This window comes from Triticum aestivum, chromosome 4B (assembly GCF_018294505.1).
Source record: "Triticum aestivum cultivar Chinese Spring chromosome 4B, IWGSC CS RefSeq v2.1, whole genome shotgun sequence".
In the NCBI taxonomy this organism is placed as follows: domain Eukaryota; kingdom Viridiplantae; phylum Streptophyta; class Magnoliopsida; order Poales; family Poaceae; genus Triticum; species Triticum aestivum.
In genome coordinates, this window is record NC_057804.1 from 651,589,393 (window position 1) to 651,660,210 (window position 70,818).

General features: G+C 43.8%; 4 protein-coding genes and 2 long non-coding RNA genes across 15 annotated transcripts; 2 read left to right on the forward strand and 4 right to left on the reverse strand.

Annotated features, from left to right (window-relative positions):
• Positions 1-17,633: 17,633 nt before the first annotated feature.
• On the reverse strand, positions 17,634-21,548 carry LOC123093867 (uncharacterized). 5 transcript variants are annotated; one of them, XR_006445621.1, is made up of 4 exons: positions 21,265-21,548; positions 20,761-20,801; positions 20,547-20,661; positions 17,634-18,228 (listed from the first exon to the last, which is right to left on the reverse strand). XR_006445621.1 is itself a non-coding variant. In XM_044515930.1 (4 exons), exons 1-4 carry the CDS (start codon positions 21,436-21,438, stop codon positions 18,048-18,050), a joined length of 393 nt encoding a protein of 130 aa, XP_044371865.1. In that variant the 5' UTR covers positions 21,439-21,548; the 3' UTR covers positions 17,634-18,047. The 5 variants fall into 5 exon arrangements, 1 of the variants encoding a protein (XP_044371865.1); XR_006445619.1 differs by having other exon boundaries at positions 17,634-18,429; XR_006445620.1 differs by adding an exon at positions 18,329-18,429 and having other exon boundaries at positions 20,761-21,548.
• Positions 21,549-22,135: 587 nt separating this feature from the next.
• Positions 22,136-25,961, reverse strand: LOC123093868 (uncharacterized). 2 transcript variants are annotated; one of them, XR_006445623.1, is made up of 3 exons: positions 23,710-25,185; positions 22,480-22,984; positions 22,136-22,360 (listed from the first exon to the last, which is right to left on the reverse strand). It is a non-coding gene; the product is annotated as an uncharacterized lncRNA (long non-coding RNA). The 2 variants fall into 2 exon arrangements; XR_006445622.1 differs by lacking the exon at positions 22,136-22,360 and having other exon boundaries at positions 22,388-22,984; positions 23,710-25,961.
• Positions 25,962-29,249: 3,288 nt separating this feature from the next.
• On the forward strand, positions 29,250-34,931 carry LOC123093870 (protein PAIR1). Of its 3 annotated transcripts, none has more exons than XM_044515931.1 (11): positions 29,250-29,483; positions 29,602-30,136; positions 30,968-31,118; positions 31,432-31,566; positions 31,795-31,847; positions 31,936-32,133; positions 32,700-32,759; positions 32,847-33,238; positions 33,650-33,845; positions 34,257-34,323; positions 34,445-34,931. In XM_044515931.1, the coding sequence occupies exons 1-11, from the start codon at positions 29,425-29,427 to the stop codon at positions 34,570-34,572; spliced, it is 1,974 nt and encodes a 657-aa protein (XP_044371866.1). In that variant the 5' UTR covers positions 29,250-29,424; the 3' UTR covers positions 34,573-34,931. The 3 variants fall into 3 exon arrangements, with proteins under 3 accessions (XP_044371866.1, XP_044371867.1, XP_044371868.1); XM_044515932.1 differs by having other exon boundaries at positions 32,853-33,238; XM_044515933.1 differs by having other exon boundaries at positions 30,986-31,118.
• Positions 34,932-35,805: 874 nt separating this feature from the next.
• Positions 35,806-40,402, reverse strand: LOC123093872 (uncharacterized). The gene is made up of 3 exons (XR_006445624.1): positions 40,170-40,402; positions 38,236-40,037; positions 35,806-36,549 (listed from the first exon to the last, which is right to left on the reverse strand). It is a non-coding gene; the product is annotated as an uncharacterized lncRNA (long non-coding RNA).
• On the forward strand, positions 36,200-40,953 carry LOC123093871 (uncharacterized). 3 transcript variants are annotated; one of them, XM_044515934.1, is made up of 7 exons: positions 36,200-36,442; positions 36,668-36,967; positions 37,212-37,270; positions 38,116-39,547; positions 39,621-39,733; positions 39,821-40,061; positions 40,172-40,953. In XM_044515934.1, the coding sequence occupies exons 2-7, from the start codon at positions 36,811-36,813 to the stop codon at positions 40,726-40,728; spliced, it is 2,559 nt and encodes an 852-aa protein (XP_044371869.1). In that variant the 5' UTR covers positions 36,200-36,442; positions 36,668-36,810; the 3' UTR covers positions 40,729-40,953. The 3 variants fall into 3 exon arrangements, with proteins under 3 accessions (XP_044371869.1, XP_044371871.1, XP_044371870.1); XM_044515936.1 differs by having other exon boundaries at positions 36,208-36,442; positions 36,671-36,967; XM_044515935.1 differs by having other exon boundaries at positions 36,307-36,446.
• Positions 40,954-45,156: 4,203 nt separating this feature from the next.
• On the reverse strand, positions 45,157-48,220 carry LOC123093873 (probable apyrase 3). The gene is made up of 7 exons (XM_044515937.1): positions 47,898-48,220; positions 47,674-47,802; positions 47,470-47,526; positions 47,256-47,348; positions 46,768-46,973; positions 46,246-46,337; positions 45,157-46,066 (listed from the first exon to the last, which is right to left on the reverse strand). The coding sequence occupies exons 1-7, from the start codon at positions 48,171-48,173 to the stop codon at positions 45,531-45,533; spliced, it is 1,389 nt and encodes a 462-aa protein (XP_044371872.1). The 5' UTR covers positions 48,174-48,220; the 3' UTR covers positions 45,157-45,530.
• Positions 48,221-70,818: the final 22,598 nt, after the last annotated feature.

Genomic DNA, 70,818 nt, shown 5'->3' on the forward strand with positions numbered 1-70,818 from the left:
CACATAGCTTCATCTTGTCCCAACGGTAACATATCTAAGCCTCCTATAGTAAATAATCATTATTCGCTAAGAAGGGATATTGTTGGCAATGTGTTTGCCAAGTTTGTGGGTTCCCAAAGAAGTTTGAAAGTGGACAAGACCATTTGGGTTGCCAAGCCTATTGTTACTAACTTCTTAGGACCCAACTTGGTTGGGGACCATCAAGCTCAAACTTGATCAATAGGTCTGTGGAGGGCATTGGAGACTTGGCTACTTCATGAAGAAAAACTACTTTCACCATATGTTATGGTTAATGCCAAGTCAAGTGGATTATCATCATATCTATCAATCCAATGCTCCTCTTTGCGGTAACTTGTACTTGCATGGTTTACATTGAAAGTTACTATGTCCCTTGAATGTTTAGGTTTTGTACCTAGCATGTGCTTTTATAGTTGTGCTTCCTAGTATGCTTGATTTGTGTTATCTAGCATGTGTAGGTTGCAATGCACTTCATATTTGTGTGTGTGTGTGTGTGTGGTTTCAAGCCTTTATTGCTTCATTAGTTGAATCTTCCTTGGCTAGATCATCACATTATGGGGGAGTGCTATGTTTTACGGATATCACAAACCTTAAATGTGTATGTATGTGGGACACCACCTAGTATTGTTAGTGCAATATTATCTAGTTACTATGAGGTATGTAAAGCTCATTTGATACTCAAATTCTCATCCATTAATTATCCTTAGTTGGGTTTCATTTGCTTCTTGTGGATAATACATGGATCATCATATTATGGGGGAGTGATATGCTTTGTGCATATCACAATCCTTGTTAATATGAACAATTGAGGGATGCCACTTAGAATTTATATTTGAGATTATCTTATATCTCTGTGACATGCAATGTCTTGTTTACGTATGGCATTCTTGTGCGGTTTTGCCCATGGTTATCTTTAAAATAATATTTGGAAAATCATTTGATTAAAGCTATTCCAATTATTGCTTTACATGATGATCTATCTAGTTGGAATGTTAATATTATGCTATCCAAGCATTGTGGTTATTTCTAAACTCTCATGTTATGCTTGTGTTAGTATAGATGATCATGTACTTATTTGGTTTCTACACCAAATGATAACCCGAAATACCATTTTGTTCGAATTCATCTTATTGCTCTATATGAGAGTTTGTTATCTCATTGTTTATAGTGTCATATATCTACTTGAGTGAGATATTCCTATGAGTATGTGTGCAATGCATATCTTATATGCTCATTGTTTTTTTCTTGGTTCATATGTTGAACGTTGTGTGCTATCATATGTTGATTTGCCACTTTGATTCATTTTGGACAACATGAATGACTAGTGATGTTATTGGAAGTATTAACGGTTATATGGTCATTTGTCCAATTTGTATCTCCCTGGATTTTGGTAGGCTTGTGCATGCATATTTACTATGTGTAAATTCACATGCCTTGTTTGCCTTATTTGATCCAATATATATATGGTAAATCCATCAAATTCTTAATAGCTATGATGTGCATGAAATTCAAATTCATATCAATAGGCACATATTTAAGTGGTTTTACCCTATGTGTTGTAGTTATGCTAACTACTTCGGACCCAATAAGTTTGGGGACCATATTGTACTTAAAATGTTTTAGGTACATTTGAGAAGCATTGGGTGCTTGGCTTATTCATGAAGGTGGTGGCACTATGAGGAAATTAGAGCCAAGCTTGGACATTTTATTGATCTACAACTTCATGCCAATGCTATCTCGGTAACAAGTATTTACTTCATGCATATATATAGAAATGAGGTCAACCTTGTGTAGGTTGCATCATGGCATGAATTTCTTGACTCGTTCCTGTGATACTTGTTTCCTTTCTCAAAGCATCCCAACAATGATCTCTTGTTGCTAGTTGTGATGTCTTTGATGGTTGTGTGTTTGGAGTTCATTAATATACAATAAGATTATATTAAGCCATGTGCTATGATTTCAAGCAAAGATCTCATTGATATATTTTATGACTCCCATTTGGATATCTTATTCCTTCCTTTTGTAACTATTTTATGTGTACATCCTTCTTTGTGGATATCATCTACCTAGTATCTTATACACGTGAGAGAAGTTACATCTCTAGTTGATATCCCTATTCTTTCATGTCCACCATTTCATTCACTTTTTATATCTTTTTGGTGGCTCCATGGAAGAATTTGTTGAATGAGTGCATGTCTTACCTCTTTGCATCTTAGTGCACTCATGTTTGGTGAAGATTGTTGTCCTCGTGCTTGTCTTGACAAGCCTATTATTTCCTATCTTCATCATGGGTTGTCACAAGCTTTGGTTTTTAGTTTGCTATTAGTGAGCTTGTGAACCCATTTGCTTGATGTGTGTGTGACCTTCTTAACTTCGTGTGTGTGGGAAGGACATGTCTTGCACCTTGTATCTCATTTACTCAAGGCTATGTTGATGCTTAATTCTCATCCTTATACTAGTCTTCTCAAGTTCTTTGACGTGACTCACACACATCATTTTGGCTGTGCCTATTCTTAGGTTGCCTCATGTACATGTTGCTCAACCATATGTTTGTTGCAAATGCTAGGCTTCTTTTCTTATCTATGTTTGCTTGCAATTGTTGTGTGTTCTTTTTGATTTTGGGGGAGTGATGATCCTATTTTGTGCACTTGTACCCAAATAAAAAAATCTAAATTGTGCACAAATCATGGGGAGCTTCTCTATTTTCCTTAGAACACTCCTTTACCCAAATCGTAATATTCTTTTATCCTTTTGGCTCGTCGGATCTTTTGATTGCTTGCTTCACTTTGTGTTATGCAAATGAGATCAATTTGTGCCATGAGCTTTGTGCCATGTACCTTGCTATTATGACTAGGCTCAAGTTGTATAATAGTGGATTCACTTGTGGATATCATGTTCTTATCAATTGCAACCTTTATTTTTGTGTATATGAGTTTCTTTATGGATACATATCATGATTATTATTGGCCACATAGAAATTTTTATACATGAAAAAGTTCATATCTTCGTATCTGATTGCATTCTATAGATTCCGAGCTCCTTTAATTGTTCATCATTGAATATGTGCACTTGTTTTCACACACATGTTGTGATATGCACACATCAAGGACAAACTCATACTATATTGGTCTGCTAGATGTTTTGTCTTCCATTTTGGCATTTGGTGCCAATGGGGGAGAAGTTTAGAGGGTTTAAGATCAATATCTTTTGTAGTTCTTGTTGTCACTCATGCATATCTACCCTTGTTATATATTCTTATTGCATGAATGAGTATTGTGTATAGAGAAATCTCCTCCTAGGTTATGTCAACCAATATATGCAATGACATTCAAAGTTCATTCACACATGCATATATTGTGGGGGAGTTTGCTCTATATACTATGGGTGTACTATCATCAAATGCTTATGTAGTGTCTTGATGATAGTACAGCCATCCCAAGTATACAATTTTATCCTCGGATAAATTGCATGATTGTTTAAAAATTCATTATATAAACCCTCTTGTTGAGATTGTCATCAATTACCAAAATGGGGGACATTGAAAGTACATGTAGTCCCATGTGTGGTTTTGGTAATTAATTAATGACAATCCTTATGGACTAATGTTTGCATTGAGATATACATTTGAAGATTAGTCCCATTGGAAAATGATTGAAGAATAATGGAAGAAAACTCCTTTGAAGCAACAAGTACATCGAGATGATCAAAATGGAGTTCATTGGAGTATCTTAAGGGTTGCCATGCTTAGAGCTATGGTTTGAGCCATAATGGATCAAGATCTTAAAAAGGATGATTCGAATGATGAATTCTAGGAGTGGCTCAAAGATATGATCATAATGGACTCATGTGTTGAGACATGATTGAGCAAGCTATTCAAGTGAAGAATTCAATATATCCTTCATGACGTCAAGATTAAGCATGGAGTAGAGATATCGGTTGACCAAGTTGAAGCTCGGAGATTGAACTCTAAATGGTCAACACACGAGCGCAAATGATGCACCACATAAGATCTTGTGGTATGGTAAGAAATTATCAATTGCACTCTGTGTACTAACCCATACTATGTGTTGTCTATGTTTTCAAGGGTTAGGTGATTCTCATGGGCTCGCATCGAGAGAGAGATATTTCAAGTGTCTATGAGAAGATAACATCAAGTGTTGGTGATCATGGTTGATAAGGGCAAGTTCAAGATAACCATCCCGAGGGATTACATGCTTGAAGCTTGTGGATGATCACATGATGGGCAAGTGAAGATGAATACAAAGCAAGGCCTCCCATATGTGGGAGCTACTTGAAGACTTCACCAATGTCTTGCCTTCAACTTGAGCCAAGAAGAAACATAAACATCAAGCTGAAGTTAAAGGCTTGAGTCAAAGGTATTAGTTCCTTTGGCGTTAGTGTTGTGGAGAGATGACCACCGAAGAAAAATATACACTCAAGAATGGTTCTCGATAGCTATGTAGTATAGCTCTTTTATGTTTCTTGAGTTATAGGGATCCCGCACTATTAAGAGGGGATCAAAGGGGTTAGTGCTAGATTTGCTCAAGTCAACATCTTCTATTTCTACTTCCTCACATCATATTCCAACATAGGCATATTTCACTCCTATCCAACACAATTCCACTCATATCCTACATACCAAATAAATTCATAGCCAACTAGGTTCCCCAAAATATATGATCTAACCTTTGCATACTTTGCATCCTCCATTTTGTTTTATCTTGGGTGGTTCTCTATGTGAGGACCTGGAGCTTTTCTATAGCTTCAAAACGAGCCCAAGATCATCAAAATCGGAGTCCGGATGAGAAAGTTATGGATGTTTTACTTTTGGGGCGCCTGCAGTTTTTGTGTTGGCCGGATATCCGGGACTTGGCCCGGAAATCCGGCCGTAGATGTCCAGAACCATGTTGAAGTGTTGGTTGTGTCCTCCGGATGTCCGGCAACTTGGGCCAGATGTCCGGGGCCCCAACTTGGGCCAGATGTCCGGCCCCTGTACTCTGGCCTCTGTTTTTCACATGCGTGTGTGTGCATTTCTCAGCCGCCGGATGTCCGGCCCTTGCCCGGATGTCCGGCCCAACACAGCCACTTACTCACAAACGGCTAGTTTTCTAGGCTTGCTATATATACCCCTCTACTAATCCGGTAGAGGGTTGAGCAACACATTCATATGAACCCTAGAACACAAAAAGGCTCCCTCTCACTTCTTCTACACCAAATCTTAGATCCCGAAGAGATTCGTGAGAGTTCTTGAGAGATTTTCCAATCAAGTGATAGATCCACTCCCTCTCCCTCTCTTGACCAAAGGAATTAGTGATTTGAGCAAGTCTTGAGCATTTCCCCTTTGTTCTTGTTACTCTTGGAGGTTGGAGACTCCTAGGCGGTAGGAGTGCTCCGGTGAGGAATCAACTTGTGATTCGTCCCCCGGAAAGTTTGTGAAGGTTTGGAGGCCGCCTCAAGGTCTACCACTAGTTGTTGAGAATCGCCTTCGTGGTGATATCTCAAGGAGAATAGGGTGAGCCTTCGTGGCGTTGATGTGCCTTCGTGGTAACATCCACCTCTCTAACGATGACTAGCTTCCCTCCAAGGAAGTGAACATCGGGATACATCCTCGTCTCTGTGACTTTGGTTATCCCTAACCCTAACTCCTTACTTGTGGTTTACTTTGGTCATTTGACCGTGGATTCACTATATCTTGTTGTCCTCATTATATTGTGGTGGTTGATTATATTATGTTGGCCATTTCCTTGTAGAGATTATTTAGGCCTACACTTCATATTCCGCAATTCATACTTGCTACTATTGATATACATTGTGATTAGTGTGAATTGCTAATTGTGTTATAAACTTTCATATATTGTGATATTGCTCAAGTAAGTTTGTGTAACTTACTTGAGTTTGCTTGTATCATTCAATTCCATATATTGTGATACAATTTGTGTAAGCTTGTATTGCTTACTTGTGGTTGTCTGTATTATTCATTTCCATACCTCGTGATATACACTGAGTAAGTTTGTGTGACTTACTTGTGCTTACTCATATCCTGTTGTTCTCATCTTGTTTATGCTAAGTTGTTGGTGCACTTAGTGAGCCTAGTATATTTAGGATTTGTGCTAGAAAAGTATTCGCTTAGTTTATTTCCGCATTAGGATATAGCCAAATCCGTAAAAGATTTTAAAACGCCTATTCACCCCCCCCCCCTAGGCGACATCGTGGTCCTTTCATGGATGTGGTGAATCGGTTCCCCAAGGATTCGTTTGTAATTCTCTTCATTTTCGGGGTGTGTTGTACCACTGGTTATTTGCAATATAGTCCTGTGTCCTATTCGCACAAAAAAATCCCTATGTTCCTCGTCAAAGAAAAATAGAAAAGGAAAAATAATGCCAACAAAAGGATGTGTGCGAGAGGCCTCACAACATTTCGATGTAAGATAGGAGTATTGAAAGTCGTTTCCTTTTTTTTTGAGACAAATTGAAAGTCGTCTCCTACTCATCTTTTAGACCAGCTTAGCCAAGGATGCATGCATGTCAGCTTTCATGGCAAAAAGAAGGACCGATATCTCAGGTCATGCGGTTGTATTAGTTTGTTACCAACATACTCCCTCTGTTCATCCAACATATTAGAGCATCTTCAATAAAAAAATGCAAATTTGAAGGTATAAAACAGTAAATGTAAAAATGTATATCTTCAAAATGTGCATTTTACATCTTTAGAAAAGAGGCAACTCCAATAAATGATATAAATTGATGATGTAAAAGTGCAACTCCAATAGATGATGCAAATGGAGATGTAAAACTAGTCGGCATGAACGCCGGCAACCGAGCGCTGAGAGCCGGGAGGAGCGCCAGCAGACTAAGCAGCGGCAGCAGGTGCGTCGGCGGACGAGCGGCGAGAGCTAGGAGGTCGAATGCGGCGGCGGGAGCTCGAATGGTCGGTGACACGGTTATGAATCAAGCAGTGAATTGGTCGCGGTGGGACGGCGGGGCGACGACCATGCGGCACGCGAGAAGGTCGAGTCCGGCAGTCAAAAAGCGGTAGCGGCATGACGGTGGGTGTGCGGCTCGAATCCGGCGTCGGCGGTAGGAGCTCAAACCATACAGCGGCGCGACGGCGATTCAGTGACGAAGAAACGACCAATTTGGTCGATTTAGAGGCAGGCGGCTGCGGACCAGCAGCGGAACCAGAGGCGGGGGCGGTGGAGCAGGCGGATCTGGCAGTGGGGCGGTAGCCGCGCTGGCTACCGGCCGGGGTGAGGCAAAACCGGGGCGGCGGCATGAAGGCGGAGGCGGGGTTAGGGACGGTGGTCGCGCCGACGAAGGCCCTGGCGGGGTGGGCGGCTACATCGGAGGAGGCAACGGGGTCGTCGGAGTTGGCCACGACGGGTGGCGTGCGGGCGGAAGGAAAACGAAAGTGGTTGGGCAATTGACGTGTGGCCACCAATTTTACATCTTCTGCATCGCAAGGTGTTGTATTTGCTGAGATGTAATTTTTTTTTTGCATATGCATCATCTGTTGAAGAGGGGTTTTTGGGCCTCAGAGATGTAAAAGTTAGTTATTTTTACATCTATACCATCCAATTGTTGTCGCAGGTTCTCCTTTATTTGCGGTCTATCAGGTTCTTCAGTTGTGAAATTTTCACTTCTCTCAACATATATATATATATATATATACTAGCAAATATATATACTAGCAAATATGCCCGTGCGTTGCAACGGGAGACAAAATATTATGGCTAACAAAATAAGTACTCCCTCCGTTCGGAATTACTTGTCATAGAAATGGATGTATTTAGAATTTTTTTAGTTTTAGATACATCTATTTCTGTGGCAAGTAATTCGGAACAGAGGGAGTATGACATAATATCCTGATATATGAGTGTATTCTATTTTAACACAGTGGCTCACCATGTTGTCATTTTATGTCCTCATCCTAGCCGATGATGGTCGCGATGTGCACGTGATCACAATGCATTCGACGCGGTAAATCCCAAAGCTATGAGTTTGCCAGTGCATGCCACACTTGTCATTATGTTGCACAAGGGAACGTTTAAAACTTTAAAAATAAATCTCATACCACGAACTACTCTCAACACCAAGATATATAAAGACTTTCCAAAAACTAATCGAATTCTAGACATAAAATACTTTTGAATCAATGAACAATTTTCCAAATCGACAAACATTTTTTTTGAAATTTTTTATTTTCTCAAAAAACATCATGAACATTAGTTTTGATTACAAAAAAATTTAGATGTATGAACCGGTTTCAAACTCATTAACATTTTTTGACTCAACAACCATTTTTTGAATTGATGATATTTTTAGATTGGGGAACAAAATTTTAAAAATCAAATGTTTTATTTTTATTTTTGTGAACATTTTCTAAAATGCCATGGAATTGTTTTTCGGATTCCCGAATATGTTTTGAATACATGATCATTTTTTCAAAATCATGAACATGATTTTATTTCCCAACCAGTTTTCCAAATTGTGATTTTTGTACAACTTTGCGAACAGTTTTGCAAAACCACCAACATTTTTTGAATCTGCAAAAATTTTATGATTTTCTAAATTCGAATATATTTTATGATTTTTCAAACATTTTTTTAAAACTCGCAGCTTTTAGAATATTAAAACCCGAATTAATTTAAAAAAGAAAGAAAACAGAAAAGACAAATAAGTAAAATGAGAAGAAACAGGGGAGTAAAGCCATGGGCCGGCCCATGAACGCATACATGGATGAGAAAAGAAAGATTAAATTTGTGCAAGCTGAGGATCGAACCCTGCCCTCGTCGGTGGATGAACGGTCGGCCAACCACCCTGCTGCTTGTTGTTCTGCCACTTTTATCGTCGCGCCCCTATAAATCAGCGAATGAGGTGGCGATTTTTAGTCCGAAAACTTGAATCGTTTTCCACTTACGGGTGGCATTGGTGGGTAATTTTTACCACCTTGAAGGGTAATTTCAATGACGGACGACCAGAAGCGATAGCCGCTTTATTAGTAGGTAAAGAGGTAAAGAGGTAAAGATAGGTAAAGATAAAGATATATATATATATATACTAAACCTGGCTAGGTTTAATTTATCTTGTTTTTTTGACTTTTTTCTATCAGTAAAAATTGGACCAATCTGGTGATGACATGTTAATTACTGGGGGATCTGGACGGGTACAGCTCGGGTGGACGTAACGATTTATGTCGCGATTTGCCGCACATGCGCTGCATGCGGGCGTGTTTGATTTTGTCACGCCATGTTTGGCCTGTGGCCGCTGAATGGCGGCGTGATTCGTGGGCCATGGACCATGGTACGATGTGATCTGCATGCTGCCGTGGCAGTTTCCAAGTTGTTGATTGCATGCGGTGTTTGGTTGTGATTTGCGTTCCTTCAACCTGATGTGTACGTGTCCCTGTTTTGATGGGTTTTACGTGATTTCCGGACGGTTAGGCGGTGTTGTTGTACGATGGTTCTCGGCGCCGCTTTGTGCATCGATGTTTCTCGGCGCCGCTGTGAAGATCGATGCTTCTGGTCTTCGCTTGCTGGATGCTTCTGGTGGGCTAGGTTTCTATAAATACGGATTTACCGTCGCAGGCTTGCTTCCCCTTACGGAGCGGTGCTTCTGATGGATGGGTCGTGATGAATGGTGTTGTCGAGGTTGGTGCTCGCCGCCTGGGCTGTCGGTCATCCCCAACCTCGCCGCCACTGACTCATGCCTTGCCGGATCCCCCAACCGCCGGGATCCATTTCATCTCCTGGTGCCGGTCGGTACACTCTCCCCTCCACACACGGCCGAGTTGGTGGCGGACGCACGAGCCATCAGCGATGACCGGCGGGAGGTGCGCGCAGATGCCCCGATGTGGTGGGGCTCGGTTGCAGCAATCTGGCCGGGCTGCTATACTCGGTCCGCCGGTTGTCGTGTCAGCCGCGAACCCCTACGCCGTTCACGTCGGCGGCGACTTCTCGTGGTTTGTCCAGCGCAGCAGGGGCTACGACGTGAGCCGGGAAGGGTAGAGGCGGTGGTGGCGGTAGAGCTGGTGGCTTCCGTTGCAGTAGGAGAGGAAGCGGGCACCGGAGGGACAGGCCGGACTTGCTCCGCCGTGCAGGTTATGTGGGAGTTGGAGGTGGCCTGGGCCAGGAGTGCACAGGCGGATGCATGGTGGAGTGCGCCGGCAGGGTTCATCCGCGACGTGGTTACCGGCCCGTCCTTGATGCTTGAGTTCTTCAAGTTCCGCAACTGTTGGACCGCCTGGCCGGGGTGCACACGTTCGGCCCCCTCTGTCTCCTGCCCACGTCCATCCGCCGCCGGCGTCATCCTCCTCCTCACTTCCGCCCCCAGCCAGCCCCCGTAAGCGACGCCCCGTCGGTCCGGCTCACAAGTGCCGCCATGGAGCTCAACGGCACTGGAGTCCTGTTCTGCAACGTCGGCCTCCCCGAGCTCCTGCTGGTGGCCTCGATGACTGCCGGCGCTGCTCCTACTCCTGTCGCCGGCGTGGTGCGTCGTTAGTTCAGCGAGAGGAAGAAGGCGCATGCACCCCTTGCCGTCCGTTGGATCCCATCCGTGGCCCAGGTGAGGCGATTCCCAGGCGAGGGCGTTCTCTCCTATTTGTGCGGCGTCCCTCTTCCCTATTTTGTTTTCTTTTGCTGCTTTTTTACTCTCTTTTTGAGCAGCGGAGGATTGGCGGCCGCGGTGGAACGGACTACTCCGTGGACAACGCCATCCTGTGGCCAGCGCATGCGCGGTGCAGAGGCCGTTGATGCCGCGACCCGCAACCACAATGACACAAGTCCACGGACAACCCTATACGTCGGGTGCATTACTCGCGGACGTTGTACGCGGCCGTGACCGTAGTGGGCTTCGGCATGACAACATGAGCTTGCATAGGTGAGCAAGATTCAGAAGGACTTCCATAAAACGTCAGTTGGCTTTGCTGTGACTGCATGGGCAGTTTTGGGCGTTTGTGGTGATGGAGGAGGGGTGCAACAACATGCAGGGATGGCGGATGGTGGCTCCGACATCTCTGCACTGCCTGTAAAGCGTCACATACACGAAAGCTATGATGTGAAGATAGTAGTGCTACACCAAATTAGAAAGAGTATACAACAAATAACTTCATGCTGATGATATGTTCTTCATTTGCTCCATCTCCCATCTCTGTTCTTATTTTAAGTAAATGCCTAGATGCCTAACATTCATCTCCGAGGGAGTTTTTCTTAATGATATCATCTATACATGTCACTTGGTTACTAAACCTATGTAACTTCGAATCCAATTGATAAATTGCTAGCAGCATATGCATACCTTGTGGAGATCATCTGGGGGAGCATCGAAAAGTCTGACAATAGACATCAAGGTGTGTTTTAAAAAGAAAAATCTTAGCACTGCTTCACCATTTATTTGAAGTGCAGTTTAACTTAGTCAATTATATATAACTATCTGATCCACAACTAGCAACCAAAGCCATGTTCAGTTATAGTGCTTAAATCTGATCTCCGTGTGTGCAAAAATAATATTACTTTCCTACTTAATGCACGAGCATACAGATGAATCATATATCTACATGTTTACGTTTTTTCAATGTGTTTTTGGTATGGAAACCAGAAGCATCACTCTCCTTGACTAGAATCATCATGGCCAGCTTAAAGACAGTACGTACTGCAAGCTGTAGTCAAGTTCTTCCTTTTGATCTCTCAATCTTTAGGTTATGAATCATCTTCCCGTTGCTAGCTTATAAGAAGTACATAAAATTTTGTGAGCATATTATACGAAGTATTTTTCCTGACCATGTATAATTTCTATCAAGTGTACCATTCTTTGTATAAACAACTTGGTACATTGGATAATATTTACCGCCGTTTTTCTTACTCGTGAACGATATCGGGCAATGTTTGATCTGGTCTTGGATGCCTCCTCCAGAGCAGTACATCCTGGAGGCAGGGGATCTTGTCATGTTGAATAACTCGTGTGTTGTCCAAATAATCTTTATTGTGAGTCTCCGTCTTGCATCAGTAATTCCGTTTGCTGTTTGTATATTTGTTTTGTCTTTCTTTTGAGTTGCTACACTTCAGAAATTCCATCATGACGGTTTCCACTTTCATATTCTATGTTAAATTTATTGCTAAGTGTTTTGATCATTCCTTGTGTGGTAGCTTCTACGGCTTCTTCTATGGAATGATATTTCTTTTCTCTTTTGGTACATATTTCTCTTTGGCCAGTTGAATTTGACGGATCATTGATTGTCATTCTTGGTTTTTTGATTCAGAGCACTTGTGTTATTTTCGCAAGGATATGTTTTTGACTGATGAATACCATTAGTATTTCATCTACAAGGTATTCGTCTGTAAAGAAATGTAAGAGCGCTTAGATCACTAAAGTAGTGATCTAAACGCTCTTATATTTCTTTACGGGGGAGTATATAATATGATGATCAATAATACTTACACTAGTGCAGAACCGGGTAATAGCACCGGTTCGTAAGGCCCTTTAGTGCCGGTTCCATAACCGGCACTAAAGTGTGGGCACTAAAGCCCCCCCCCTTTAGTACCGGTTCAGCACGAACCGGTGCTAAAGGGAAACCACGTGGCACGAGCCAGCTTCAGGGGCCTGGAGCCCTTTAGTACCGGTTGGTAAGACAAACCGGTACTATAAGGTTTGAGGGGTTTTAGTTTTATGATTTTTTTTTCATTTAATTTTATGTTTCCATTTTAATTCTTTTTCGTTTGCTGGTATTTTACGATACTACACATTGTACACGTTATGCATATATATATATATATATATATATATATATATATATATATATATATATAGAATTTCTAGTAGAACCAATCATGCATATATATATCATCAATGTCTCACAAACCATCATATTAATTAATTCACACATACACACATGTATAGTTATATACAATTTCTCCTACATATGCATGTTGCCTTCGGAGCCAGTGGCATTATAGCCTAATTGGTGCCTTCGGAGCACGATGACAATTGGAAGTGGTTTTCATGGGGGCGGTAGCGGGTAATAGTATTCTTCCTTCGGATTTATGACCTGGTCGAGCAAAAATCCCGCTATTTCCTTTTGAAGTGCTTCTACGCGCTCCGTTTCTAGGAGCTTCGCCCGCACCTCTCTGAACTGTTAAGAAGGAGATCAATATGCATGTGTATTAGTTGTGTGACTAGATATCGATAATGGTGTAAAAATTGTGAATAGTGTTTTGACAAGTGTACCCATTCCTGTCTTTGAGATCTGCTCCTTTCGGACGTCATCATGCGAATGTTCTCGCAAACGCAGAATGCACACAGATCAGTCCCCTGCGCCTGCTTCAGGGCCTTTACGAGAATGGAATTTGATCAGATAATAATTAATCAAGCATGATAATTAAAGAGATGGCAGCTAGCTAGCTAGTACTACTTAATTACTTACCTTGGGTCTTCCCCATTTAAGTTTTTCTTTCCATTCGCCTTCCGTGACCCTGATGAACCTTGCCCAAGCCCTGCCCGCAGACAAAGAAAATGAATAAAGGGGTTATTAAATAGTTCATATCATGAAATGACGAACTAAATAGGCCGAGATATATAATTAATAATGATTGAAATTACCTGTTGACTATCCCAAACAAGATGTTATAGTCAGTTTTTTCTTTGAGTAGTGAGTCCAGTATTTCAACTGTTCCGGCGTCAACTTTAATGATACACAAGACCCAATGAAATCTGCATGCACACACGTTTGCATGTCTTAATTAAGCGGGCATATGTAAGCAAAAATATGTAGCTAGCTAGTAGGCAAAAACAGAGAATTTGTAGTACAAGACAGTGTGACTCACTGAAAGTTGTAAGGAAATAGTATATCTTCATTGTATTTGAGGCGCTTCAAAAACTCTAGCATACTGTCCTCTACGGCCTTTTGACGACGTTCATCTATTTTTCATGTGTATTCATTAACGGTGTTTGGGTCAATGAACCCAATGCCATAGCGTCCACCTTTTCTCATTTCATACATCTTCATCCTGCATATAATACCACAGAAAAGAATATAGTGAGGATAATTACAGGTAATGATTGATCAAAAGGATCACTACAACTAGCTTGAGACTTAAATTACAGAAAGAAATCACCTACAGACAATAGCAACTGGCGATAGATTTGTCGAGTGCGTCTTGATTGTATAACTGAAACAGTTCAGAATACTCAACGGACACAGCTTTCTCATGGTAGTAATGCTCCTCCTTGACATTCACCATGAGGGACAATCGATCGGAAATCTTGGTAATGTTCATGTACCATTGATGCAATTCATACATTCTCGTTGGGAGGTTCTTGACCTTGTCTGGCTCGACCAAAGGTTGGCCCCGGACATATTTCCGTTTTATTTCATCCTCTCTAAGCACAGGCATGGGCTCGATCTCGAGAAGTTGTCCAACAGTGATTTTGAGAACTTCAGCCTGCATTATATGCTCCTCCGTTATTACCACATTGTCCACCTCAGGAACGTAAACTGTTTGTCCACAATAATATTGGGCACGCGTACTGTCACGTGTTGTTGGCACAACAAGCGAGGGGATCGATTGCGCCGCCTGTTCTCCCAGCTGGGGAATGGTTTTCCCGCATTTTTTGACAGCTGCTTCTTGTTTGCTCGATCCCGAGCTCACCTCTTACGTAGACGTGCTCGATTTAACTTCCTGATGTGGCGCTCATAGTCTGTGTCAACAGGCTTGGGAGCTGGTGGTTGAGCCATACGAATGAAGTGGTCAATCGTTTCCTCAGGCACTTTCTCCCTTGGCGGCGTTGGCGGTTTCGGTGCAAAATGGGCTTCCACCTCAGACTTAGATATGGCTGCGATTTCCTCCTCGGACCTGTCATAAGCCCTCTGCGGAAGAGGCGTGAGGCTTGGACCATATTTATATCGCTTGCCTCCGCCTGTACTTCCTGTACTACCTCGACTCGTACCGCTACGCACCATAGCTGCGGGGTGTCTCTTCTGTGATTGCTGAGGCGGCGGAGACGGCTGACGGGGCTGAGTTGGACGAGGAGGAGTGGCCGCCTGAAGCTGTGCCGGACTTGGAGGAGGAGTGGCCTGAGGTTGTGCCGGACTTGGAGGAGGAGTGGATGTCTGACGCTGTGGCGGACTTGGAGGAGGAGGAGTGGCCTGACACTTTGCCGGACTTGGAGGAGGAGTGTCCTGACACTTTGCCGGACTTGGTGGACTTGCAGGAGCGGGAGACTGCTGACTCGGTGGCGGACTTCGACGAGGAGTCGGCTGACGCGGTGTCGGTGGCCTTCGAAAGATGATGCAATCCTTTTTTCATAGGATGATACGATGTTGGAATCGGTACTAATGAGAACGGCCCGGCTAGCCGTTGGAACCGGCACTAATGTATACATTTGTGCCGGCTCAAATACAAACCGGTACTAATGTGCTTCACGTTTGACCCTTTTTCTACTAGTGTTAATTTGTCTATAGGATATGGTTTGATTAAAATAAAGTACGTCGAGGTTTACCCTTTTTGCCTTTTGTGAGATACATCCTTTTTGATTGACCGGGCACTGTAATCTTGTGTTTCCGTTGGCCGTGGTATGTGTTTAAGACTTTAAGGGTGACCAACTAACCGGTTTATAGGATCCGTGGTTTTGTGATTCTTCTTGCCATTTTGAGCACTTACAGATAGCTTATGCAATTTCCAGCGAGGAGGTCCCACCCATGTCCAAGAATTTGCACAAGCCATCTGCTACTTCATAATTGTCACTAATCCAGCAGTTGGTCAGACAAGAACATTGTAAAGTTTTCAGATCAGAAAGAAAACAAGGAAGCACTCAACGAACTAGATAATGAGCTTTGCCTATGATCAATAGAATCTTCTTATCAGGTTTTGTAAGTAGAAACTCCTATGTAATGTAAAATTTAACTATCAACTCGTGCACAAAACGAGGTTTTGTGTCCTCTACCGTGAAATTTTTCTTCCGAACAACTAATGCATAACACCAACAAACAAGATTATTGTAATGTATTCGTGATGGCGCACAAATTTTTTATCTCGCCATATGCAACAGGTAGACCACTGAAAACACACGATTGCTCTGCTTTAGCAAGGCATCAATAAATTTCCCTATTTCTTATCCTGCTTACGTACATTTCAATTACTAATGTTCAATTGTCATGCCTTTTTACGACTGGAAATGTTCCTCAACAACTTAATTATTATGGTTGTTCATCTACAGGTGAGATGCTCATGGAAACTAGGATGGGCTGCAACTTTCTCATTCTCCCCTATTTTTTGTACTACCTACAAGATATGCTCCCCCCCCCCCCCCTTCTTTCTTTGTGCATGGCTGAAAAGACCAGGCTCTGTAGTGAATTTGTTCATTGATTCCTTTTACCATTGTGCAGGACCATCCTGACACAATATAATATTTTTGATAAATTTAGTTGTGACCCATGCCACACGAAAGCTACTCTTCGAGAGTATATGCAGAAGATGCCATATGTTGATTGTGTTGATACATGCTTTCATCTGGTTAAGTTAACTGTTGTCACAAATATTTAGTAGGTCGTACTCCCTTCGTCCGAAAATACTTGTCATCAAAATAGATAGAAAGACATGTATCTAGAACTAAAATACGTCTAGATCCATTCACTTTTATCCATTTTGATGACAAGTATTTCCGAACGGAGGGAGTATGAATTAAGGGATGGAATTTTGTTCTCATATGAATGGTGTCCTCCTTCATGTTCCACGTCGCTTACTATGCATGTCGATTCTTAATTGTTGACCAATGTCCTTTCTTATCATGGGTCTCATATGGAAGCCACCTTTTCAACATTTTGTAACTTCTCCATTCGCAACAACTACTATAACATATGCCATGTATAATAGGACCAGCTGTTGGTCTACATATCACGACGCTTCCTTCTTGAAGCCAGTCTGCCTGCCAAACTGAAAATTCATGGATACAGTCACTGGAACCGATCCCGCACTACAACAAAAGCATGTGTTTTGATTGATCTGCCAAGGCAGCCAGGCAATTTAAAAAAAAGGGTACATTCATAGGTCAGCCAGATGAAACACTCTAGAAATAACAAAGGACATTGTTGCCCGAGCAGCGTTGGAATACTTTTGTGCTCACTATAACATCATTATCAGTGATCATGACTATCATGCATTTGAAGTTGCAAAGAGAAACATGTTTTCAATGCAAGAGAAGGTATGCATAACACTGGAAATTCATCATGACACGTCGGCAGATAACCGCTCAACAAAATGAATTCACAAGACAGGACAAGCTCCTAGCAATGATATGCAACAATTTCTTCGACATCATACCAATACATATCCATCCTCGACAAACTTGAGATCCATTATCTCTTGCAATTTAGATCGCATGCAACAATATGCAAAAGCTATATATCACTTCATCACAGGCACCAATCCTGTAGGAGGCTGCACTAATGACCGAAGCTACAAATAAATGTAATGCTTTTAGTTTACTACAGAGGTGTTAACGTGTATTTTCCATTTTATAAGATGTAGCATTCATGCTAATCTATACTACTATTAATCTATACTACTATTAAAAGAGCAAACATGAATTCCCCTAGAGACACACCACAAAGTGTACACAGGATTATCAGAGGCGTTAGATCAATCCAACTAAATAGCATCTAACAGTCCATATTACATCAAGGGTCTGCTACGCACATGAACGTCCCAGATTAAATGTTCTGCCAAGCAGACTGCCCGACGCACCGGTTGGTCCTCAATTAACGGGATAGGGGGTTTCTATCCCGTAATTTTCTCTCTGCCCTCACAACACGTCGTCTCTCTGCTACCCCACAGACGCGTGCGCAGATCGCCGCCACCGCCCGCCGCTCCTCCTCTGTTGTCTGCTGCCCTATGGACGTGAGCGCGGATCGACGCTGCCGTTGTCCCTTGTCCGCTCCTCTTCTGCTACCCCAAAGACGCAAACACGGGACTCAGTCGCCGCCGTCCGCTCCTCTACTGCCCCAATGACGCGAGCACAGACCGCCGTCGCCACTTGCCTCTCCTACACTGCCCCATGGATGCGAGCGAGAGTCTCCGGCGCCACCGTCGGCTTCACCTCTGCTGGCCCACGGACATGAGCGCGGGGCGCCGTGGCCGCCTGCTGCTCTCCTCTGCTGACCAACGGATGCGAGCGCGGGCTGCCGCCGTCGCCATGTTGACGCCCTCGCCACCAAGCCAGCAAACTTTGATCAGGTACAAACTTCGATCAGAATTTTCTTTAAGACTTTACCTCAACATCAAGCCGCCGGCTTGGTGTAGGAAGTTAGCTGACGGGAAACAAACCTAGGTGGCTCATACTCTGTAGCAAGGAAAGCAATCTGGTTTCATGGAACACTGACTCTCCCCACATATTCAATTATTAGGAGTACCGTAATTAGAAGAATCTGCGCTTGAGACAACAAAATAATATTGACCAAAATGATGGACATCAGTCAAAGTTCACCTCGTGGCAGATTTGGGTCAAAATTCATAAATACAAAGAGTAACATAAAAAACATGACTACAATTGTACTCCTATTTCTTAATATACCGAGTAAACAAAATGCAATGGCCTATAATATAGAGTTTATGTGCTTTGCATGAAACAGAATGCATGTCACTGAACATATCTCTATTCTCTAATATGTTCTGTTATTATATAAGCACATAATTGGGAGGATTGACATCCAACTTGGCTAAATGAAAGAATTAGCAAACATAATTTAGGAGATGCCTATCTTTTGTAGCATGGAAGTCAGATAGTCAACAAGTTCTATATCAAAAGACCCTGAGCATGGAAGACAGAAAAAGTGACATCCCAACTGATAATAGGAAAAGGTAGACAGCATACACGAAACGGTAGAATCGGCTCCTCCACTCATGCTTCTCTGAATTTCTACTTGCTAAATCCAGAACATGCTTCTCTGAATTTCTACAACCTAAGTTCAGTAGATGCTTCTCTGAATGTTGGCTTGCCAATTGGTATTGTATTGTAGACTTGAGAGTACTGTATGAAGTCTATTTGTGCCAATGGATTGCCACATTTTTATGTTAGTTTTAAGCCATTTGAATGAAATGACTACAAAATCTCTATGACAATCTACGACTAATCATTTTGTGCAAATAAAAATCAGTACATGCTTCTCTATATATCTGAAATACAATTAAGCAAAATTTGTTCTTATATGTTGGCCTGCCAATTGGTATTGGGTACCATGCATTAATGTTTTTCAAATGCTTAATCCAAGTGCCACTTCTGTACTCAATAAGGTGAACTTTTGTTTAAATAACTAAATGTTGGTTTGCCGAAGTTTTATTCTGATCGAATTCTGGTACTTACATTGTATGTTTACCAACATTACATATGGCCAGGCAATCATTTGGGCTATTTATGTAGCAATTCATCAGACTCAGCAATCGAGTAAACGCAGTTAAAGAGTAAGGTATGTATATATTTTTGGCAATTTAATTCCTTCTTCCACATTGTATGATGTCAAGTTTCGGACATAGTTATATATATGATTTACTGTTGTAGGTTGTAGTGTTGGCACGAAGAATCGTAATACGAATTTAATGACTATCGTGCCTTACTGTCAAGATGAATAACGGCCGACTCAGATATTCTTTGAGTATGTTTCTCCTAAAGCTAACTTACCAATGTTTAGTGCAGATGCTGATAACTTTTCAGTTTGTTTCAAAGTTGTGTAGTTCAGATTCCGAAATTTTGTGTATGATTTATAGAAGATGCTATGTAAGATGATGACAGCATACTCTGTACACGTGAGTTCAGCATGGTTCGATGATGTATGATTTTTTTTAAAGAAAACCATGACTACAAGGACCTACAACAAACCTAAGTCTGCACAAGGTAAAAATCAAAGTGGACTTCACCTCTTGATCATTTCTCAAATTTCCAAAATGAGATGTACAAGACTTTCTTATTTACTTGATTTGCTATTTACCCAGGGTAAATAAATATATCACCAACTCTTACCTACTTGGACCTTATAGATCCTGAAGATTTTCTTGGAGACAGGTCAAAAAGCAGATCCAAAAGAATTAAAAGAAGGACACGAGATATTAAAAAGAAGACACGAGGCAAAGGATAATAACAAAGCTACATCTCCTTTCTAAATTGAAAGCGCACTCCATCTAAGACACCCGTGGCCATATCACCTGGTATGTCCATTTTTTCTGTTCTTTATGATGTAGCAGTCACAAGTATAATCATATCTATGATCAATTCTTTCTGACAGATTTTCACACTGCGGAGAAGCCCACTGGGCAATCTGCTGTCACTCAACTACGATACACACCAGCTGCGGAAGGTGATGTTTTTAAGTTCAATGGTTTGAGTTTATGAAACAAATGGTTGCCCAGTTGCTTGTGCTGTTTGCAACACAAGCATATAGAGCTAAAATTATCAACCACCGGAGAAAGCGATTTTCTGAGACATCACCATCAGAAGAGACTAACTGGAAAAACCAAACTCTTAAAAAGGCTGCAAGCGAAGAGAACGTACCTCAATATGAGGTTGCTTGCTATTATGAAAGCGAGGTGCACTTGGTGTGTATACATCATCCAGTGAATCCAAGCTTGCTTCCCTTCACATATGCACAAGAAGTGTACACAAAAATCTAGCAATCAAGGAACATTTGACAATCACAATTAGACTAAGCAAGGAAGATGTACCTGCACTGTAGCTAAAACACTAGAACCATAACTGCATACTGTACCTGTCCCATAGTTGATTGACTTGATTCTGTCAGAGCTAAACCTGCATGCATTTTGATAATAGTTAGACGAAAAAAATATTATTTACATAGCATTCATTTGAGTTACAGAAGCTATGCAAATCCATGTTGGTTGCCTCAACGATCAGGAAATTTTCCAGTACTGCAGCCCCATGGAATGCATTGTTATATATATGTTCTTTTTCATGCCACGAAACTGTTGTTCAGATAAACAACAATGCATCTTGTCAGAAATGAGAAAAAAGATTAGCTAGAGCATCCTGAATTACATTTAAGAATGTTCAGACCAAGCAAGACTAATCAAATATGCCTTATTGGTATGGCATTATATAGAGATATTATGTAGTCACTGAATAAACTACAAATAAGTTCCAACTTAAGACTGCAATTGTACCAGTGTAAAAGAGCAGTTTCCACAGACTATAGAATTGCATGAGCAATGGATTACATCAAAACATTTCTGATTATTAGATCACGCTTACGCACAATAGCTAAAGCGGCCAAGGCATAGGCTTCTGGCGGCCATCGTGCGAGGCGCGGCGTCAAGGCGCAAGCACCGCCATCGGACGGAGCCGAATCGAGCAGAGGCGGGATGACGAAATACCAGTCACGCGTGAGGTGGCCAGGTGGGGAGGGCATCGACCATCCACTCTGGAGCATGTGGTACTTGGCCACGGTGAGGCTCGCAACACGCCCAACCCATCGGAGCACGGCGTCCTAGCCGGCGCTCCTCGGCGCTTGCTCCGATTCTGCGTCTTGTCCCGCGGGAGGAGGAGCCTCCGACGGGTGTCATTTTTTTATCAAGTCAGTCAAGGAGTGCTTTAGGTTGTGAATAATATAAAGAACCCATTGGAAGTTAAATTTTAATTCAAATTATTAAGATTTTGGATATTCTTTACTGAATAATACAGTATAGTATGAAGCTATAGAAAATATAGGATATCCATTTGGGCTCCCAGGAGCACGTTCTCCGCGCATGAAAAATTATTTTTGGAATGTCATAAAATCCCCCAAAAAAATATTCAGTCACATATTTTCATGGTTTGTCGATTTAAAAAATTGTTGTGTGTGTGAATCGTACATTGCACTCTCATGCTTAAACCGTTAGGCCCATGATACCCTATTTGGGTGGGGGAACTAAATAAAAATCAATTCGATAAAAAATCAACTTCAGGAGTAAATAGATTTTTAAAAACATGTGTTATATTTGAGAGACGTGCGTTGCACGTGCATGCTTACTAGTAATAATATATCCTCCTCAAGTTGCCGATTTACCGTGTTTGGTCTTAGTAGAAATGTATCAAGATGTGCTCCATGTTCCTTAATATGCACCAAGCATAGTGACGATAAATGTATCATTTTCAGTTTGCTTCTGTGCATGCCTTTCTTTTTTATGATCACAATCTTATTCATATACTTCTCTTCAAAGTAAAATATATAGCATGTAACAAGGACGACATTTACAACCATGACGTATCGGCAGGGCGCAGCGTGTCGCCGCGCGGGCATTGCTAGTATATATGTACTGTCAGCCATGGGATCCATCTAATGATTTGGCGTGTATTTAAGGCACGAACCGAAGCTGCAAGGGAATAATCAACACACTTAGTAAATCAGTTCAAAACTTCAAATATATTTAAGGTGCAGATCCATTTGGATTGGTCTCTTGAATGGAATGGACAATGCTGTACAGAAGACTACCTTTTCTACACTACTATTAAACAAGAGAACTTGGCGGACGAAAACTGTGCCGGACCCACGCTCGCACAAGATTGAAACGGTTCCACCAATTCTGTTCACGTCCTAACAACAAAATGGCTAAACTACGGAAAATTAGCCATAATTAACGGCAATTAAACACGTCCGCCTAACAACAAGTGGCTAAACTTACGGGAATCAGATGGATCTTCCTGCCCTTGCCCACCCGGAAGTACGTCGCAGCCGCAGAGGCTGTCCTGCGCCATCGCAGCCATGCACAGCGGACGACGACCGCGCCGAAGAGCTTCTCGCGAACGCAGGTGCGAACAGTTCCATCCCAGTTAATCTCAGTGTCTTTCTTCGATGTCGCTGTTCAAACGCACACTGCAGTGAGACATCGGCGCCGCAAGCCACTGTTGCGCCGTCGCCGCCCAGCCAGTTTTGGCCATCGCCCCCTTCCGCGGCCGACGATGTAGGCGCCGACGAACTCCTCAGGCAACGCACTTGCCTGCACCAAAGGAACATGGTATGATTTTACAGGATATTCAATTGGGTTAACTTGATGGGGCCGACCAATTCCTGATTTTACACAAAATTCTATTTAACATATATGTGTGTTCTTCATTTGCTTCCCTAATCCCTGTCAAATTTGCATCCTTATAACAATGTTCTTCACTCTCAAATTTGCATATTTACAACAATGTGCTGATCAATGCATCATTTTTGTGCAAACCATAATAGATCTACCTCCTGTAACTTCAACATGAATTTTAACAAAAACTTCATGCTGGAGCCCTCCATCATATTGTTTTAACAGTATATTATTCGAATCTATATGACTGAATGAATAAAACCCAGTCAGTATGATCTATTTGTAACCCGATCCAAGAGAGTGTGGAAGAAAACCCAGTCCAAGAATATGCATTTTTCTGTACATAAATGAGGTCATCTTCTATTATCAAATTTGCATATTAGATGGCTGCGGGATAAGTATTGCATGATAAACAAAAATATGAAACCAAACATATAGGCTCGGAAACACTTTGGATTTTACAAGAGAAGATCTACTAAAGTAAATTCAGGTAGAATCAATGGCGGAGCTAGGATTTGGAAACAGGATAGTCCTCCAAAATTATGTCGTTTCAGTTACAGAGAAGCTTTGATGTATCACAGTAGTCCAACTGATGCATTCAACAAATAACTGGAATATTCACAAATTATGTGAGTAAGTACCTGATCATTTTGGCCAAACCAAACCCAAGACTATCATGAAGTAAACCTGTCAATTACTTCTTTTGTACAACGCTGAAAAGCTTCGGGATGAGTATTGAAAACCTGTCAATGTGTATGGCAGGCAGGTATGCATCCCCATTCCCATCTTTGTGTTTATTCCAGAGTCCCAAAAATATAGGATGGAACGAATTCCATGACTCTTAGATAGTTAGATGGTCTTCAAAATACATTTCTTGTAAGCCTGCAAAAGCACTTCTGTTTTAACAGGGGGTCCGGGACAACAAGAAATATATCTAAAAGGTTGTGCTATATCATGAATAACACTTGTGCAGCTGCCGTAAGTAGTACTGAAGATGCCAGAGATGTTTATGGACTTCTAATAAGGCAAGTTATTCCAAGAAAGGAAATTTTTGAGGTGATAAACTCTTTGAGCCAACCATCGTCCTCTATATGAGAACCATACCATCATCATTCTTCAAACTGTATTATCCTACAGTCATACATGCTTATCCTATTGTATTATCGTACTATGCTTCTCTTGATCCTCTTTGATTTTCTATAAACCTCGCATTTGTAAACTTAACCCTGCACATCTAAGAACATGTGTTCATTTTTCAAAATAGAAGTAAATTTCTTTGGCAGGATCAAGCCAAATCAACCTCATCTGTCTTGGTCCCTATCCCCCCTAGCCACCTAGAATTCTAATCCACCAATCAATCAGCTTTATCGTAGCATGGTTGCCTGAAGAATATTAACTAACTAGAATCCCCACTCATAACAGTTGCTGCAACTAAGTTAAGAAAGTCTAATCGAACAACTTACTCCAAGATTAGGCAGACCAAAATAGGATCACCCCAACTTCTAATTTTTCTCCCCTATTCTAAAATGACTCTCATGCTTAAACCTAGAGTACTGAGCTACATATGTACTATACAGGAATGGATAGCAATTAGGGATTAGCAGAAGTGGGTAATGGGGAGTAACTCAAATCAGAAATAAGCAGATATGAAAGCTGAAGTGGGGAATGGATTTTCTAATGGCGCCGGCTTGCACTTGGAGGGGACCAGCCACCGCGGCACTGCTGCCGTATCTGGGCAGGGCAGGGCACAGCAAAGGGTTGTGCGAGCCGCCGACGGGCGAGATGGAGAGGAAGGCACCGGGCGCGGAGGTTGCGACGCATGATTTCCACGCCCGCCGATCTGATGGAGACGAGTCCCGCGCCTCTGCGTCGGCCTTCGCCCCGCACCCAACGACCATGCCGAGCTCGAGCGGATCCTCGGGCACTTCGGCGACTGATTCGACGAGGAGGGGCTGAGAAGAGTGGGGAGAGTGCGAGTCCTCGCGCCGGCGGTGGGGACGAAGAGGAGGGGCGGCCCGAGGAGGTAGAGAGCTCTGGGCTTGTGCCATGGAGAGTAGTGGGGAGATAGTGAATGGATAAGGGTGGGGAAGGTAGGTGACGATGTGAGGAGAACTATGAGGGAGAGTCAGGTGTGTCCTTTTTTGAGCCTTTTTCGTTTCTTTTCTTTTTTGAGTTTGTTTTTTAGCGTCGGTGTTGTCCAATTCATTTTTTTATCAATAGACTTTTTGTCACTTAGAGCATCTCCAATAGCATGTGCATATTTGGATGTCTATATATTCATATAGACAATGGTCTAAAAAGATTCCCGCATATACACGTCCAGTTTTGCATTAGAATGTCTATATACAGGGACCATGACAGGTGGGCCGTCGCTGGGGAAAGGAAGAAATCATGACTGCAGCTGAGTTTAGACAACGCCTTCACATTGTCCAGGCGTGGACATTGTCGAGGTCGATATAGAGGATGTGTATATTTGGACGACCATATAGACAAGCTGTTGGACGCCTGTTTTGAGCTCACGTCGTGGAAAACGAGTATAGACATCCGTATAGAGAAGCTATTGAAGATGCTCTTAGTTTGTACTCCCTCGGTAAAGAAATATAAGAGTGTTTATATTACTACTTTAATGATTTAAACGCTCTTATATTTCTTTACGGAAGTAGTATTTAGCATTGTACTTTGTCCAATTGTTTTTTTATCAAGTGTGTACAATTTGACTATGTGGGTGTGATAGTTTGATAAAGTCACAAGGGGTTAAAAAGTATTCAATCACAATTATTTTGAAAGTTTTATAAAACTAATAAGATTTTTATCAGTGCTTATTATTGAACATATCAAAATTTCATAATCATGCAACTTGTGGTTTCTGGATGTTAAATTTCATGAAGTACCTAATGAGAGATATTTTGTTCGACACTCATATTTTGCTATATAGGATGATTCATTGCCAGCCATATAAAGGTTCTGATTTTGAATTACGTCAAGTTTAGTTCAATTTTAATTGTGCTTACATTTTCTTCAGCATTATTTTTGTTGTTAATTTTGATATTGATGCCATGAATTTGTTTATCCAGTTTTACAAGTTTTTGTTAAGACATCTGAACACTCTTATGTTTGGCAGTGAGTGTTTCTGGAAGTGTTAAGGGTCATCAAAAAATATTTTATTATACTAACACTTGAATAGGATTATATAACACTAACACTTATGTAAGGTTTTTCACTTTTTATGATACCCAAGTGGCGAAAATAATGAGGAGAGAAACATTGAAATCCTTGTGGAGGACCTCCAATTCCTAAAAGGATGACCTTCGTATTTTCTTGATTTTACCGCCTACTTCCAAGTTGGAAAATGTGTTCAAGTAGGCTGGACCTTGGATGTCTGTCCAGTGAATCTTGCCTTGTGCATCAAGACGTGTGTCTTCTTTCAAGGATGATTGGGAAAGTCAATTTTAAGCATTGTTTACGTTATGCAAATCAAGCGGCACATGTGCTAGCTAATTATAGTTACTGTAATAAAGTGTCTATTAGTTAGACTGACGAGCCTCCAGATTGTCTGGTGAGTAAACTCGTAGAAGATGTATCCTTGTCGTTTCATCAATAAAGCTAGCCATGATGGCCTTTCATAAAGAAACATGCGTTTTCTTTCAAGGAAATCAGCAACATATTCAAGTGTCCCGTCAAGATTGTGGGGCCTTGGAGAAGACACCCATGAGATATTTGGTGGTGGTGCATGTTTTATTGAGGAAGTTTTGCTCTGCTTAGATGAACCAGACTTAGGTCTTGCTAGATGTATTGGGGAATTGGACATTTGAGTTAAAGATATAAAAAATGAATTAATAAAATCGAAATTCATGTGATATTATTTTGTCATATCATTTACCTCTCATGTTACTTTGGAACCTTATTAGTTGATTATGTAATTTTAGTAATGTTACATGATTTTTCTAAGTTTTGAATTACTATGTTATGTCATTGAATTGTAATGTTATATTGTGATTTATTTTCTGCCTTGCATGTTTGAAATGTAAAGTACAAATGTATGTGTTAATGAAGACGTGTGTTGCACGTGCACGCTTACTAGTGGTATATAAGAGGCAAAGTATTTTTTTTCTCCGTTTCAAAAGAAAAAGAGGCAATTTGCAAAAAAAAGAAAAGAGGCAAAGTTTTTGAAAGCCCTTGCATCATCACAGCTTGTTTTATGTTTATTTTACAGTGCCAAAATGGCCATGTGGCATTCCTGTCGCTGGTCCAGGCTCAGCAACAAGTGCCACGTCTGCTCTCACGACGCCATCTTTGCACGGAACACCGTGCTGGAGAAGTCTGCGAGCTGGTCAGCTATGGGCAAAGAAACACTCACGAAGAAACCTGCCTCTTTCTCTTTCTTTCCCCTTCGGCGTGCCCGATTCCCGGCTGTGGACAGGCACAGGGGCTTCACGGGGCGTTGGTCAGGCCACTTCCTCGTCGACCATAGCGCCGATTTCTTGCATTTCGTCTATGGTCAGTCATTCGAAGTGAATCTGGAGGCGTCCCTGCCTTTTCTTGTTCTTCTTGGAGAGGACGATCACCTCTTTCTGTTCCTGAACAAGAACATGATGCCCTTCAGCATGCCTTCTCCGTGGTTTGCCTCAGGACCGGCGACCTTCTGAGATGATGTGAATAGGTGATGTTTGCCTCGGGAGAAGGCATGTCGGTTGGGACTTGGGACTTTGGAGGTCTGCTTCTGTATGATGTGAATAGGGTGATGTTTTCTTCTCTCCTATGTTATTTGTTCTAAAATGGAAATGCGTGCAGCAGTGTAAATTTGTTTTGTAAAAGTAAATTTTTTATGTCCTATCGCTAGGTAAAGTAAGATCAACATGTACATCTGTATGTAAAAGAAGTAAAGAACTGGTTCCGCCTGGCTATTATTAGTACAACATTGCAAACTATGGCCTAAATATTCGGATTAACAGTTCATTTGTATAAAGTTTAATGCTTACCATTTCAGACAAGCAGGATCAGTAGAACAAGCTAGTTTCAATCACACATCCCTGATTTTTTCTTGAACAAATGGAAATAGCCCTGCGTTTTTTGAACAATTAGGGGGGTGGGGGAGCAACCCCACCTCAATATGTTACTCAAAAGAAAGAGTACAATGAGAGGTGAGGAAAAGGCGCAAAGACATGGCGGCGTCCCTGTTAATCGGGTCTTTGAACCAAAAGCCCCAAACCGTGAAATCAGAGATTACATTCTGTGAGGTATCCGTAGCCGAATGAATCTCTGAGTGAAACACCTGGGCATTACGCATTACGGGTGTCCCAGAGTTTCCAAAGGGCGGCGAGAACGACGTGGGCCAAAGGTTGATGTCGAGGCCACCCAGAGTGGCAGTATCCCAAAGGTGCTTGATGTTGGAGCGAGGGTGAAGGCCCAATAGCCGCCAAACCTAGACCTCCCTAGGGAATGAGATGACCATGTGCGAGGCATCCTCGAAGTGGTGGGCACATCTCGGGCAGGAGGAGTCGGAGGCGATGGTCTTGTGATGCAAGTCCGCCTTCGTGTTGAACCTATCCCTGAAAAGAGGCAGCCCAAAATCTTGACCTTGATAGTTGCCTTGGCACTCCAAATGCGGTCGGCGTGGAAATCAAGCTCGTCGGCGGAGGAGAGCAGGGAGTAGGCGCACCTCGCATAGAACAACATCCTGCAAAAAAGATTGAACAACAGCAAAGCTCGACATTTATATATAGAAGAAATGAATTGACCAAAAAACGGATACAACCGAGCAATACACACCAGCCCCGAGGCTGGATACCAGTCAAGTCGGCAACTCCGCCTCCCAAGTGACCGGAATCGACACCCTACAACACGACTTGAAGCCGCCAACCCAGCATACAAAGAACACATCCACATCGGTCCTGGGCCCGGTCACCAGCCGAGCCGATGACTTTGCCACCCAAGTGAGTAGAGCTGACACCCTACATTCTTTTTTTTTCGAGTCAAACAACTCCGTTTGAGGCGACGACTCTGAGCCCCACGCTGGGCCTCAACCAAAGGCCTAGCAGAAACCACGCTGTTCTGGGCCGGATGGTATTCATCGCTCAGTTCGTGCAGCAACGCAGCCCGAGACCATTTCGCGCACCGCCCACGCTGCCAGCCTGGGCCCGCATGGCCGGCTGCCTATAAGGCAACGGCCAGTGCGAGGGGGCCCCACCAGCCAGGAAGCAGCAGAGAGAGGATTCAAATTCCAATTCCTCGGTGTCCCCCCATTCCCCAACACCACCAGTCCACCACCACCGCCACCCAATCCGTCGCTCCCCTCCTCCCCGCCGGCGATCGCCGCCGGGGACCTCCTCGGCGGGGGCCCGCTCCGGGGCCGGGCGATGAAGCTGAAGATCAACAAGGCGTGCGACATCGCCTCCATCTCCGTCCTCCCTCCCCGGTACGCCCAGGCCGATCCGCGCCCAATTCCCCTCCCCTCTCGCCGCCGGCCGCTCCCGTTCGTTCCGAGGCGTGCCTGGTTTAATTCGTGCCCGTGGCGTGTTTTGTTGGTGGTGCAGGAGGACAGGAGGGAGCAGCAGTGGCGGTGGCGGGATGAGCGCGCCTGCTGCTGCTTCCGCGGCGGCGGCGGCGGCCGCGCAGCAGCAGCGGTCCCAGTCGATGTCGCAGAAGTCCTTCTCGCAGGGTGGAGGCGGCGGCTCGTTCTCGCAGGGCGTCGGGGCGTCCTTCTCGCAGGCCATAGGCAGCGGAGGCGCGTCCTTCTCCCAGGCCAGAGGCGCGTCCTTCTCGCAGGGCAGCGGCAGCGGAGGCGCCGCGTTCTCTCAGGGCGGCGGAGGCGGAGGAGCCGCGTTCTCTCAGGGCGTAGGTGGTGGAGGCGCTGCGTTCTCTCAGGGCGGAGGTGGCGGAGGCGCGGCCTTCTCTCAGGGCGGTGGGAACGGAGTTGCGGCCTTCTCTCAGGGCGGTGGAAGCGGAGGCGCGTCCTTCTCCCAGGGCGGTGGCAGCGCGCCGCTCGTGCACGCGCAGTCGCAGCTCTCGCAGGCCTCCCTCGACGCGAACCTCCTCAGCCTCCTCTCGCAGGCTCCCGCGCGCGACCAGGTCTCGTACACATCATCCCTCCTTCTTCTCCAATTGTTGCCGCGTTTGATCCATGATCCATGATCGAGGCCGCGTTTGCTTCTACGGTACCGCTTGGATCACAGGATCAGTGTGTTCGGTGAATTTGTTGGATCAGTGGATCACTAGCATGTCGGGTATGACGGTCTCGTGTCTGTTGCTTGCAGTAGCGAGTTTGCATCGAATTGGTTGGTGTTGGTCACTGTTAATTAGTCGCTTCCACTGAATCTGCTTGTGCTTGTTGGTAGGCTGAAGAAATAGTTTAAATCACTGCAGTGGCCATTTCATTGGGCAAATTAGTGAACCAAGTGTAGTATCTCAATTTGGTGCACGCGAGCATTCATGTACTGCATTTTACTGAAAGTGTAAGGGGAACGACATCCATGTGATCCTTTTCTGCTAGACCCTTTGAAATGGTGATTTTGATCTGTATGATTTGTCGGAATTGACGCCGTTCTGTGCACAGTTAGGCCCTGTTCGGTAGTTATCCACTCCCAGAATCTGTGGAGCGGCCAATCTGCAACTCTACGAATTTGTACTACAGCTCCGCCAACTCCCGGAGCGGAGTTGTGGAGCGGAGCATTACCGAACAGCCCCTTAGTATGCAGTTACGATTTATTCATATTCGGCAATGCAGAGGGAATGCCCAAACCAACAGTTCTTGTCCTAATAAATGTTTGAGTGAGAACAACTATGTTTGTTGTTATATTTGCTTGTTACAGAAGGTGCCTTCCTTCAGAAAAGTTATATAATGTGCACACTGTTTATCTGCTGCCCAATTGTGATCTCCATTCTCTTTTCTTTGGTGACCAGAGATTTGCCTTGCAACAGGACTCGTCGAAGAGGACATCTTCATATCCTGCCAGTTCAGCTTCTTGTGTGCGCGAGGAATCTCAGCTGCAACTGACAAAGATACCAACCAACCCTATCCACCGCTGGAGCCCCTCTCTTCCGGATAGCAGATGTAAACTCAAGCCCTTGCGCCTGACAGAATTTACATTTTATCCATTTTTCTTTTGCGGGAAAGTGCATTTCATTCATCACCATAACAACAGTTCACATGCTCTTCAAGCACACTAATTTTGGTGTTCTGAATAGGTTCACAAAAATTCTCTCATTAACTGGGCATGTAAGGTCAAATAGTACATGCTTTAAACAGATAGTGCACCTGAAGCTGTTCTAAACGTAGACTCTAGATTTATTTTAAGCTGTCACATTGTCATGATATACCTGGAAGTGTATTTCGACTAAAGTGCCAGTTGATGTTGTTTCGACAGGTCAGGTTAATGAAGAAGTTGAGCGCAAATTTCAGCATCTTGCCAGTTCAGTACATAAGATGGGAATGATATTAGACTCAGTGCAAAATGATGTGATGCAGTTAAACAGAGCCATGAAGGAGGCATCACTGGACTGTAAGTAACCCTCTAATTGGTACTCCCTCTGTAAACAAATATAAGAACGTTTAGATCACTGAAGTAGTGATCAAACGCTCTTATATTTCTTTACGGAGGGAGTATTTTAGATCAATAAGGACAATAGTAACTGCTGCTATTTTCTTCATGAGTTCTGCACTCTAATTCTGTTACTTCCCACAAATAGTACATCATCGACTAATGAGAGCATGCATTCACTTTGTTCAGCTGGTAGCATTCAGAAAAAGTTTGCGCTCCTAGAGGACTCTCTAAAGCAAATTGTAAGGATAGTTGCTGGTTCAGTCCTTTTTTCGCTGCTTCTTTTTGCTGAGGCAACAAAGTTTAATTAATCCAAACGTGGTACCACAGCTTAAGGAACAAGATGATCTCAAAGCAGTCGTTGAAGAAATCACAGAAAGTAATCCTGACCAACTGAGTGTTCTCAACTCTCTCGCCAGCAAACAGGATGAGATGTCTTCGTTACTTTCAGTCTTGCCAAACCATGTGCAAGGAGAACTGGGGCAACTGAAGGCTGACATCTTCAGAACTTTCTCAAAGGAGATGGAGGTACTACTGCTAAGATCGACCACTAGCTTTGATACAACTCTGTTAGGTTCACTTGTGTTTGGGAATTCTTCTGATGGCTGGCTTGTGCATATAAGTAATTATCTTTTTTAGAAGAACAGGGAGCCTTTCCCCGGTTCCATTATATTAATGAAACCAAATTCAGATCAGATTCAGTTATTACATAAGCTCACTAAGAGGAGCAGATATAAGTAATTATCTTATCTTGCTGATTTACCACCATGTAAAATTCTCTCTTATGTCCATATGTGTGAGCTTAGTTTCTATGAAGGCGTATATAAGCTGGTTCATACCATTTTCTTCTATATCTTATTTTTCTTTCAGGAAGCGTAATTCCGTTGTCTATTCAAGATATCTAACACTAAAAATTCTCAGTCTACACTAGGGCTTATTTTTTCAGCACTTTACTCCGAAGTTAAAAGATTGCCTTTGAAGAACATGCACAATCTTGTATTTCATGTGGCATGCTAAGACCCCATCACTTCACATACTAGAGTAAAGCAACTAATGCGGGTTTTGCTGACCTTTGCCTATTTGTATCTGGACAGGGGATGGTTAGAGCTGTCAGATCTGTTGATACCAGGTTTGACCAGATGCAAATGCTGGCAGTACGTGTACTTGTCACTCAACTAATTGAATTAGCAAGCCTTTCAGTACTTTTCTCCTCTCATTCTGTTTCCCTTTATTTGCTGAAGAACCAGACAAGAGTAGCAAACGGAAGCCCCCTGATGATGCAGACACCAGTAGCCTATGGAAGCCCCCTGATGAACCAGACAACAGTAGCAGATGGAGGCCCCCTGATGAACCAAGGACCAGTGGCAGATGGGAGGCCGCGGAAGAAACAAAGGCCAGCGGCAAATGGAAGGTCCCAGAGGAAGAAGCTAACACCTGTAGCAAATGGAAGGCCCCAGAGGAAGAAACAAAGACCAGTAGCAAACGGAAGGCCCCAGAGGAACCAAAGACCAGTACCAAATGGAAGGCCCCAGGTGAAACAAGCAGAGACAGCAGATGCAAGTCCGCAGATGAACCAGAAACCCGAGGCAAATGGAGAGGCCCTGATGAACCGAGTAGTACCAGTAACACAAGCGTAATCTTCTAACCTCAGCTTCTTACATATCCAAGTTGTTAGATAACTACTAGTATGCATTGCTGTAGTATGGGGCATCAGTGTGAAAATTGTCTTGATGAAAAATCGAAACGCAAACTGAACCTATAAATCTTGAAATCCTCAAGAGGGGAAAGCTTAGATACTCTCATGCCGCTCCAAAAGGGGTATTAAACTTGTCTTCTTTTTCATGACAAAGCTAGTTAATTCTGGCAATGGAAATCTTGAAATGTCCAGTATTCTAATGCTTGTACAGTAGAGTGTTATCTCTGTTTTGACAGCAAGATCAGATTGGTGTGTTTCAGTTATATTGCCTCCACTTTGCTTCAGTTCTCCCTGTTCCTGTTTGGTTCGAGATTCTACTACTACTAATGAGGCTTGTTTGTCTGTCAGTGTCAGTGCCAGCGCTCCTGCACCCTTGGTTTACCACAGGAAGACAGAAGGTGTGAAGCCAAATGTGGAGAAGGGGATGGCAAAGGCCGCCACAGAAGCGCGGAAATTGGACGGCTCAGGCGACAGCAGGCCGGCGCCACCTAAAGAGCAAGAGCTGGCGATTCAGAAGGACAATGAAGAGGCGCCCATCAACAAGGTAACCCGCGCCGCAACCTTGCTCGTTTCTAGCTTGACCAAACAACCGTAAATGCTATCAGAGATGAGATCGCCTAACACAATGCTGCTATCTAGCTAAATTGTTATGGTTTGACCTGAAAGAACAACACCACTGATGAACTGAAACAATTGCCCTGAAAGAAGAACTTGACTGGTTAACCGAGTCATTTTGTCCTGAAAGAAGAACATGAATGATTTACTGCCTGAATTTACGCGATCATGCTTGCTGCCGCTGCTTCATGAATGCTCTGTAGTTTAGTTTGCCCCTGTTGATCAATCAAGTGGTAATAAACAGTAGGTTGAACTGTGAAGTTGTTGTTGCGGTTATATTTCTGTGCGATGATGATGACGATGATGTTGATGGCTGTTGCGGATGGAATACAAAATGCAGGCGACGTTGACCATTGTCATCGACTCGGATGAGGAGGAGGGGGGCGTCATGCTGAAGGCCGGAGCAGGTAGAGCCAGCCGTGGAACTGAACTGAACTGAACTGAACTGAACTGAACTTCCTTTCTCCCTCTACGCTGCTGTGAATTGTAAACCCATGTGATGTGGGAGTGACTGTGTGTCTGGTGCAGGTGGCGCCGGTGGTGCGGCGGCGGCGGAGGAGGCGGTGGGCGAGGTGGAGGCGCTGGAGATCCTGCGGCGGGCGAGGAAGCGCCGGCGGAGGGAGGAGGCCAGCGCCGCCGCGCTGGACCGCTGCTAGACTGTGTATTCACTAACTAGTACTCCCTCCATTCGGAATTACTTGTCGCAGAAGTGGATGTATTTAGACAAATTTTAGTTGTACATACATCCATTTCCGAGACAAGTAATTCCAAACGGAGGGAGTAGCAGCAACCCAACGGTAGCTATTGGCGTACAGATGCAGAGGCGGGTCGACAGACAGTGGCTTCAGAAGAGAGGTTAGGGGGCGGATTACAGAGGGAGAGGTACAGATTTACTACTAGAGTACACAGCAAGGGCAGATGTTCACGGTACACTGCTGTCACAGTGCCATTTTCATCTGCTGTTCCAGCCTGATGATGGAGCCGTCCGTGCGGTGCGGCCACGTTTTGCTCGTCCCTTGTTTTTTTCTTTTTCTTTTTTTGTATCCTCTGTTCTCGTGTGGTCCGCTAGTTGGCCAGGCAGCCAGCGCAAACAAGGGCCGCTGGCTCTAGAGACTAGACTAGAGAGAGACTAGACTAGACGGGCATGGACATAGACCGACCGCAGTGCAGCCAGCCTAGAGAGAGAGAGGTAGAGGTGGGCCGGTTTGAACGGAGGTCGGTGCCTTTTACGCTGGCAGGCTACGTGTGCCGGCTACACTACGCACTCCATCGATCGCAGCCACAGCACGTACCTGACATGCACGCATAATCAGCAAACCAGGGCAAATATATACTAGAAAGCGAACGGATGTGGTGCGACAGTGGTATCCCAGCCCATCAGGGTTCATTCCTGGATTTATTTCAGGATTTCGGACAATGCGCTTTCAATGAAAGGAGACGTTTTCGTCGACGAGACGCTTATAATGACTTTGTAAGGTGACATGCCGGCTCAGTCTCTCAGAGGTGCTCATAGAGGTAGACGTTTTCGTCGACGAGACGCTTATAATGACTTTGTAAGGTGACATGCCGGCTCAGTCTCTCAGAGGTGCTCATAGAGGTAAGGCGTGTGTTTATAGAGATGAGTGTATGCGCGCATGTATGAGCGCTTGCGTCTGTACTTTCAAAAACAAAGTATACATTGGGGGGGAAAAAACAAGGCACGTGCGCTCACGTTATATCCTGTCCCCGAGTGTGTAGTACTCCGACTAGTGTTTAACGGAAATGGGATGTACGTACTTAAATTACATAAATAGTTTGACACAAGTAAAAAGAAAAAATTAGCTCCAAGCACATGCATGGCACATCCATTCACATTTTCCATAAAGAAGGTAAAAAAATTACATTTTCCGTAAAGAAAAACACGACCATGCATTCAGCAATTTACTAAAACGATATGGATGTACGGAGGATTGATCCGTGCCCCCAACAAATCACGAAATAAACAAATTGGTAGTGGGATGCTTTTACCACAAGGCTGGATCATTGCTACAGGAATACATATGCTTCAAGGACAATTATCAATCAAACGCTCTGATCCTGCCACTTTTTCCTGCAGAGCAGCGGGGTGGGGAAAAAGCATGCGTGCCTGGTGCCTGCCTGCTGCTTGTGCGTGTGTGTGGTCACCTTGATGCGTGCCCATGGCATGTGCCGCAGCTACAACTGTCCGTCGCCATAGCTGTGCTGCTTGCCCCTCCACACCAGCTCCACAAAGCGCAAAGAGAGGCCGGCAGGCACACATACAGGGGAAGACGATGAAAAGGATGGCGTGCCACTGACTGACCTGACTGGCACCGGCCTGTGCGAGCCAGCAAGAAAGGCTTCTCCTTCTGATTCCTTCCTTCCTTCCGTCGTCGGCGAGCCTGGCTGCAGCTGGCCGTAGCATCCCTTCACATGGTCAGAGACTTCTCATGGTTGGTTGCTGATCTCCTCGACTCCTCCTCGGGCTCGGAGCTAGCGGCGGTTCTTCATCTTCTTCCCTGCTGCGCCGTGAGTAATTCTTTCTTGTTATGCTCTTGCCTTGTTTGTTTTGGAACCATAATAATACGAGTTGTCTCTGCGGTGGCTTCGCATGCCCAGCTCCGTTCCTGTGATTACTACAATAGCAGAGAAAAGTAACAAGGGTCAGAACAGAGCCCAACCAGAGTGAAACATGCCAATCACAACATGCTCATTTGCAGCCAACTCTGATTTTGTTTGTTCATCTAATTGCAGCAGAGTGCAGACATTTTCTGCGACCAGGCTCGCTTGATTTGCTGCAAGAAAATTAATCAGCCCCACCCATCAACTGAACAGCTGATACTGCTGGGTACTTCAACTTCAGAGTTCAGAGAGCAGGCAGAAGGAACCATCCCAGAATGGGCAAGACGAGCCGGAGACGGGCTACGCAGATCCAAGAGAACAATGTAGGCTGCACTTGGGGCCTCATCCGCATGTTCTACTCCCGCCGCGACCCCAAGCTCATCCTCGACAGAAAGCAAGGGAGCAGAAGGCACTCCTTCAGTGGATTCGCTGGTACTTCCCTTGGTTTACAAACAACAGTTGTATTAATTGTGTCAATACTACCATCTTCAGTTCTTATAATCCATGGTGTCCGTCCTTCGCTTCACACTTCTCTATGCTACAAACTAGCAACAAATCCAACTACATTTAACTGGGAAATACCAAGGCATTCGGGAAATGCATCAATCAGGCAGGCTGTAAATTCTGTTATTGGGATTAATTTGTACTGCTGCTAATGCACCCTGCATGGTTGCAGGAAGAGGGCACTCCAGAAACAAGTCCACAGACTTTGAGGAACCAGATGAAGGCGGAGATGTAAGTTCTCTACAGCAATTAGCAAATGGAAACGATGCGGTTTCAAGAGTGAAAAAAGAGATATATTATTACTTTTCTTACTGTAGATAGCATAGTGCTTTCGTTGACACCACCACTCCACAAAGATGCAGCAGATGCAAGCAAGTTACTTGCATAACAAAGTTGCTGTGACTTGTCGAATTGAAAGTGTCAACTTGGTTTTAATAGCAGCCAGCAAGTCTTCAAGGCAAAGTGTAGTTTAATATAAGTTGAGTAACAATAAACATAGAAAAAGCAGTTCTGATATGTCAACAAGCATAGCTTGCTATGCATGGACTTGTATTGAAGAACCATCATTCAGCCCCCCTTTGATGCAATACAGACCCTGTTCAAGCTTTGCTTGTGTCGTTTGTGCCGAAACTGAATTTGTTGACCTTCTGAAAACCTAAGTGCATTACTTACAACCTATTCGGTTGCAAGTTACTGTCTCCAACTCCAAACCGAAACAAGATACTCCCTCCTTCCCAAAATATAAGGCGCGATTGACTTTTTACGGTCTTTGATGCACAACTTTGACCACTAATATATATCAAAGTATATGGATTGAACATGTATAAATGACATCGCTGTATTTGTCTTGCAAAGCAATTTTATTTCATATGTATGTATAATAATTTTATAGACATATAATACATAAAAAATATAGTCAAAGTTGTGCAACGAAGACCAGAAAAGTCAAACCGTGCCTTATATTTTGGGAAGGAGGGAGTAATTTTTTTTATTTACTTCCAAGTGCATGCTAACATAACAAAATAAGATTTACTTGTTTCCTGGTAAGAACTCATTTTTGGTCTTATATTTCTTAGAACATGGAGGAACGCAGTACTACGAAGCCAACTGTTAAAAGACTTATGGAGGGCGAGCTGGGAAAGCTAAAACAGTCCAAGAAGATTCCAAATGATGAAGTTCGAAGAATATTGGCTGACCTGGGACATGATGTCTGTCTGGACAAAGGTGCAATGCAAAACAGCAAACCAAATGGCGTCGCAAGTCCCCACCCAGGCATCGGCATTGCTTCTTCCTCTGGATCCTTTGATCCCGGTGGTTCCAACTGCATGAAACAGGCAGAAGAAGATGGCCTTGAGCTTGCTTTGTCAGATTTCATGGGACAGGTCTATAAGTACCACGATGAAGGGCCACATGATGATTGCAGGAATACGAGTGAATTATACCCTGAATTAGAGTCCATTATACATACAAAGATTAATGAATATAACAATCCTCCATGTGACCTTGATTATCAGAAAACACCGGTGAGTGAGGAAAAGCAGCTTGTTGACAACAAATATATTTGCAACAGACATGTAGGGGCCAGGCTCGAGCCCAAGAAAATGCTTGAAAAAACAAACGTTGTTGAACATACAAAGGCTTCAAATCAGCGTGAGTTGGCTATCAAAACAAAGAATAAAGAGAGCAGGAATATATTTTTCTGGAAGAAAGATAAATCAAGCAGAACACATGCACCTGAAGGAAGGTCTTCTCAGCCAGTTAACAAAATAGTAATACTGAAGCCAAATCCAAGGGGAGGATTTGATCCTACAGAAGCAACTGCATCGACATCCTTCCATCGGCAATCAGGTGGAATTCAAGCTCCAGAATACAGTGCAGCTGAATGTTCAACATTTTCAGTTAAGGAAGTCAGGAGAAGATTCAGAATCGTGACCGGAGAAACTAGAGAAGGAAGACCCCCGATGAACGAAGATGATGTACAAAGAGATCCGTGTTTGCTCAGAGACTCATTTACAATTATAAAGGATTCCAGACAGGCCCCTCCAGCTACTGATAAAAATGATGCTCGACCTTCAAACAGCAGTAAACACAAGCAAATAAATGATTCACTAGGTGGTTTCAACAGCGACGTATCTACCTCAAAGGATGCATCCACCTTCTACGCAGAAGCCAAAAAACATTTAACAGAAATTCTGAAGGACAATACTCATACTGGCAAGTATCCAAGTCCAGCAGTTCAGGTCTCAAGGTCCTTGGTAGGAATGCTTTCCCTCCCTCAGTGCAGTACCCCATCATCACCTGGGAGTACCCCAAGGGTAAGAGAATGTATTGAACATTCACAGGAAGAGAAAAATATTTGTGCCATACAAAAGACCGAGGGGGAAGAATCTGCGGAAGAAGGAAATAAATCAGAGGAAGATTCAGGGAGTGCTGAGTGTGGTACTAGTGAAGTACCGGTTGAAAAAACTGATCAAGAAAAACATTACAAGGAAGAAGACACACAACAAGGTGAGTGATTACAGAATACAAAATTATCAAATACTGCATGGATATTATATTAACAGAATATGAATACTTGCAGACGTTGAACTCGATACTGGTTGTATTGAAGAAATTGACAATCTGGATCACTCGCAAGCAATTCGGAATGCGCAATGCATTTCAGCAGAGCAACACAAATATAACTCACCCCCAGTATGTTCAAGACAATATTTATTGCTATTTCATCTAGTTTCCATTGATGTGTTAGTTTAATGAAAATTTTGAATGTCTGCATTGAAGGAAACGACGGAAGCAGCAGAACCAGGTAAAGAGCATGCTGAGATTTGTCCAGGTTCCCCTAAGAATGTTGTCAAGATGCTAGAGCACCAAGAGCCAGAAACTCCCAGACGAAGCGCGTCACTTGGACCAACATCACAAGAGGAAAACCATGAAAAGCAAGAGCAACCCAGTCCTGTGTCTATTCTTGATCCATTCTTCCATGAAGATGACGACAGCCCTGAAAATAAGAGCCCAATGCAATGTAATATTCAATTGATAAAAAATCTAATGTATGCTTACCATTGACCTTCAGAAAAACAAAGTGTTTTTTTTAAAAAATCTAACGGTTTCATCTCCCAAAATGACGTACAGGTGAGTTGCGCCAAGATGTCTCGAGTCCCCACCGGTACTACCAAGATGATGGATCAGACCCAGAGGAGATCTTCTGGGAGGACAAGGATGTCAGGTTAGGTTACATAGAAACAGTGCTGGAGCTGTCGGAATTATGCACATACCAGAACTTGGATGTATGGTATCTAGAAGATGAATTGGTCAGCCCTTGCCTGTTTGAAGAACTACTTCAAGGCAATCATCAAACTGATGATTTCATGCTCTTCTTTGACTGCATCTGTGAAGCTATAACCGCAATACAGGGGAAACACTTTGGAAGCCCCCATTGCTTATCTTTTGTCAGACAAAACATACAGGCACCTCCAATGGGACAGAAGCTCATCTCAGAAATAAATAAGCACATTGAGGGCCATCTCTGCTATGAATTTCCAAGCACATTGAACCAGCTAATTAACATGGATCTGGAAGAGGGGACTTGGATGGATCTTCGATCGGAAAGTGAGGAGACTGTTGTGGAAATATGGGAATTCTTGCTGGATGAACTGCTAGAAGATGTCGCTTATGACTTGTGGATATAGTCTATCAGGGCGATCAAGGCAGAGCATTGTGTGCTTGCTAATGTGAGTATTAGATACAGTAACTTTTAACATGTTTGGGAGGGAAGAGCGGTGAGCTTTTTTTTCTTGATGGTGTGCATCTGACGGTTACGATGTTGTTCTTGTGCCTTGTGTGGTGTGTGCATATGTGATTTGTGTGACTACTAGTGTCAGTTAGTTATGCAAAATACAATCAAAATGACACCCATTTCAGTGGAGTTCAGAGTGATCCATAATCAGTGCGCGCATAACCAACACCGGTGCATATATCATCCATTCCAGTCATACCCATAATAACATATCCTACAGCAGATTCAGAATTCGACAACAGTAAACATGAGAGAACAGAACATACCCATGACATATCCTACAGCAGTTTCAGAATTAAGCAGCAGGACAGGAGGCCGGATTAAGGATCAGTTACCAATCAACCGACGAATCCTGCCGCCGCCGTCGCCGTCGCTGGGTTTCTTGGTGACCTCGGGGCTGAACTTGTCCTCCTCCATAGATCCCCTTCCTCCAGCCGGGGGAGCTGCGTTTCCTCCCTCCTTCTCCTCCTCCTCCTCATCCTCCTCCTCCTCGTCGTCGGTGAGATCTATCTCGACGAAGCCCTTCTGTCCGCGCTGCTCCCGGACCTGCGCAAGAAACTCCTCGTCCGGCGGCGGCAGAGGCTCCAGGAATTCCTCGGCCCTCATGAGCGTGTCCAGGTGGAACTGCGGCAAGACCACCCTCGTCTTCTCCTTCTTCGTCCTCTCTTGTCCCTTTGCGGGCGCCGCTGGATCCTCGCCGGCGGCGACTGGCGGCGCCGCCTCGGATGACGAGCTCGCCATTTCGCCTGCCTCTCTCGCCGGCCCCGCCGCTCTCCCTTCTTTCTCTTCGAGAAATCCGGCCCGGTAACCCTGGGTCAGTTTTCCCTTCCGGCTAAGGCAGAAAAGCCCGTGATGATCTCGTACGGCCCGGCCCAGCCCGATGGCTGCATCGCGTGTATGATCTCGGCCGGGCCCAACAAATCACTGGTTGGGCCACATTTTTTTTCTTCGTTCTGAAACTTACACCTTTGAATCCTCAATTTGAACTCCGTTGCACTGCATGCTGACGGCGATGGAATGTCCGTGTGCGCGTTTGCACCTTATCGCATGTCTCATTTCGTGGATTATTCTTCACTGCAAACCATTTCTATCATAATGGTGACATTTTTTTTGAACAGGATAATCGTGACATTTTCGCAGTCGTGAAGAACCACGACTCCGACATTCAGTAAACCACATGTGAATGAGTGCGGCTGTGTGCAGGGCCGGGCCCACAGTGGTGCCAAATGTGCGGCCCGCACAAGGTCCAAAATTCTGGGGGGGCCCAAATTTTTATATAGGCCTAGTATTAGAAAAAAAAACTAAGCGGTACCGGGCCTACTGGCGCTGGAGTTGGGCTGGAGAGAGGCGACGAGGCCGTCGAGCGCAATCCTCGTCCTACTCATCTAAACACGAGCGCTACAATTTCTCAAAAGAAAAAAAGGATCGCTACATGGATCGGATCGGCATCGGGCCACAGGAAACAAATCGGGATCGTCCCTGCCATCGGGGATCATCTCGCAGGGCAATTCTCGATCCTGGCTACAGGAAAGGAATGGTAGCCTCGTCTCGTCGCCACTTGCCAGGGCCCGTTCGTCGCCTCGTCCCCGGTGGGCATCTCCAGCCGCGCCCCCAACAAATCCTCTCAAGCCACTTTTTCAGCGCCGGTATCGAAAAAACGGCCCAGTCACGCCTCCAGGACGCCCGAAAATCGTCGGTTCGGACCTTTTTTCGCCCGGCGGTCACAGGCCTAACCCGACGCGCTGGGGTGCCGTTGGGGGCTCCGGCGCTAGGAAAAAGTACGCCTGGCCCACACCGACAGGGGAAAAGTCAAGGTTTTCTTCCCCCGACTCGCCTCGCACCCCCCCCCCCCCGCCCCTCGGCCACCACTAGCTATATCCCGGCGACGGCCGCCGGCCTACTCCGCTAGATAGCCATTCCCCGCCGGAAAATAGCAGCGCTTCGCCGTGGCAGTCCCTCCCGCAGCAGCTGGGCGTTTCCGGCCGCGGTTTAACGGCGGGTACACGCCCACCGCGTGCAAGGTGTTCGACGTTTTGACGGTCTCGGCGATGGACTCGGATGAGAAGGAAGAGCTCGCCGCGCTGCTGGAGGAGGAAGCCGCGGCCGACGTCCAGAAAGAAGAGCATCTGATGGTGCTCGCCGCCCTCGCCCAGCTGCTGGCGATCAATGAAAAGCCACATCGAGGTGGCTCGGCGCCGGGGCGGGTGAAAGCAAAGAACCGGCATCGTCTGCAAGGCTACTGCATGCTCTACTCCGACTACTTCGCCGATGCTCCACTTCATGGCGAGAGAACATTTCGGCGCCGTTATCGGATGAGCCGAAAGCTCTTCCTCAGGATTGTGAATTGCATCCGGGAGTTCGACAACTACTTCAAGTGCAAGATGGATTGCACTGGCGCTCTTGGATTCACTTCCATCCAGAAGTGCACGACAGCGATGAGGATGCTTGCATATGGAGCTCCCAGTGATTCACTCGACGACTATGGGCGCATGGCCGAGTCCACCAGCATAGAGTGTTTCTACAAGTTCTGTCGGGCAGTGGTGGCAGTGTTTGGGCCACAATACTTGAGAACACCCAATGCGGAAGACACTGCTCAGATCCTAGCCCAGAATGCAGCAAGAGGATTTCCTGGGATGCTTGGAAGCATCGACTGCATGCATTGGCAATGGAAGAACTGCCCATTTGGTTGGCAGGGGATGTACAAAGGCGCCAAAGGCGGTTGCAGTGTGGTGCTTGAGGCGGTAGCCACACAGGACCTCTGGATTTGGCACTTCTTCTTTGGTAATGCCAGGAACTCACAATGACATCAACGTGTTGCAGTGCTCTGCTGTTTTTGCCAAGCTCGTTGAGGGTCATTCTCCTCCGGTGAACTTCGAGATCAATGGGCACCAATACAACAAGGGGTACTATCTAGCTGACGGCATCTATCCGAGATGGTCGACATTTGTAAAGACGATCTCAAACCCTGTGGCAGGAGGCAAGAACGCCTGGTTTGCGAAGGTTCAGGAGGCTTGCAGGAAGGATGTCGAGCGGGCATTTGGTGTGCTCCAATCTCGATTCGCTGTTGTTCGGTACCCCGCTCAGACTTGGTCGAAAGATCAAATGTGGGATATCATGACTTGCTGTGTCATCTTGCACAACATGATCATCGAGAGCGAGCAAGAAGACCCAGTGTTTGACACTGAACCATACTACAGGCAGGGTCCTCTAGCCGAAGTTGATCACCAGCTACCAGCAACTTGGACTGCCTATCTCAGTATGCGTCAGGAGATCCGAGATCCACAGGTGCATCATCAACTGCAGAAAGATCTGATTGAGCACCTATGGAGGCTCAAGGGGGACGCCGCGTGATGAAATACGAGTTTTTATTTGTTGAACTATATAATTTGTATTGAACTATTTGTTGTTGTAGTATTTTGTTGAAGTATTTGATTTTTCTGTGATGAAATATGTGATAAGGAATAATTGTGTTGATAATTGAACGCCGAGACACGGCGAAACCATGCCGAATATGGGCCTATTCTCGCCCATATGGGCCGTTTATTCGCCGAAATTGGGCTGCAAAGTGGGCCAATTTCGGCGCCTGGGGGCGACGACTGGGCGCAAAATCGCCCCCAGCGCCGAGTGTATCGCCGGCTCGCCCCCAGGGGGCGATTTCTATGCGTCCTGGGGGGCCAACGGCTGGAGATGCCCTTAGATCAATCGGAATCCAGATTCAGGGCGACATGCCGCTGCCGTCATTGCCTTCCTCGCCTCCTCTCTCAAATTTCAGACTTGTCGACATCGTCTCGTCGGATTGATCGGTGACCGACTCCAACCTCCAGGTGTTTAGCGAGTCCTTCTTTTCGATTAACTTCAGTTCCTATTTTAATTCCTAATTTTTTAATTACTATTGACAGGATGGTTACTTCGTTACAGATTGGTTCTTACCTCTTCGATTAAAGATCATAGTGTAGCAGTTCTACCGAACATGACCCAAAAATAGGTGAGTTAGACGGTTCGTCTAATTGTCAAACATTGACGAATGATCTCCAATTGATATATGCTACTGTATAACTTCAATTTTATTTTATTCATTTTCTTTATCTTGTGTTTCAATGATACACATTTGAGTCATCATGGGAAAACACCAGTCTCGTGCCTATAAGCGTAAGAGAAAAGCACAAAAACAAAACTTAATTAATAAACCTTCCAAAGGTGGTATATGGACAGATTTGTTAGAAAAGAAGCACCACAAGTGTCATCTGGTAATCAGTCTGTTGATCCCTCTACCCTTGCACTTGCAATTGTTCTTTACAATGATTCTAGACATGGTTAGACAGAGATAAATAATATGTCCGACTGTTATGTAAGATATTATATTACATAAATATTATAATATTTTTCTGCGAGAGATATATATACACACACATTATAATAGCTCGTTAGTTTTTTTTATGAGATAGGGCCCTATTTTTTAGTTTCGCACAGGGCCTCAAATTTTGCCGGCCCAGCCCTGGCTGTGTGTGTGCGCGTGTGGCGTGCACATCTATATGTCGTTGTACTCCTACACATTAGACTAGGCAATTCTCGCCACAAAGATGATAAAAGGATTACAATTGGAGATGGCGTCCAAGCATATGCACCTTATTGCAATTAATCGTATGATACACATGCTTGCACCTTATTGTGAGGGATTGGCAATTATATCTAAAATCATGCATCGTTGAGCCGCTTGGTGGGTGAGACGGCCTCGATGGCTTCTCCGAGCGCCCATGCGGCTTCGATGAAGTACTCCCCATGCTTCACCTTCTGCGCCACCGTGATTTCCTTGGTGGGCTCCAGGCCGAAACCGTCCACGAGCAGGGAGTACTGGTAGACGAGGTCCATGCAGATGTAGGGCGTGTCGACGGATCGCACCTTGGGGTACGTGGCCTTGGCTTCCATGAAGCCCATCGGGCAGATCTTCTCGGCGGCGGCCCTGAACGCCGCAGGGGTGGTCTTCCCGCTTGTGGCCTCACTGTCGATCAAGCCAACGTCTGCTGCCATGTAGTAGAAGCTGGAGGTGACGTAGAGGTCGGCTTGGCCAGGGCCGCCACCACCATTCCATGCGCCGTTGAAGGTGCAGTTCTTGGCCTGGCAGGGCGCGTTGATCTTAAGCGCCTTGGTGACATCCTCTCTGCACTTGTCGTATGCTGCTCCTTGAGGAGGCGCTATGGCGTCATATTGCTCTCCGTTATAGGTGTATTTGCCTTCATTCATATTCAAGAAATGTATAAATGTACATCGATCACTCCTTTATTTGATTATATTACGTGCTATGCTAACTGAACCCAAATTAAGGATATATATATATATATATATATATATATATATATATATATATATATATATATATATATATATATATATATATATATATATATCATACCATTGTATCCCCGCAGCATGCAGTAGCTCACTGGACCATTCTTGGCCTTGAAGATCTCTACCCGAGAAGCCATTGCGCCATAGTGCAAGTAGCTGAAATGGTTCAAAAATTACCACCCGTAAAACCATTAATAAGGGGAGCAAAGTAGTTACCACATGGCCTTTGTAGAATTGCAACATACTCCCTCTGTATTTATTTACCCCACACATTAGCTTTGATTCAAGTCAAGTTTTTATAAAGTTTGACCAACTTTATAGAAAATTATATGAACATTTACAATAATAAATCTATATAATGTGAAAATATATTCAATGATGATTTTAATCGTATTAATTTGGTGGTGTATGTGTTGGTATATACTTTTTCTCTACAAACTTGATCAAAATTTATAAAGTTTAACTTTAGACAAAGCTAATATGTAGAACAAATAAATACAAAGGGACTAACAGAGTTGGATGCACAACAATAAGTGATAAAATAACAGAGGAGGGAGCTTAGCTAGCTAGGGTCCAAGTAAGTAACCTGTGAACATAGACGTTGTAATCTCTTCCTTTGAGATACTCTTTGGTGACGTATGGATCGTCCCCTTGAGGCACCCCGGGAGCGGTAGCGGCGGCATCCGCGGAGATGGCATATGCCATCTGCACTGACCCGCCTCCAAGGTCGATCACACCCACCGTCTTGGAGTAGTCTCCTCCTAAATTACCCAGCAGGTAATTCAGAGCAACCTACGTACGGTGCAATATCAATTTGTGTGACAACAGTAAATACATCTACGTGGATATATATACTGAGTAATTAAGTCAGGTCATGTAAGTACTTTCTCCGTTCACAAATATAAGATGTTTTGCATATTTCAATATGGATTACTAGAATTGAAATAAGTGAACAAACACACTATATATTACACATTTTATTTATAAAAATACGTAGAATATCTTATATTTGTGAACGGAGGGAGTAGTATACTAGTGGGACGGAGCGAGTACATAGGGTAGGAGTATACGTACCCACAGGTAAGACCCTTCCTGAGACCCCTTGAGGACATTGATCCAACTAGGGTTGTACTGGAATTTGCTCTGGCTGTGGACAGCATCCCTCACCTGTATGTACGTACGTGTTTTGGTTAGGAATAATCAGTTCAAACAAGTCCATCGTTTCAAATTTTAGTACTATATATAGATACTGGAACAAGAGTAGAATTTAGAGATAAGAAATAATTACTGCTTCAAGAATTTGCTCTGCTTTCTCGTCTCCGATGAGCCTGAGCCCAGCCGTCGCCTGCACATATTCATTCCATTTCTAATTTTAGCGATTGATTTGTGTCCCATATATAAATTTCGTTTCAATTTGTTTGGTGCCTAGTAAACTAGGTGCTGGACAAACCGTAAAAGTATTTGTTATTGCTATAGTTTGTTAAGGACGGACCCCTAGTTTAACGGGCGTTTTCTTCATGAGCGAGCGGGGCACGGTGCTCTTGGCCTTCTCCAGCAGAGGCACGATGGACTTGGCCGCCTCCTGCGGCCGGCCGGCGTACGCGCTCAGCCCCGGCTCCACCTGCGGCCACCAACAAATCAAAAGAAATATGAGAGGACAGCAACAACATACATACTCCTAGAATAGATTGCTATGCGTCGTGCATAAATATATACCTTGGCGAAGACCTCGATGTCGTCGCCGTCGCCAATGTCGATGAGCTCCATCTTCTTGTCGAACCGGAAGACGTGGACGCGCGTGCCCGTGCTGCCCGCGTCGAAGATCACCGCGTACTTCCCGGCCGCCTTCTTCAGCTCGGGCTCCTCCTCGGCAACGGCCCCAATACCGGCCTTCCGGCCGAGCACAGCCACGTCGGCGGCAAAGGCCGAGCCGGCGAACGAGAGGGCCACGAGGAGGAGGAGGAGGAGGAGGCCCGAGGCATGACGAACCATGGCGAGCTGCTGCTGGAGTGCTGGTGGGTGGCTTAGTGCGCGTGCTCGAGTGAGCAGCCGAAAGGGTATTAAAAGGAGGCGGGAGTTTCCATGGGCAGCCCCAGGGTTTGGTTGGCCGCGCAGATGAGTCCCTGCCATGCAAAATAAAACAATCCCATCTTACTGTAGGGAGGTTAGTGGAATTGTACTGTGAGTAACACTAGTGCGTGCGTGCGTGCGTGTGTCGATCTCATCGTGAAAAGATGATGTGGATGGATTGGGATTATTGTTGGATCTGAAACGTGGATCTACCGATGCAATTTACTGTGGATGTGCCGCTAGTATCGCTAATGCCAATCAACTGTGAGTAGAGCAGTAGTATCATCATCATTCAACAACTTTTGATCCATCCAAAAAAGTTGTCGTCTGGGCCCTCCTCCACGCGAAACACGCTGCATGCTTAAACAATACTATGGCGGGGCCCTTACCCTAGCTACCCGACGTACGCGCGACACGGACACATGCATGCATGGGCCTCCAAAAGATCATTTCGCCGGCCGGCCAGTCACTCTTGAAGGAAATATGCCCTAAAGGCAATAATAAAGTTATTATTTATTTCCTCATATCATGATAAATGTTTACTATTCATGCTAGAATTATATTAACCGAAAAAATGATACATGTGTGAATACATAGACAAACATATAGTCACTAGTATGCCTCTACTTGACTAACTCATTAATCAAAGATGGTTATATTTCCTAACCATAGACATGTGTTGTCATTTGATTAATGGGATCACATCATTAGAAGAATGATGTGATTGACATGACCCATTCCGTTAGCCTAGCACTTGATCGTTTAGTATACTGCTATTGCTTTCTTCATGACCTATACATGTTCCTGTAACTATGAGAAATATGCAACTCCCGTTTACCGGAGGAACACTTTGGGTACTACCAAACGTCACAACGTAACTGGGTGATTATAAAGGAGTACTACAGGTGTCTCCGAAGGTACATGTTGAGTTGGCGTATTTCGAGATTAGGTTTTGTCACTCCGATTGTCGGAGAGGTATCTCTGGGCCCTCTCGGTTATGCACATCATTATAAGCCTTGCAAGCAATGTGACCAAATGAGTTGGTTACGGGATGATGCATTACGGAACGAGTAAAGAGACTTGCCGGTAACGAGATTGAACTAGGTATTGGATAACGACGATCAAATCTCGGGCAAGTAACATACCGATGACAAAGGGAACAACGTATGTTGTTATGCGGTTTGACCGATAAAGATCTTCGTAGAATATGTAGGAACCAATATGGGCATCCAGGTTCCGCTATTGGTTATTGATCGAGAATGGTTCTAGGTCATGTCTACATAGTTCTCGAACCCATAGGGTCCGCACGCTTAACGTTACGATGACAATTTTATTATGAGTTTATAAGTTTTGATGTACCGAAGTTTGTTCGGAGTCCCGGATGTGATCACGGACATGACGAGGAGTCTCGAAATGGTCGAGACATAAAGATTGATATATTGGAAGCCTATGTTTGGACATCGGAAAGGTTCCGGGTGAAATCGGGATTTTACCGGAACACCGGGGGGTTACCGGAACCCTCCCGGGGGTTAATGGGCCTTAGTGGGCCATGAGGGAGAAGAGGAGGGCCGGCCAGGGCAGGCCGCGCACCCCCTCCCCCCCTAGTCCGAATAGGACAAGGAAGGGGGGAGGGGGGGGGGGGCGGCGCCCCCCTTTTTTCTTTCCCCTCCCCCCTTTCCTTCTCCACCAAGGCAAGAGGGGGGAGTCCTACTCCCGGTGGGAGTAAGACTCCTCCAGGCGCACCCCAAGGGGGCCGACCGCACCTCCCCCTCCCTCCTTTATATACGGGGGCAGGGGGCACCCCATAACACACAAGTTGATCTACGGATCGTTCCTTAGCCGTGTGCGGTGCCCCCCTCCACCATATTCCACCTCGGTCATATCGTCGCGGAGTTTAGGCGAAGCCCTGCGCCGGTAGAGAATCATCATCGTCACCACGCCATCGTGCTGACGGAACTCATCCCCGAAGCTTTGCTGGATCGGAGCCCGGGGATCGTCATCGAGCTGAACGCGTGCTGAACTCGGAGGTGCCGTACGTTCGGTGCTTGGATCGGTCGGATCGTGAAGACGTACGACTACATCAACCGCGTTGTCATAACGCTTCCGCTTACGGTCTACGAGGTTACGTGGACGGACACTCTCCCCTCTCGTTGCTATGCCATCACCATGATCTTGCGTGCACGTAGGAATTTTTTTGAAATTACTACGTTCCCCAGCAGTGGCATCCGAGCCTAGGTTTTATGCGTTGATGTTATATGCATGAGTAGAACACAAGTGAGTTGTGGACGATATAAGTCATACAACTTACCAGCATGTCATATTTTGGTTCAGCGGCATTGTGAGATGAAGCGGCCCGGACCGACATTACGCGTACGCTTACGCGAGACTGGTTTCACCGCTACAAGCACTCATTGCTTAAAGGTGACCGGCGGGTGTCTGTCTCTCTCACTTTAGTTGAACCGAGTGTGGCTACGCCCGGTCCTTGCGAAGGTTAAAATAGCACCAACTTGACAAACTATCATTGTGGTTTTGATGCGTAGGTAAGAACGGTTCTTGCTAAGCCCGTAGCAGCCACGTAAAAATTGCAACAACAAAGTAGAGGACGTCTAACTTGTTTTTGCAGGGCATGTTGTGATGTGATATGGTCAAGACGTGATGCTATATTTTATTGTATGAGATGATCATGTTTTGTAACCGAAGTTATCGGCAACTGGCAGGAGCCATATGGTTGTCGCTTTATTGTATGAAATGCAAATGCCCTGTAATTGCTTTACTTTATCACTAAGCGGTAGCGATAGTCGTAGAAGCAATAGATGGCGTAACGACAACGATGCTACGATGGAGATCAAGGTGTCGCGCCGGTGACGATGGTGATCACGACGGTGCTTCGAAGATGGAGATCACAAGCACAAGATGATGATGGCCATATCATATCACTTATATTGATTGCATGTGATGTTTATCCTTTATGCATCTTATCTTGCTTTGATTGACGGTAGCATTTTAAGATGATCTCTCACTTAATAATCAATAAGTGTTCTCCCTGAGTATGCACCGTTGCGAAAGTTCTTCGTGCTGAGACACCACGTGATGATCGGGTGTGATAGGCTCTACGTTCAAATACAACGGGTGCAAAACAGTTGCACACGCGGAATACTCAGGTCATACTTGACGAGCCTAGCATATACAGATATGGCCTCGGAACACGGAGACCGAAAGGTCGAACGTGAATCATATAGTAGATATGATCAACATAGTGATGTTCACCATTGAAACTACTCCATCTCACGGGATGATCGGTTATGGTTTAGTTGATTTGGATCACGTGATCACTTAGATGACTAGAGAGATGTCTGTCTAAGTGGGAGTTCTTAAGTAATATGATTAATTGAACTTAAATTTATCATGAACTTAGTACCTGATAGTATTTTGCTTGTCTATGTTTGTTTGTAGATAGATGGCTCGTGCTGTTGTTCCGTTAAATTTTAATGCGTTCCTTGAGAAAGCAAAGTTGAAAGATGATGGTAGCAATTACACGGACTGGGTCCGTAACCTGAGGATTATCCTCATTGCTGCACAGAAAAGTTACGTCCTGGAAGCACCGCTGGGTGCCAGGCCTGCTGCTGATGCAACTGACGACGTTAAGAACGTCTGGCAGAGCAAAGCTGATGACTACTCGATAGTTCAGTGTGCCATGCTTTACGGCTTAGAACCGGGTCTTCAACGACGTTTTGAACGTCATGGAGCATATGAGATGTTTCAGGAGTTGAAGTTAATATTTCAAGCAAATGCCCGGATTGAGAGATATGAAGTCTCCAATAAGTTCTATAGCTGCAAGATGGAGGAGAATAGTTCTGTCAGTGAACACATACTCAAAATGTCTGGGTATAATAATCACTTGATTCAACTGGGAGTTAATCTTCCTGATGATAGTGTCATTGACAGAATTCTCCAATCACTGCCACCAAGCTACAAGAGCTTCGTGATGAACTATAATATGCAAGGGATGAACAAGACTATTCCCGAGCTCTTCGCAATGCTAAAGCTGCGGAGGTAGAAATCAAAAAGGAGCATCAAGTGTTGATGGTTAATAAGACCACCAGTTTCAAGAAAAAGGGCAAAGGGAAGAAGAAGGGGAACTTTAAAAAGAACAGCAAGCAAGTTGCTGCTCAAGAGAACAAACCCAAGTCTGGACCTAAGCCTGAAACCGAGTGCTTCTACTGCAAGCAGACTGGACACTGGAAGCGGAACTGCCCCAAGTATTTGGCGGATAAGAAGGATGTCAAAGTGAACAAAGGTATATGTGATATACATGTTATTGATGTGTACCTTACTAATGCTCGCAGTAGCACCTGGGTATTGATACTGGTTTTGTTGCTAATATTTGCAACTCGAAACAGGGACTACGAATTAAGCGAAGATTGGCTAAGGACGAGGTGACGATGCGCGTGGGAAATGGTTCCAAAGTCGATGTGATCGCGGTCAGCACGCTACCTCTACATCTACCATCGGGATTAGTTTTAGACCTAAATAATTGTTATTTGGTGCCAGCGTTGAGCATGAACATTATATCTGGATCTTGTTTGATGCGAGACGGTTATTCATTTAAATCAGAGAATAATGGTTGTTCTATTTATATGAGTAATATCTTTTATGGTCATGCACCCTTGAAGAGTGGTCTATTTTTATTGAATCTCGATAGTAGTGATACACATATTCATAGTGTTGAAACCAAAAGATGCAGAGTTGATAATGATAGTGCAACTTATTTGTGGCACTGCCGTTTAGGTCATATCGGTGTAAAGCGCATAAAGAAACTCCATACTGATGGGCTTTTGAAATCACTTGATTATGAATCACTTGGTACTTGCGAATCGTGCCTCATGGGCAAGATGACTAAAACGCCGTTCTCCGGAACTATGGAGCGAGCAACTGATTTGTTGGAGATCATACATACTGATGTTTGTGGTCCAATGAATGTTGATGCTCACGGCGGGTATCATTATTTTCTCACCTTCACAGATGATTTGAGCAGATATGGGTATATCTACTTAATGAAACACAAGTTTGAAACATTTGAAAAGTTCAAAGAATTTCAGAGTGAAGTGGAAAATCATCGTAACAAGAAAATAAAGTTTCTACGATCTGATCATGGAGGAGAATATTTGAGTTACGAGTTTGGTCTACACTTGAAACAATGCGGAATAGTTTCGCAACTCACGCCACCCAGAACACCAGAACGAAATGGTGTGTCCGAACGTCGTAATCGTACTTTACTAGATATGGTGCGATCTATGATGTCTCTTACTGATTTACCGCTATCGTTTTGGGGTTATGCTTTAGAGACGGTCGCATTCACGTTAAATAGGGCACCATCAAAATCTGTTGAGACAACACCTTATGAACTGTGGTTTGGCAAGAAACCAAAGTTGTCGTTTCTTAAAGTTTGGGGCTGCGATGCTTATGTGAAGAAACTTCAACCAGATAAGCTCGAACCCAAATCGGAGAAATGTGTCTTCATAGGATACCCAAAAGAGACTATTGGGTACACCTTCTATCACAGATCTGAGGGCAAGATTTTCATTGCTAAAATCGGATCCTTTCTAGAGAAGGAGTTTCTCTCGAAAGAAGTGAGTGGGAGGAAAGTAGAACTTGATGAGATAACTGTATCTACTCCCTTGTTGGAAAGTAGTTCATCACAAGAACCGGTTCCTGTGACAACTACACCAACTAGTGAGGAAGCTGATGATATTGATCATGAAACTTCAGATCAAGTTTCTACTGAACCTCGTAGGTCTACCAGAGTAAGATCCGCACCAGAGTGGTACGGTAATCCTATTCTGGAAGTCATGTTACTTGACCATGATGAACCTACGAACTATGAGGAAGCGATGATGAGCCCAGATTCCGCAAAATGGCTAGAGGCCATGAAATCTGAGATGGGATCCATGTACGAAAACAAAGTATGGACTTTGGTTGACTTGCCCGATGATCGGCAAGCCATTGAGAATAAATGGATCTTTTAGAAGAAGACTGACGCTGATGGTAATATAACTGTCTATAAAGCTCGACTTGTTGCGAAAGGTTTTCGACAAGTTCAAGGGGTTGACTACGATGAGACTTTCTCACCCGTAGCGATGCTTAAGTCTGTCCGAATCATGTTACCTATTGCTGCATTTCATGATTATGAAATTTGGCAAATGGATGTCAAAACTGCATTCTTGAATGGATTTCTGGAAGAAGAGTTGTATATGATGCAACCAGAAGGTTTTGTTGATCCAAAAGGTGCTAACAAAGTGTGCAAGCTCCAGTGATCCATTTATGGACTGGTGCAAGCATCTCAGAGTTGGAATAAACGTTTTGATAGTGTGATCAAAGCATATGGTTTTATACAGACTTTTGGAGAAGCCTGTATTTACAAGAAAGTGAGTGGGAGCTCTGTAGCATTTCTGATTTTATATGTAGATGACATATTATTAATTGGAAATGATATGGAATTTCTGGATAGCATAAAGGGATACTTGAATAAAAGTTTTTCAATGAAAGACCTCAGTGAAGCTGCTTACATATTGGGCATCAAGATCTATAGAGATAGATCAAGACGCTTAATAGGACTTTCACAAAGCACATACCTTGACAAAATTTTGAAAAAGTTCAAAATGGATCAGGCAAAGAAAGGTTTCTTGCCTGTGCTACAAGGTGTGAAGTTGAGTCAAACTCAATGCCCGACCACAGCAGAAGATAGAGAGAAAATGAAAGATGTTCCCTATGCTTCAGCCATAGGCTCTATCATGTATGCAATGCTGTGTACTAGACCTGACGTATGCTTAGCAATAAGCTTGGCAGGAAGGTACCAAAGTAATCCAGGAGTGGATCACTGGACAGCGGTCAAGAACATCCTAAAATACCTGAAAAGGACTAAGGATATGTTTCTCATATATGGAGGTGACAAAGAGCTAGTCGTAAATGGTTACATTGATGCAAGCTTTGACACTGATCCGGACGATTCTAAATCGCAAACCGGATACGTGTTTTTATTAAACGGTGGAGCTGTAAGTTGGTGCAGTTCTAAACAAAGCGCCGTGGCGGGATCTACATGTGAAGCGGAGCACATCAAGAGACGCTTCAATTCCATTCGGGACCAAGTCCAAGTGGGAGATATAGAGATTTGCAAAATACATACGGATCTGAATGTTGCAGATCCGTTGACTAAGCCTCTCTCACGAGCAAAACATGATCAACACCAAGACTCCATGGGTGTTAGAATCATTACTATGTAATCTAGATTATTGACTCTAGTGCAAGTGGGAGACTGAAGGAAATATGCCCTAGAGGCAATAATAAAGTTATTATTTATTTCCTCATATCATGATAAATGTTTATTATTCATGCTAGAATTGTATTAACCGGAAACATGATACATGTGTGAATACATAGACAAACATATAGTCACTAGTATGCCTCTACTTGACTAACTCATTAATCAAAGATGGTTATGTTTCCTAACCATAGACATGTGTTGTCATTTGATTAATGGGATCACATCATTAGAAGAATGATGTGATTGACATGACCCATTCCGTTAGCCTAGCACTTGATCGTTTAGTATACTGCTATTGCTTTCTTCATGACCTATACATGTTCCTGTAACTATGAGAAATATGCAACTCCCGTTTACCGGAGGAACACTTTGGGTACTACCAAACGTCACAACGTAACTGGGTGATTATAAAGGAGTACTACAGGTGTCTCCGAAGGTACATGTTGAGTTGTCGTATTTCGAGATTAGGTTTTGTCACTCCGATTGTCGGAGAGGTATCTCTGGGCCCTCTCGGTAATGCACATCACTATAAGCCTTGCAAGCAATGTGACCAAATGAGTTGGTTACGGGATGATGCATTACGGAACGAGTAAAGAGACTTGCCGGTAATGAGATTGAACTAGGTATTGGATACCGACGATCAAATCTCGGGCAAGTAACATACCGATGACAAAGGGAACAACGTATGTTGTTATGCGGTTTGACCGATAAAGATCTTCGTAGAATATGTAGGAACCAATATGGGCATCCAGGTTCAACTATTGGTTATTGACCAAGAATGGTTCTAGGTCATGTCTACATAGTTCTCGAACCCGTAGGGTCCGCACGCTTAACATTACGATGACAGTTTTATTATGAGTTTATAAGTTTTGATGTACCGAAGTTTGTTCGGAGTCCCGGATGTGATCACGGACATGACGAGGAGTCTCGAAATGGTCGAGACATAAAGATTGATATATTGGAAGCCTATGTTTGGACATCGGAAAGGTTCCGGGTGAAATCGGGATTTTACCGGAACACCGGGGGGTTACCGAAACCCTCCCGGGGGTTAATGGGCCTTAGTGGGCCATGAGGGAGAAGAGGAGGGCCGGCCAGGGCAGGCCGCGCCCCCCCTCCCCCTAGTCCGAATAGGACAAGGAAGGGGGGGGGGCGCCCCCCTTTCCTCTTCCCCCCCTTTCCTTCTCCACCAAGGCAAGAGGGGGGAGTCCTACTCCCGGTGGGAGTAGGAATCCTCCAGGCACACCCCAAGGGGGCCGGCCGCACCTCTCCCTCCCTCCTTTATATACGGGGCAGGGGGGCACCCCATAACACACAAGTTGATCTACGGATCGTTCCTTAGCCGTGTGCGGTGCCCCCCTCCACCATATTCCACCTCGATCATATCGTCGCGGAGTTTAGGTGAAGCCCTGCGCCGGTAGAGAATCATCATCGTCACCACGCCCTCGTGCTGACGGAACTCATCCCCGAAGCTTTGCTGGATCGGAGCCCGGGGATCGTCATCGAGCTGAACGTGTGCTGAACTCGGAGGTGCCGTACGTTCGGTGCTTGGATCGGTCGGATCGTGAAGACGTACGACTACATCAACCGCGTTGTCATAACGCTTCCGCTTACGGTCTACGAGGGTACGTGGACGGACACTCTCCCCTCTCGTTGCTATGCCATCACCATGATCTTGCGTGTACGTAGGAAATTTTTTGAAATTACTATGTTCCCCAACAACTCTCTCGTCGATCTCCACCCACATATGGAATATAATCACATCGTAAGAGCATCTCCAACAGCGCAAAAATTTCGCACCCTAAAATAGTTTTAGTCCGTAACTGCAGCACTTTTAGCACGCTGGGCCGAACGTTAGTTTAGCAGATTTCCAAAAACGCGCGCTCAAAAAACAACATAGTGTAAACTGTGAAGCGCGCGCAATCCGGCGCCTCAAAATTGCAGCTTTTGATAGCGTTTTTCAGCGTGCGTCCAATCCTTTTTTGCGCCCCGCACTATTTTACAGCTTCTGCTGTAGCTGTCCGGCGCCCAAAAAACCCGAATTTTAGCGCGCGGAGCAGTTTTTGGGCGCCTGTTAGAGATGCTCTGTGGCCAAACTCCAACACGCGAAACATGTGCCGGCCGGCCACTGTATCTTTTGAAGGCTGGCTACTGTGCCGGCCGCTGGCTTTATTGTCAGAGATAAAACTTGTCCACTCTGAAGGCTGGTTCCTGCGCCGGTCACTGGCTTTATTGCCGGCGTCAGACTGTAGGCCACTAGTTGTGTTGTCGGCCGGCGTGAACTAGTGCGAACCGCGACCGCGGCTTAATCCTTTGTTTCTCACTTTTGCACGCACGGGGACAAGATGCGGCCGTGCGTTGGCCGTACGGCCGACGCATTCACGAATCTGGGCGGATACGGCCCCATTGCCACCCACAAACGGACGAAATCCGGACAAAGCGAACATCCGTTTGGGGTCGTGCGTTGCAGTTGGCCTAATTCGGGGGCATCTACGTACATCGCTTCTTGTATATTCTGCTTGCATGCTCATATACTACACGGTCTAATACGGAACCCTAATTTTCATCAGATTGTTCTACCTTCTCTCCCATGTATTGTAATGGCATCTTACAACTGGCAATTCAACTATCGTTGCCCATGCCCCTCCCCACCCCCCATCCCATACCCGGAGATGCGGCAGGGGCACACTCCCTCTCCTTCCTCGCCGGATCGAGATGGATGGCACATGCATGGCGGCGAATGATTCAACACCGAGCATCTCCTCCTCCTCCCCCTCCCCCCTCCCCCCCGTCCCCAGAGAGGCGGCGGCAGCACACTCACTCTCCTTCCTCGCCAGATCCAGATGGATGGCGCATGCATGGCGGCGAATGATTCAACGCCGAGCGTCTCCTCCCCCCTACCCACACATCCTATTCAAGTGGAGTCCACTTCCTCCGTTCCTAAATATAAGTCTTTTAGAGATTCAATAAGGACTACATAAGTATGTATATATACATATTTTAGAGTGTAGACTCATTCATTTTGCTTGGTATGTAGTCCGTATTGAAATCTCTAAAAAGATTTATATTTAGGAACGGAGGTAGTACTTTGCAGCGAAGCTCACGTGGTGCCTTCCTGGCTTCTGAATGGTGGAGTGGCAAAGGCTCGGAAAAGGTGGTATGTGTTTCATTGTTGTGGACGATTTTGAGCCATTTTTGGATGGTGTCTAAATTTAGGCAATGCTCTGCACAACCAGTTGGGTGATGATTTTGTCACTTCGCTGTCTAAATCAGCTATATATAATGCTTTAAACATGTAGCTAGAAATGCTCTTAACTTCTATTTTTGTACCATGATATGAACTATAGCATTATTCAGTAAACATACGAACATCTATTAGACTAGGAGCCGAAGCGCACTTTGCCATACTCGTTTTTCTTTCTGTAGGGTTTCTTTGTTGGTTGTGCATTTGCCTGAGGGTCTTTTTGTGTCATTGTTTTCGTGGTTTTGGTATAGATGGCCACCCCACGAGAGATCCATGGAAGCGTAGATAGGGTTGAAGAGCCGACACATATATGTGGGGACATCTAGTAAATTCGACAGATTTGGTCCAACAAACTCTATATACAAACAATTATGCTTTACTTTTGCTTGTTTCACCTTGTCTTTTTGTTGTGTTCTATTCCAGAAAGATCCCGTAACCTCTAGTTCTTAGGTCTATGGCAATGGCGTCCTCTCTGCATTGTGGTTTTACGAATCAACCACTCCCTCCGTTCGGAATTACTTGTCGCAGAAATGGATGTATCTAGATGTAATTTAGTTCTAGATACGTCAATTTCCGAGACAAGTAATTCCGAACGGAGGGAGTAAGGGATAATGTTTGCCCCAACTTTTGTGCGGCTACGAGTCAATTGGTTCATTTTTTCTGTTGGAGACATGAGCTGGATGAAAGATGGAAGACATTTAAGAACATATTCCAAAGGGATAAGGTTCCTCGTCCCATCTTTTGTGTGGTTACAAATCGACTGGTTTGATTTGGTTGGAGACATAAACATAATAAGAGATGGCATAAATTCGAGATCATGCAATATTTGTTCTATCTCTTTACTGAAACTATTCTGCATTAGCAATTGCATCATAAATACAAGTTAGAAGTTATATATAGAAAATGATGACACAAATTACCCAGTGATAGCGGGACTGAGTGGGACAAACATATAATCAATTTGTAATACTAAGTGTGATGTCAACGCATCACGGGCCACACAGATCATTACAGTGTGCCAACTACATCCAAAGATGTGCAACTAGCTGACACCAGTTGTGGAAAGTATTAAAAGAATCTCATTAATCATCAAAAACCACTAGGGATATAAGATGTTGTTTCAAAGTATGACCGGGATATAAGACTTCATTTTCTACCCTCTACTATCAGCTTGAAAAAGTCAACTGATACTCACGTGCCCCTCCTGTGTTGTCCACATCTCCAAGCATTTCATGTTAATTGCATTCGGTGAACGAGTCAAGCTGGGCTTGGATCCATGCCAAATGTGCAAGTTCTTTCCTTTTTGGTGCTCAACCTAGGAAGAAGTAAAAGATTGATGAAACATCAACCATCCACCCATTATGGTTTAGTTACTATACTTGTCTACAAGCGGTCGTTCCTCAAGGAGGGAAGAAGTAACCACTAAGCTAGGGATCCATAGCCTTCTCTTGCAACGATTTGGGTTGTCTATAGGTTTTTCCCATCCTAACAAGGTGTGTGCACTGGTCGCACCAAGAGAGCCAGTCTTTGGAACCTCCGCTCTCGAACACTTGCACGAGTGAGGGCGAATGAGTTTTTTAGGGAGCGTGTGCATGACTAGCTACTTTCTCCTTCACCCACTCCCTCGGCATCGGCTGCTTCATCCCCATGGCCCCGTAATAGTCTCTCACCGGATAGGAATTTGCTCATATATCCAACACATCTTGTCCCTCCAATCACAGCCACATGCATCTAAGCCTTACAAATATCACATAGGGTAGCCAGGTTCGAGCCAGGTAAGATATACTCCCTTCGTCCGGAATTACTTGTTATCAAAATAAATAAAAATGGATGTATTTAGAAATACATTTAGATACAATCCATTTAAGTGACAAGTATATTCGGACGGAGGGAATACATTATACGTATAGTGTAGCTAGGTCGGAGCGACGCCCCAGGCCAACCTCACAGCTACAGTGCCAAACAATGCTACTTTCAGTCACTGAAGAATCATGTCGCCACACCTCAAACCATGGTCCACATTTCTTGGGCCTGGCTACGCCCTACGTGTGTCATTGTTACCTGAATTATTAAAGTAGCACATCTCGATCGGATCACTTCATATTCCCATCATCCCTAAAAAGAAATACCATATCTCCATCGACTCTCCACCAATCAAAACCGTGTAATAATCCTGCAAAATATGGACCCGGCGTGCTCCACGCTCTAAATGCGACCCCACCAATGACACCGACCCCCTCCCAAGAAAAAAATCATATAAATAAGTAATCATCTATAATATATCCAACATATCTATCACATGAGTAATTTTTAGAAAAAGAAAAAAAAACACATGTATCCCCTCAAATCACAACCATGCCCTTTCAAATATCACATGACAGGTTCCACGCTCAAAATGTGGCCCCGTCATTGACATCAAAACCCCCTTTGTCCTTCTGTCACTCTCTACCTTGCAATCCAGGACATAAAATATATGGAGTTAAGAATGGTAACACTATGCAGTACATATGGTAAACGGGAATGCTAAAGATCCACCATCAGATTTTTAAGCATGACAAATCGAAAGCTTTTTATGGCAAATTATGTTGTCGTGAGGATGACAATTTGCTTTAGCAAGCATGCCAATTCCTGGCGAAAAACTAACATGACAGAGATTTGTCATGCTTGCTAAAGGAAATTACCATCCTCGCGACAATATAATTTGCTATCTCGCATGTTCGATCTGCCATGCTAAAAAAAATCTACTGTTTGATTTGTAGCGAAATCCTATGATAAACTAGTACAATGCCCGTGCGTTGCCACGGGCCTTTTAATTTTTTTCCTGATTGCATACATAAGCATAATGCACTTCCAATTTCACATGTATAGAAAAATTTTACAGTAACAATCGAAAAATGTACTTGATGCAATGTATTTTTATTATTCCACTTCACTTGCATCTCCTAAAACATCAGGAATATTGTCTTGAGCTTCCTTCGCACAGTACTTGAGCAATTATAGTAAAAAAATCTTTGTTGACTTGTAACCATCCTGCATGAGTACTTCATACAGTTAGCATGAAGATTTCACATGAAAATGTAAGAACGTGCAAACATAGAGTACTCAACTTGTAAATTGGATGAACCAATTTTTTACCATTCCATGAGAGCACATTAAAATAAAAAGCAAAATAACTCAACACATTACTGGAATAAATAAATATTTATTATCTCGATTATAATGATGATAAATAATTGTATGTATCTTGAATATAAAAATAGAATAGACAAATATGAACAGCCTCCCACAAAAAGGAAAAGCCACTCACCTCTTGCCACACAAGCACATCACACATCCCTTATCCCCACCGTATAAGGCACAACTTCAACAACTCACATGGCGTAGTCTTCACCTTCTCTCCCTGCCACTGCGCCTCTTGTCCCGCCACAACACGTCCCCCGACTCCTCTCCCCACCAGCCATCGCTTCCTTTCCCTGTCTATGGGTCGATCTGTAGCATAGATCAACGACAATTGCTGGCCTAAATTCTATTGTCTGCACGCGGTGGCTGGTGGACCACGCCTGACCGAGGAAAGCAACAATAGGGCCATAGGTAACAGGCATCGACAACATCGGTGGAACCAGAAACAATGCCATCAAACATGAGCGGCGACCTTGACCAAGCTCCATGTAGGTTAGTTCTTCCCCTTTCTTGTCATGTTTTGTCTCTGTTCTTAAATGAATTATTCATATATTCAACAAACGTAAAGAAAAATAAAAATCTCACGTGTATCTATCAAATAAAAATTGTGCAGCAAACTTGCAGTGAACTTCGCTGATAGTGAATTTAATTGCTTATATGATGAATGCAGAAAGAATTTCTAAGAGATAGTAACAACTGACATGAAGTAAATCCGGTAGTCCATTGTTGATTAGAAATGTATGCTAATATGGCTCATTGATGCAACAGAACAAAGGAAGGGTTGCACTTGAAGATCAAATATGACAACTCTGAGCAGTCTATGGTCACAAATTGTTTAGGCCCTAGATCTCAAGCATCAACTCTAACAGGAAGGGAATAAAGTGAACCAACTTCACAAGAAACAAAAATATTGGATTTCTATTTATATGATATGGGAGTCATAGACAATTGACATGTGATGATATTTCATGCTTGTGATGTGGTAGATAAATGCATATCCTCGTCATCTTTCTATTCCCCTCCCTATCTCACAATCGTTTCTTCTTCGTGTGTTTCTCATGGGGCCAAGCATAATCATTGATATGAATAGTCATTAAAATATCAAATCACTACAACCAACAATCCATCATCTGCTCCAAAATTGACACCTATGCTTATCATACATACCAGATAAAACAACTACAATGTTGCAGTCATGATAAAATTTTGGAAGCACATTTCTCTCAAATCAGTATTAATGGATCAGGCATTGACAAATGATTCTGTTAGTGTAACGAAGACCAAATGGCATGGCATACACACACACCAATCTTTTTGGGAGTGTTACATTAATCAGACAATTTGTTCAACACATGGTAGCTATATCAATAGTCCAAATAGCATTCATGTTGACAGAAATTAGCAATGCTCACAGCTACATACGAAATTGGCCAGAGACAATTTTCTAGCATCTTTCTATTTTTACACATCGTCGGATGCCAAGTTCCAAAGATTGAACTTGTTAACAAAGACATGCCTTCACATCCATGCAGGAGCTTTAATGTCGATCTAGCTAATAAATTGCTCCAATGCTGGCGAGGAATCTTCCATTCGAGCTTCTGTAGCCCCCCCCGCCACACAGATCTGGCCTGGACCTCAAGTTCCAAATAAGGAATAATGAAAAAACCATAATAAATGGCATGCCTTGGACCTCAAGGGCAATTAACTCAAAACAACGTACAATTGGGAGGTTGGGCAGTGCCTCTCCTCTTTGCGGCAAGATGAGGGTCTATTTACATGGGAGAGATATGGCAGGTTACACTAATATCAAGTAGAAAGACATGTACCCAATTTACATGGGAGGAATCGTGTATAACAGAAAAATATCTAAAGCTGATGAACCTGAGATTATTCTTGACCTGATATGCTTCACAACTTATAACCTGAAAACATTGTATACTTGACATGGCTATTGCAGAAGATAAGCATCAGATCAGGTTGATATAAGAGGTGTGCAAAAATAACAACGCACAAACACAAGGGATAACCAACTAATTATGTGACTATTAACAGGAAACATCACATGTGCAATAATCTAAAGTAGGTGGTTGCGGACATACACATGCACAATAATCTGAATATATACAATGCATAATTGGAAGCGTTAATTCCCTCCAATGGGTTGGCGTTGCACATCATAATATTTACTCACCATATTAATCCTTATCATTGATGGCCGTTGTTGCACAATAAACAGAGCTGAGCATGGCAAGACCACATGACTGAACTACAGCTGCCACGATTCATCGACAAATGCCTGAAATGCTACAATAAGGTCACTTACCTAGTCGTGTCAGGATAGCATGTAGTGATCCACTCCTGGGATCATTCTCTAGTACAGGTACTTGGTCGACAAAACGATTGATATAGTCCAAGAGTCCATTGCAGAGGGTCCATGTCATGTGAGTTCAACTCGCAGAAAATCTTCAAAATCTTAACAACGTTGAATTGAAGGAAGAAGACATGGGAAAGCTCGATGTCCCACAAGCACCCGGTTCTCCATCTCCATATGGCATATATGAACCTGCCATCCATTGAACCTGTCGTCCGTTGAGTATATTGCGGCACGTACCACCATCGTGGAACACATGCCATCCATCATCAGCAAATTGTGATGTTATTCAAGTCATGGTCGCAATAAGCTGAACTTACTTTTACCTGTACTTTATCCAGGGACAAACTTAGGCAGGGGGAGGCCTGACAGTGATGTTGATCCGGTGTTAGTGCCTTGCATCAGAACTTGAGGTGGCGGCGGCTGACGCTAGGGTAGTCGACGAGGACGTCGCAATTGGGTTGCCGCCAAAACAGTGTGAATAGCTGGATATCTATGCATCAACACATCACTATTGAAGACACATCAGACAAACCTCTAATTAGCAGTTGAGCGGGTTCTTGCCTATGGGCCTTACAGATATACGTGCCTCGCCCCCAAGCCCACCAACAGTGCATAGAAAGTTGGCCGCGTGCCCCTGCCATCTACTATATCACGCACGCCAGAAAGACCCAAGCCAGTCCGAGGCACTGGACGAAACGGCTGTGTGCAACGACTGCACTAAGGGCCGTGGTCTCGACCTGGAGACCATACCCGCTGCCTTGGATTAATCCCCGTCTTCATCCTCCTTGTCGGTAAAAAGATTCTTCCCGAAAACACCTAACAACTGATTAGTAAGATTGGAAGCCACGACACTCCAAAATCCAATCACAACCAATATACATGATGGCAGATGGCTCAGTATAAGACCACAAGAAATAAACCAATTGCCAGAGACTGAAGTACAACCAAGGCTTCAGATTGCAAATAAAATAAAATAAAATATGCTCCATTATTTTAGCTAATATAACAGGAAAAGGTATTATTAGTTTTTTTCGCATTGCCAGTGATGTATATGCTTGTAACATAATCACAGTCTCTTCAAAAATTAACACATCACTTCTCATTTTAGAAAGTTTTGAGTGATACAGGCATATAAATATAAGACTTAACTCAATTGCCAATAATGTGAGCTTGACTGAACTAATGGATAGTGTGATGCATTCCCCAATCATTTGACTTTGAAATTTCAGAAATGGGAAGATTATAACTAACCAGTTGAAAGACACTTCAGTCAAAGATGCCAGTACAACTCCATCGAAAAATGCTACGAGAGACCCCACTACCAGTAAATAAGGTGTCTGCAAGAACAAAACAACATAAGTATCTTTTTCTGCGTATTTCATTTGTCAGTACGGACCACTTATGAAAGCTTGAAATAAATACTTGTCCAAGGAAGAAGACAGAGAGTAGACAAGGGCACCATGGTGTGCGTCAAGGAGACAACCACCTTTCCCAAAAATCAGTTTCCTGTTTGTGTGTCTCGAGCCTTCAGGGACAATGTTCTTTTTCCTTCCTCATTTAGTGCCAATAGCAGGTGGGTTGGCGTTTGATTGATGTGCCTCAGCTTTCTTCTGGAAAAGCACATTGGCTCAGCTTCAGCTTCACATGTAGTTAAGTGAAGAAGAAGAAGAAACGATAACACGCGGTATATATGTCCATACTTTAGTCAGTCAAAGTAATCTTTTTGAAAGTTTTGTTCAGCTATTGAATATATAAGTCGAACATTCATTATAACACTAAAAGCCTCTTCTGCTGCTCCGTCAATAATAGTCTAGAAATAGCAAGCAAGTGAACAAAATACAGTGATGTGTGTGTAGATTGTCAGGATTCATCATTGCATATCATTTTTCTCTGGATACTACATATGCAAGCACATGATATTGATATGCCAACATTTCTGAATAAGCGCCATATTTTCAGCTATGCTAAAACTCAAAAAATACATAAGCTCGGAAAATCCATGAAGGAAAGAAAACTCAGAAATACAGAAGTTCTAAAACATGTAGACTTGTTCATACTAAATTAGTACCCACCTTTACCCATCAATACTACTTGTTTATTTTGACGAACTGTCAAACCTGTAAGGAATTTGTTTACTTCTATAAATACATTAATAACATTATGAAAGACGCATTTAGGTACAGAGTTATAGGTAACTAACATGAATTGGATATTGTAGGCCCCTGTATATATCTGTCTCAAGTCTTAACAGCTCCAGCTCTTAGACAAACATAAAAACAATGTTAAATTCAAATGCCTTAAAAACCACATGAATGAAATTTTGTATCGACCTGAACAACTGTCAAGTCACACACCAAAAACGTCTATTATAGGATAGGAATTTTGTTGCTTCCCTCCAACCCCAATTGTAATCAAATTCTGACAAAAGAGTGAATTACCAGAGTGATCAATCGCCTGAAGGACTTGAAATCACATTGATCAATCTACATTCTTCCTCAGGTATTTACTTTGAAACCGGGTTTGCCATGTTGCTTACAGAAGAGAAATGCTAGAAGCAGAAACTTCAGGTCTCTAACAAGTCCAAAGTCAAACAAATTCAGAAGTTACTTACTGTTCATTTCACTAACCAAGCAAAAACTAATCAAGGAAACTCACATGTGGGGAAATCCTCAAATTTTTGCAGTCCCAACTTAGAACTGAGAGAACTAAGTGAAAGTAGCACATTTCTTCTACGCACCGCAACGGTCTTGTATGAAAGAAAAATAAGAGTGTCACTTGGCTTCACCATGTACCTATATTTTGTTAGCACCACGACGCAAGTTGAGAGGTGAGAGGTGATTCATTTTTCAAGAGAATTAGTCAAACTCTAATATCTTCACCATGTACTGAACTTTGTCGAGATGAGATGATTCAGTTGCTTAGTTTACAAAGGTTAGATGATCTGATTTGATCAATTTTCCACTTAAACTAAATATCATTAAACTTCGGTTCAACTAAGCAGGGTGACATTCTGGGAGGCGTGGTGACCTTTTCCTCAGAGGTAGTTTTATGTTTCTTGCTTTTCACCTCTATATTTTGAGTACCACCCAAATATATTTAACAAGAAATACTTACAGTACTAAACCTGACCATTCCTTGAGAATACACAACAGGAATCATCAATATTTTCAACAACGGCCTGGTTGCCTCTAATGAGAACCACACATATTGAGTTTCCTTCTTATAGGGGCCCAAGATAAGGTGCCTGCAAAATAAGTCCCAAACTAAGGTACAATACGGAAACAAAATATCCAAAATTGTGTTAAAAAATATGCTATAAAGCAGTGAATGCCAACACTCTATTCTACCCTTTTTATAATCAAGAAAAGCACCAAGAGAGCACAAAGCCAAGTAATGCATAGCAGATGAGTAAGTGGTCCTAGAAATGACAATACCTTTACAATTTAAAAATCAAAGATATCAAGAACATGTTGTGTCTACAAGTACATATGCACTTTAATTGCTTACTTCTAGGCTTCAACATGTAATCTATTTCCAGGAACCTCGTTCAGCTAGCAAGATTTCTCACACAATATTATTTTTTAGAACCATATAGACTCAGTAACAATCAAAGTCAAATAATGGTTGCCTGTGGTGGACAATCACAGTAACAAGCTTTCTAGACTCGGCAACAATATTGTCAAGCATATGAGTATCTTTGTTTTGATAATCAGGATACATGTGGTGGATAAACAGGTGCAGGAGCTCATTATTTAGGTGAGTGCAGATTTCCAAGTATGAGCACAAGAAACTCTTCTGTTGTAATACACTCTAGCTATGCCTGAAACAAATAGGATTATTGGAGGCTTGCTCAACAAATTGTTACCCGAGTATTCACCTTCGTCCATTTTGAACAAATGGGCTGGATAGATTAGTTAGTACTTCCAAAATGAAAATAAGATCACATGTGAAGAAAATATTATCCAAACCTTCTTTCCCCGACACTATGAGAAATTTAGCTCTCTCACATATATAGATGAATGCATTATGAGAAAGTTTATCCCAACCATGAGAGATTGAGATTTATTCAATAGGATAGATAAAACTTATAAGCAACCATTTTAGAAATGTAATAAAGACCTAAAGTGCACTCTCAAGTTACCTTTACCATAGTTTCTACAAAGGCCAATCCAATACCTCCCTGAATTGTTTAGCCCAGCACTGCTGGCCTCTTTTCCTTCATCCCTATCACCCCGCAATGTAGGAAACTCCACTGAAATATTAAGATGTATATAAAAATCAGAATTCAAGCAGTTAGAATTTAGTAATGAACAATTAGGGTACTGCATAATATATTGCAATAGCTCATTAGGGTTAGGCCTCCGCAGTGAAGATGTCTTAGAAAATTACTGAAAGTGGCTATCAACCATGAATAAAATCGTTTCTCGCTTCATGGGCCAACTCTTACCAGAAACAGTGTGTGCTTCTGAATTCAGCGTGCAGAATACTACAGGCCGCATGTCAGTTTATTGCTTGCTGAACATACCACCACTAGTAGAAAACATGGCTAACGTTCGGTCCTGGCCAGCCCATTAGTCCTGGTTCTTCAAGAACCGGGACCCATGGGGGGTATTAGACCCGGTTCGTGAGCCCAGGGGGCCGGCCGGGCCTCGTCGGCATTGGTCCCGGTTCGTGTGGAACCATTTGTCCCGGTTCAAGCCACGAACAGATGTGGAATGGAAATGGTGTATGTGTGTGGGATGAGCACAGACAGGAGGAATTTAACCTACACGCGTTGTTGTTTGTAACCATCAACGATTGGACCGCTCTCAGTAACCTTTCAGGACAGACAAACAAGGGATACCATGCATGCACACACTGTTTAGCTGACACCGAAAGTATATACCTGGAAGCTGCAAGAAGAATGTGTACCTGGGCCATCGTCGATTTCTTCCGACCAACCATCAATGTTGAAAGAAAGGCAAGCATTTCAAAGGCGAGGCAGATCATCGGAAGAACCCGCCATGCGTACCAGTGATCACGTACTTGCCATGGTCAATGATTTACACGTAATCTTTGGAAAGGGTCTTGGCGGATTAGCTGTTCCGAGTGACGTTGAGGGACATGCACCTATGTGGAAGAAGAAATCTATATTTTGGGACCTACCCTACTGGAAAGACCTAAAGGTCCGCTCTTCGATCGACGTGATGCACGTGACGAAGAACCTTTGCGCGAACCTGCTAAGCTTCTTGGGCATGTATGGGAAGACAAAAGATACAGCTGAGGCATGGGAGGACCTGCAATGTTTGCACGAAAAAGACGGCATGCCTCCAAAGTAGTACGAAGGTCCTGCCAGCTACGCTCTTACCAAAGAAGAGAAGGAAATCTTCTTTGAATGCCTGCTTAGTATGAAGGTCCCGACTGGCTTCTCGTCGAATATAAAGGGAATAATAAATATGGCAGAGAAAAAGTTTCAGAACCTAAAGTCTCATGACTGCCACATGATTATGACGTAACTGCTTCCGGTTGCATTGAGGGGGCTTCTACCGGAAAATGTCCGATTAGCCATTGTGAAGCTATGTGCATTCCTCAATGCAATCTCTCAGAAGGTGATCGATCCAGAAATCATACCAAGGCTAAGGATTGATGTGGTGCAATGTCTTGTCAGTTTCGAGCTGGTGTTCCCACCATCCTTCTTCAATATCATGACACACGTCCTAGTTAATCTAGTTGATGAGATTGTCATTCTGGGCCCCATATTTCTACACAATATGTACCCCTTTCACTACAAGAAATATGTCAACTAGTGACCTTCTGTCAGTGACCCTGGAAGAATTGGTCATAGATCTATGACCATTTGAGACCAATTGGTCAAAAGCTATTCGGGGGGCTCCAAACCCTAAACCATTGCGACCATTTTGGTCAGAAAGGTCGTAATTTCCTTACACAAAATGGTCACAAAGCAAACAGTGCAGGTCCGCTGCCTTATTTCTAGTTGTTAACGACCAATATAGATGTTCATAGCCTTGTAGATTGTGGTGGGTTGTGATGACTAGGCGCCATCTCATCAGTTTTGCCTATGTGTCATGTCCATGTGTCAATTTTTGCCCTAGGTTGTGAAGCAACCTATATTTCTGTGATTCCAAAAATTCCCAAAAAATTCTCATAAATTATTTGGATCATATCTTCATCAAATATGTCAAAAGCCTTCCTTTCCTAGTTCAAAAATAACTCAACAATATTCATTTTCCTATCTTGTTCAGAGGAGCACTTTGTGAAGGAAGTGTTATTTATATATTCTTGATTTCCCTAAATATTTGTGAAGATAGTCTTCTTAGTAACTGATCATCCTCAGCCAAAACTCACGCCCAATAGCCATGTGCATTTCGTGTACCGCAAATCAAACACTTGGCTGCTTATTCATGTTTGAGCATCGATCGGTCTCCTCGTGAGAATCTTATGTTGTGATTTT

Coding starts and splice junctions, on each gene's coding strand:
- LOC123093870 (XM_044515931.1), top strand. CDS start 29,425: ATGAAGCTGAAGATCAACAAGGCGTGCGACATCGCCTCCATCTCCGTC. Junction 31,567..31,794: donor GAAGGAGGCATCACTGGACT/GTAAGTAACCCT, acceptor CACTTTGTTCAG/CTGGTAGCATTCAGAAAAAG. Junction 32,760..32,846: donor ACCAGATGCAAATGCTGGCA/GTACGTGTACTT, acceptor TATTTGCTGAAG/AACCAGACAAGAGTAGCAAA.
- LOC123093871 (XM_044515934.1), top strand. CDS start 36,811: ATGGGCAAGACGAGCCGGAGACGGGCTACGCAGATCCAAGAGAACAAT. Junction 37,271..38,115: donor AACCAGATGAAGGCGGAGAT/GTAAGTTCTCTA, acceptor TATATTTCTTAG/AACATGGAGGAACGCAGTAC. Junction 40,062..40,171: donor AAATAAGAGCCCAATGCAAT/GTAATATTCAAT, acceptor AATGACGTACAG/GTGAGTTGCGCCAAGATGTC.
- LOC123093867 (XM_044515930.1), bottom strand. CDS start 21,438: ATGCTCCAGAGTGGATGGTCGATGCCCTCCCCACCTGGCCACCTCACG. Junction 20,662..20,760: donor GTCAATCAACTATGGGACAG/GTACAGTATGCA, acceptor CTTGATTGCTAG/ATTTTTGTGTACACTTCTTG. Junction 18,229..20,546: donor GCAAGCAACCTCATATTGAG/GTACGTTCTCTT, acceptor ACCTGATCAAAG/TTTGCTGGCTTGGTGGCGAG.
- LOC123093873 (XM_044515937.1), bottom strand. CDS start 48,173: ATGGTTCGTCATGCCTCGGGCCTCCTCCTCCTCCTCCTCCTCGTGGCC. Junction 47,803..47,897: donor ACATCGAGGTCTTCGCCAAG/GTATATATTTAT, acceptor TGGTGGCCGCAG/GTGGAGCCGGGGCTGAGCGC. Junction 46,338..46,767: donor TACAACGTCTATGTTCACAG/GTTACTTACTTG, acceptor GAACCATTTCAG/CTACTTGCACTATGGCGCAA.